This window comes from Acomys russatus, chromosome 32, assembly GCF_903995435.1.
Source record: "Acomys russatus chromosome 32, mAcoRus1.1, whole genome shotgun sequence".
Lineage (NCBI taxonomy): Eukaryota > Metazoa > Chordata > Mammalia > Rodentia > Muridae > Acomys > Acomys russatus.
The window spans coordinates 31,579,195-31,651,047 of NC_067168.1; the positions used below are offsets into that span (position 1 = coordinate 31,579,195).

The 71,853-nt window shown below is 43.8% G+C and overlaps 2 protein-coding genes across 2 annotated transcripts in view; both read left to right on the plus strand.

The window, feature by feature from the left end:
- Positions 1-4,551, plus strand: part of Cpne4 (copine 4) — a 433,114-nt gene extending 428,563 nt beyond the window's left edge. Inside the window, exon 16 of the mRNA XM_051140534.1 lies at positions 4,350-4,551. Coding sequence (XP_050996491.1) covers positions 4,350-4,484 — 135 coding nt within the window. The 3' untranslated portion in view covers positions 4,485-4,551. The remainder of the gene's footprint in view (positions 1-4,349) is intronic.
- Positions 4,552-25,818: 21,267 nt separating this feature from the next.
- Mrpl3 (mitochondrial ribosomal protein L3) lies at positions 25,819-52,566 on the plus strand. The gene is made up of 10 exons (XM_051140202.1): positions 25,819-26,062; positions 27,142-27,326; positions 28,552-28,643; positions 30,080-30,178; positions 35,111-35,210; positions 37,058-37,118; positions 43,774-43,882; positions 48,666-48,743; positions 50,566-50,643; positions 52,399-52,566. The coding sequence occupies exons 1-10, from the start codon at positions 25,971-25,973 to the stop codon at positions 52,549-52,551; spliced, it is 1,047 nt and encodes a 348-aa protein (XP_050996159.1). The 5' UTR covers positions 25,819-25,970; the 3' UTR covers positions 52,552-52,566.
- The last annotated feature ends 19,287 nt before the right edge of the window (positions 52,567-71,853 follow it).

A 71,853-nucleotide genomic window follows, 5' to 3' on the forward strand; every position in this document is an offset into this window, starting at 1 on the left:
TTACATAGCCATACCATGTCAACAATGCGCGTTGACGCGGGACTTCGCAGACTTAGGGTCTTTTGCTTCGCACACGCTAAGGCCCCAAAGAGCTGTGAAAGCATGAGTGTGGGCTTTGGAGAACTTTCTGGAGACTTGCATGCTTAGGACAAGGATATCAGGAAAAAAAAAAAAAAAGTTCACATACTAAGCAGTCCGTGGATAGATGAGAATAACTTACGGTCATTCCCAACATGTGTGTGTATTGTGTAAGTATGTGGCATATGTGTGTATGTGTACATGTGTGCATGTGTGAGTGGGTAGGACTGTGTATATGGAGGCCAAGCATTGACATCATGGAGTCTTCCTCTATAACTTTCCACCTGATTTTTTTGAGACAGAGTCTCTCAGTGAATCCATCCTCACTGACCTAAGTGGCCAATGAGCCTCAAGGATCTGCCTGCCTCCTTCTTTACCCACCATACCACCGTCACAGCTTTGCAATTAGGTGAAAGTTGGGCATTCCGAGTCAGGCCCCCATGCTTGCAAGGCAAGCGCTCGTTGACTGAACCATCTCTAACTGTGTCCAACATTCTTCCATTGCACCATGATACGTGATCTACAGAGTTTATGTCTGAGAACCACACAATTGAATCCCAAAAAACAATTGCAATGAAAACCCCTCATGACTTCAAGTTTATTAGTTTAGTTGGATTGCTTCATCCCTGTCCTCAGCTGCATGCAGCTGCATGTGGCCTGCAACTCACAGGTTCAACAACCCTGAGGAAACTTCAGATCAGAGACAGCCTCACAGAAAACAAAAAACAAAACAACAACGTTCCCGCTTACGCTAGACTTGGGCGGAGAAAATGGAGGATTGTTGACCAGGACAGAAGGGGGATTGGAAACAAGGGAATTGTCCACGACAGAATTGCCCCAAGCAGGACAAGGACTTGGTGACCTGCTCCTGCTCTTGCTCCTGCTGTGCATTTTCAGGCTTTCTGGGGTGACACGGGCAAAGCATCAGGAACATTTTCACCTTCCTTATCTTCATGGGTTTCAAATTAGATTTTGAAAAACATTTCATTATCCAAGCTAATCTACTCAGAATTCAATAAGCCTTAAGTAAAAGGGAGGTGAGGAGCTGATATTTTATACTCGCGAGTAACCCACGGAGTTGTCTCTCTTCCTTTGCTCTGCATGGTGACACGGAGCTTGGAGTGCACAGGCTCAGGCTCTGAACTATTCGGCTCAGGGCAGGAGGTTGGGTGGGAATGCTTAACCTTTCAGTGACACAGACTTTCAGTAAGATGAGGCAAAGGCTACAAATGCATTGGATGATAGAAAGTGTACTTGATGCATGATGCCCGGTCTGTGGAAGTGGTTAGTGTATGCTGCCCATATTACTGTTATTACTAGCTGATTTTGTATTTTTTAATTTTTTTTTTCTTTGCATCCAACATGTTCCTACAGCCATATGCCTGCACCAGCACAGATATGCAAGGAGCTCCCATAGAACCAGTGCTTTTCAATGAGATAGCCACTTACCACTAGTGGATATTTTCATTCAGATTCATTAAAACTGGGGCTGGAGAAATGACTTGCCGCACAGAGACTAGGTCCTAAGTTCAATCTCTAGCATTCATGTACATGTTTTTAGGGCAGACCATGTGGGGTTGGATAACCTACTGGGGAGCTCATCCCTGGAGAAAACTGATTGTTTCCTCTCTCAACAGCCATTAATGGCCTGTGGTTCTTCATCTAGGGACATGGCCTTCTCAGATTCCCGGTATCCACATTGGCATGTCAACTGGTGCTGTCCTTCAGTTCTTGTTTAGGTGACCAAGTTGTTGAGACTTAAGGAGCACAGCTACCCTCTCATATATAAAAGACACCATCTCAGAAGACCCCACCCCACCCCTCATCCCCATCCTCTGGCTCTTATAATCTGTCCAATCTCTCTTCCAAGACATTCCCTGGGAGTTGGGGATGGGGTTGTGTTGTGATTATATCAACTGGGTCTGGGCCCCGATTGCTCTTTGCGTTTTGACCAGTTATGACTAGAAAGTAACTGTAACTGAAGGCTGCAAGAAGAAACTTCCTTGATGAAGGGTGAGCAAACTTTTTCTTATGTCACTAAATGTTAAAGGATGGTGGCTCTAACCGCTCCATTCGTCACTGACACAGTAATGTGGAAATCAGCACTGTATGGTCTCTTCTGACGGTTCTTCATGATGATAAAAGGGCTGTTACCAAGAATGACATTCACATTTAGTGGAAAAAGAGAAAAATGAATGAGGAAAACAGAGCCAACGAGATCTGTTCCCTTTAAGCAAGAAGTAAGGAGTTCTAAAATTCATCTAGAAATTTTCCATTTATATCTCATGGAGCAAATTGGGTCACATGGCCATCTCTAGATGTAGAAAGGGCTGCGAAACCAAGTTGATTTTGGCCTTCAAACCTTTCTAACCAGGGAAAGGTTAAAGATGATTTTTTTTTTCTACCTCCATGTATACATGGACCATGGTCTAAGCCCAACCAATCATTTGTAAAGTAAAGGAGTGTCTGTAGGCCAGATTTCTCACAAGCTGTGGCATCATCAGACCATTAGAAATCACAACTTTTCATGATGTTTCTGATTTCTCAGATATCTTACTTTCACACTCTGTTAGAGAGTGGCTTCTGTTTCCTTCTTATTTTGCTTCTGAGATGGAGGCTTAGTATTGGATGGTTTGATAAAGAGGATTAGAAACACAGTCCCCAGGCCCTCAGGCCAGCTCTCCTCCCAGAGGAATCTCAGATATTTGTTAACTGGTTACTCTGCCCAACCTTGCAACCTCTTCAATAGCTGATACAGAGGCTGAGTCATGTGGAATTTTAGCTTCTTTTAAAAACACAAAAATAAGCAGGGCGTGGTTGCATACGCCTTCAACCCCAGCCCTTGAGAGGCAGAGGCAGGTAAACCTTTGTTCATTCAAGGCCAGCCTGGTCAACAGAGTCCAGAACAGCCAAGGCTACACAGAGAAACCCTGTCTTGAAAAAGCAAAAGAACAAACAAACAAACAGAAATATTATAAGAATGTTCTTGGTTTAAATCCCAGGGGTGGGGCTGTGGGACTGCTCTGATTGTCCACAGCAGCAGACTATGATTTGCCTCATGCTCTAGCAGAAGCATGGTTTTGCCAGCTGCAGATAGTTTTTGTGACTGTGTGAAGTTTGGAATTCTTGGGCTTTTCTGAGAGTACATAAAGCAAGGGCCTTGAGAGGCAGGGTCTGTGATTGTTAGTCTTTTAGGGAGGCTGCTTGCAGTTGGCTAGTAGCCATGGTCAAAAGAAGAAAAAGAAAGAAAGAAAGAAAGAAAGAAAGAAAGAAAGAAAGAAAGAAAGAAAGAAAGAAGACATTAGATTCAGGATTTTTTTCAAATTCCTCTCTCCCCTCTACTCGTGTTTCTCACCTATCTAGTGTTATGGGGTGAAATGGAGTTGGGGTTAAGGGTAGGAAAAAGAAGAACCCACTAAGTATTCAAGTCTGGTTACAGGGACTACTCAAGTTGCTAGTGCAGGGGTTGTGCAGTCAGTACTAAGGGGCAGCAGACCCAGGAGTCTGGTCCTGCTCTCTATGACCCTAGGGCCCAGCATGCACTTGACCTCAACCATTCTCTGCTGCAGAATCAGCACTTATGGGGACATTCAAGATTCTGACCGCAAGCTCATCTTCTAACTGAATGACTACCCAAGCCTGAGTCTCCCACCTCCACCACCATCCACCCCCCACCCCCCACCCTCCACACATTAGCATGCATTCTTCCCTCAACTCCATTGGACACTTTTCCATCTTTAAAACGGCACTCCTCTCTCTCTTCCCTGAATTTTAAATATGTGCCCAAGTTAAATATTGCTTCCTCTTGGAGATGTGTGGTCGTTTCTTCTAGAATACCTTGTCTAGCAGTGCCTGTGACTTTCTGTTAACAGTATGCCTCAGATTTCAATAGGAACTGCCAGAGCATCCTGTTAAAAATGCATCCCTGGTCAGGAGCTCTGGCTACGTACTATGCATATACACTGGTTGCTAACATTTACAGCACGATACCTCATAGAACGGTTCAATTTGGCCTTTTCCAGTAGTTCCACTGCTTTTGGCATAGTGTCGTAAGTGTCTAAAACAGAATGCAAATTTAAACAAAACAAACACCTTCTGGGCAGTTCATCTTCAGGTGTGAATTTACACACATACAATGTCCAGCACAAGGACATTGAGTGGACGGATGGCTGCCTGACTGGGCAAATGAGACTATCTGCCCAGAGCAGGGCTCGGGGCTTTGGGTCAGTCTGCATCTGCTTCAAGTCACAGCCCTTTCTTCCTCCCTGCAGGCATCGCCAGCTGCCCTTGCGAAGAGTGTGTTGGCTGAAGTCCCAAACCAAGTCGTGGACTATTACAATGGTAAAGGGATTAAACCAAAGTGTTCGTCAGAAGTGTATGAGTCTTCCAGGACATTGGCACCATGAACTCCACACTTTTACAGAGCTCGGAGACACTGTTCCTTCTATTCCTGTTCCTGTACTTTAAAAAAAAAAAACAACAATAATATACATTTAAAGATAGCACGTTTCGGTGATTTCTAACTAACTTTTTTTTTTTTTTTTTTTTGCATGTGTAGCCCCAAGGCCTGGATCTATTAATCCCTTGTATTGTTAAAGACTTTTTACAATGAAATCCAGTTATAACATACTCTTTACAGCATGTCGCCTTGGAATAAAATGGTATATGTATCCATTTTTTATACTGGTTTGTTGAAATTTTGCTAAATTTCTTATTATCTTTACACTGTAAAGCATTTTGAAACATTTCTTGAATGTTGATTGCCAAAACGTATATTTGGCTTAATCTCCTATAGGATGAGAGACTTTTCAAAAATGGCAGATGCATGGACTGTATTTTGCATGTTATTAAAATAATAATTAAAAAATAACTTTACACTGTTTTTGCAGTTGTTACCTATAATCTCTCCCTGCTGAGAATGGGCTCTCTACTAAATAAATTTATCTACCTAGAGGTAGTCTTTTTGAAGTAGGTCTGGGTCATTTAGCCCAGTACCCATCTTTACACACTACCGTGTATACACAAATTTCTGAGAATCTTGTTTTAATTGAGCTTCTCTAATGCAGTGCCTGGGGTTCTGCATGTCTCGCAAGGTCCTCCATGATACTAATGCGTTCCTTGCACTGCATGAGGACTGGCGAGGTTCTGAACTTGAGGCTTCCTCCATAGAGATCAGCCCGAACAGGGCGGCTCCTAGCCTGCTTGCCAATGGCACCTCTTCCCTGTCAGCAGCACAGAGGGCTGGCCAGTCTCCGAGGCAAGACGAGAAAGTAACAAGAGACTGGTTCCAGAAGCCCACAGCAGTCTCTCTGCTTTGTAGGCATTACCTCTTCCACATCCAGCCTGAGGAACGTCCCTTCTAGCTGGCTCCTGCTTGGCTAAAAGAGGCACCACAGCTCACTGCATGGATGCTTCCATTTTCAGATCAGTTCCTAGAAATTATTTCCCAAGATTCTCCATTGGATGGGGAATGGAATCTTGTCCATGCCAAATAACAACATGGCGCCCCAGGTTTCTGTTCTCCTCACCTGGCCTTTGAGCTCACTCTGGGGGTATCTTTTGCGCCCCCCCCTTTTTTTTTAAATCACTCTGGAGTACATCTTCTGTAACCAGAACTGCCTGGAATTGTTGTGTAGGGTTGGGGATGTTTTGTCTGAATCTAAAGTAGTCTTGGACCAAAAAAAAGAAAAAAAAAAGACTTGTTTTTGCTTTTATGATCTTCTCTTGGAGAAATGAACAAATGACAAATGTTTTATAAGCTACAAAAGGGACAAAGTGAAACTTATTTTTGGTCAGAAAAATGGTGAGATGTATACAAAACAAAAGAAATCTGTTGTCGAGGTAGTTTTTGTTTTGTTTTTTAGGGGGAAAATAATAACTAATTAAGCAAATCAAATGTACAATTTCCAGAGTTATAATTATAGATCCTTATCTTGCAAATACATGTCAACCAAATGCATAACATTTTGGGAATGATGATAAAAAAATGTGTGGCATAAAAAAGTCATAAATGTTTAAATTGTATTGTTTTCTGAATAAATTGGGTACTTACAGAATTTTTTTTTTCTATGAGTTGTGGTCTTGTCCCTCTTTTCAAAGCAATTTCCTGACAGTGAGATGTGTATGTCACGTGCTTGAAGCGCCATCAGGGAAAGACCAGTGCTTCTGTCACTGCTTCTAAATTGAAATAGTTAAGTTCTGTATTCCAGAAATATTAATGACTGTTTCTGACTCCCAAACCAGTGTATGAACGTCATTGTCTGTGTACTTGGTGTGTAGGAAGCACTCAGTAGATGTTTAGCCATGCAGAGGTAAACAATAAAATGAGTGAATAAACAAACAGATCTGTCCATGTGGCCTCTGATCAATCTCTGACCTGGGATAGATTTAGTAGGTGGGTTGAGTGCTCGTGACTGCCCTTTAGGGCCATGACATGAAGTGCCACACCATCCCCCACTATCTGCTAGGATGTCTTCATTCAGCACGGACTCCCTGGAATTCTGAAATAGTAAGGAGAGAGTCGAAGTTGCCTAGCAAACTTTTAGGCAATTCATTTCCCTTTTTATAGCCAGACTCAAGTTCAGCTCCAAAGAAGAGTAAAAAATATTACCTAATAGTCATTTAAGAGTATCTTATCTCCAGTTGCTATAACAAAATACCACAAACACAGTAGCTTAAGTAGCAGAAATGTCTTATTCATGCTTTTGAAGTCTAGGAAGTCCAAGATCAAGGTCCCAGCCATTTGGATCCTAATGGGACCTCTCTTTCTAACTCACAGTTAGATGGCCTCTATTGTTTTTAATTGTCAATATTAGTAGTAGTAATGGCTAGCAATTAAGACACTGACACTTGTTATGTTTTAAAATAGCCTTAGTTAACCTGGGGCAGGGGCAGACATTAATCCTTTAAACTACTTCCCATAGTGGGGCAGATATGGGATCCCTGCCTCAATCCCATGCCATCTGTTTTTATAAATTTCTATCAAGCTACTTCCCATCCATAATCTCAAATACTTGTTAATGTTCTTCATCTGGGAGGAATTCTCCATCCATGTGTTTCTCTTCCATCTGACCTGTGGCAGCCTTCTTCTCCTCTCCTTTCAGGACCCTCTCCTCCTTCCTTGTAGTGGTCTCTTTTCTTCTTCCCGGGATCCCTCACCCCACCCCCTACCTCTCTATCTATCTATCTATCTATCTATCTATCTATCTATCTATCTATCTCACCTTAGCCACACCTCTATCTCCTCTGCCCTGCCCAGGTTGGATGGCTTTTTATTAATCAAAAGGTGGGTCACAGAGACAGCAAGCAGTAATTAGCATCAAAATACTTTAATCCATCCCCCAATAAGCCTCTTGCTTTATCATCCATGAAATAGAAAAAAAAAGGGGGGGTTCCCTGTCTATTCTTATAAGGACACTAATCCCACCACAAGAATGCTCTCCTCATTAGCCAGCCATCTCTCAAAGTGTCTACCTGCTAAGAGCACCACGGTGGGCACCAGACCTTCCACCCCTGAACTGTGGAAGCAGACACACAATGTCTACAACAAGAGGCCAATGTGTACCAGGCACTGTCCTAAGTCCTTGTTGTGTGTGAGCTTGTTTCCTCTCCCCAGCATCCCTGAGTTAGGGAGTATCAGGCTCTCTATGAAGAGCCACTCCTGCCACTCATCTCCCAGTACAGCCTTTTGGGGACATACCTTCTAAATGGAGACTTCACATGCAGACTCTCTGCTGAAGCTGGATGTGGCAGAGTCAGCTCTTCAGGCCCTGGTAGCCATTTGGCTAACTCTCGTCTGCTGGAAGGAGTGTATAGCTCAGAGGAACTGAGCCCTCAATCCTGTAAACCAATTACGGGGGTCTCTTTCATAAAACTGGTCCAAAACCAGCTTCAACATTGACGTCCCCTGGTTCTCTTCTTAAACCTTACATATTAATGGCACCCTCCCTTGTTTTATGACCAGTTTTTGTTTGTTTGTTTGTTTTTGTTTTTTTGAGATAGGGTTTCTCTGTGTAGCCTTGGCTGTCCTGGACTCCCTTTGTAGACCAAGCTGGCCTCGAACTCATAGCAATCCGCCTGCCTCTGCCTCCCGAGTGCTGGGATTAAAGCCTTTATGACCAGTTTTATCAAGCAAAAAGAAACTAAAAGCTCATGTAGGTAACATATGAATGTATTTTACACACACATGCATTTGAGGATGTGGGAGTGAAAATATGCAAGTCTTAAGAGTCATCACATGACCCCAAAGGAACTTGGCATTGACAACATATTTACAGCCAGAACAAAAAGGGCGGGCACACATGTAAAACTTGAATATACATTAGTGATTAGTTCAGCAGAGGTAAAGCTAGCTCCAGGCCTCTGTCCTTGTCAGCTAAGGAGGCTGATCTTAACTAAAACGATTTTTACTCTTAAGTGAAGCCCCATCCCTTTTTTTTTTTTTTTCAACTGAAATCAGCTGGCAGCTGGCAGGCACGTGTTTCAAACCACCCAGAACAGAAGCTTTGGCTTCCGGGCAAATGTGGAAATAAAGGATTTCCATTGACAATATGAAACACACAGAGCCTAGGAAGAAATCTAGCACAGAACTGCGGGCTGGCAACACCGAGGCTGAACAGTCAGTAGAGCGTGTTCTCTAAAACAGCAAAGCAAAGCAAAACCAGGCCCTTGATTGACAGGTGCAGCGGCACATTGATGAAATATTTTTTGTGAAATGAAGTGGGTCAAAGGAAGAAGGAGCAAGAAGTCAGAGAGACAGGGTTTGGGGAAAAACTAGCTTGGAATGGAGGATTGCTGTCATCAGACTGGAAATGTTCATGGCTGCCTTTAGCAAACCAGAATTTGAATGGATACTCTGGTTCCTGAGCCCAGATTCACTGAGGAGTCCTCATCTCTACCCTCTTGGGACTGCACTCATTCCTGGCTGTATCAATCACAGAGCAGTAGAAAATCTGTAAGAAAGTGATTAAAGTGCTTTTCATGCAAGCAAAGACCTGAGTTCAAATCCACAGAGCCTACTTAAAGTCAGTCAGTCATGACAGTTTGTGTCTGTAACCACAGCACTTCTACCGTCAGATGGGAGGTGGAGACAGAGAACCCCGGTTGCTCACAGGCTAGCTATCTTGTTGTACACATCAGCAAACAATGAGAGACTTTGCTTCAGAGTGGAAGGTGAAGACTGACACCCAAAGTTGTCTTCCAACAATATGTGCACACACCTGCGTTCACAGATACAAACGTACATATGCACATGTCAGACACACACATAAAGATTTTTTTTTTTTTGCTAAGTGCATTCGGTTTTTCTTTCTTTAAAAAAAAAAATTTATTTATTCGCTTTACTTCTTAATTGTAGCCCCATCTTTCCTCTCCTCCTGGTCTCACCCTCCTTCCTCTTCCTCATATCCCATCTCCCCTACCCCTCAGAAAAGGGGAGCCCCCACCTACTCATCCAAGCACATCAAATCACATCAGGTCTGGGGGTACCCTCTACCACAGCAGCCTGGCAAGGCAGACCTTCCGGGGGAAAGTGATCAAAAACGCATGCAAGAAAATCATTGTCAAAGACAGCTCCACTCCCCTTACCAGGGGACCTGCATGAAGACCAAGCTGCCCATCCAGTACATGTATGTAGGGGGCCTAGGTCCAACCCATACATGGTCCTTGGTTGGTGTTTTAGTTTAGTTTTTTCAAGCGCCGCTCTCCGCCCCCCCACCCCCATCCCCGGGCCCAGGTTAGCTGGCTCTGTTGCTCTTCTTGTGGAGCTCTTGTTCCCTCTGGGTCCTTCTATTCTTCCTCCCACCCTTCCACAAGGCTCTCTCTGCTCAGCCCAATGTTTCTTTGTGAATCTCAGCATCTGTTTCGGTCCGCTGCTGGGAGGGCCCTCTCAGAGGACAGCTATACTAGGCTCCCATCTGCAAGCATGGTAGAGTGTCGTTAATGGTGTCATTGGCCGGCTCTCTTACATGGTGTGACCAGGCATTAGTTGGACATTCCCTCAATCTCTGCTGTTTCTTTATCCCTGCACATTTTGTAGGCAGGGTAAATTTTGGGTCAATGTTTTTGTGAGGTGAGTTGGTGTTCCCCTCTCTCTACTAGGAGTCCTGTCTGGTTAGAGGGTGGCCTCTTCAATCTCCATGTCCGCTGTTAGTAGGGGTCTCAGCTAGCGTCATCCCCATATCCTCCCATGAGCCTACCCTGTCATAGGTCTCCAGCCTGTCTCAGAGATGCCACAAGCCATGGTTTCTCTTCTCTCTGCAAGTCCTTTGTCCTCCTGCCCACACTCTGCTCTACCCACATCTGGTCCCCACCCTCATTTCCCTCAGCACTCCCTCTCCTATCCTGTTTCCTCTCTTCAAGCACTTCCTCTGTTTCTTCCATTTCCCCCTCTCAGACCATCCTCTCTTGGGCCCTCTTTGTGACTTAGTTTTTTGCATCTGTGAATTGTAGCATGGTTATCCTGTACTATAAGCTAAAATCCACTTATAAGTGAGTACATACCATGTGTGCCTTTCTAGGTCTGGGCCACCTCACTCATCCTCTTGCCTGCAAATTTCATGATGTCCTTGTTTTTAATAGCTGAGTAGTAGTCCATAGTGTAAATGTACCACAGTTTCTTTATCTATTCTTTGGTCAAGGGACATATGTTTTTATTTGTTTGTTTTTTGTTTTAAACAGATCATTGCCCCAAATTTGGAAACATATCTCTCATCTGAGGATGTCATTTTCTTGTCATAGGCTCTATTCCTTCCCCTGATAACAAGAGAGCAGTAGGTCCTCAGGACACAACCAGTTCTTCGGACCAGCTAACCACTAAGGATACTGTACAGACCAGGCATGACATATGTGGGTGCTTCCAGGAGCTGAGCAAACCCTGTGAGTAATGCAGAGGGTGGGGGCAATGGGAAAGCATGTTTCCAGAAGAGGGAGGGCAGCTACAATGCAGCTCAGGGGACCAAGCAGAAATGTGCACCTAGTGCTGGCTGTCCATCTTTTCGGCATAATTTAAAACTCTGTTTTGCATGAACCCCTTTAATATTACATGTTAAAAACATGGCAGTTTAACAATCTTTCAAAATAATATAGAAGGTAAACTATGACAGTCAAATGGAATATAACTCTAGGTTTAAGTTGCCTCTTGGGAACTAATTTGGTAACAAGGCTTCCTCCTTGTTCCTCCTTCCTCATCTGGCTTCTGCCCCATCAGGTCTCACAACTCTTGAGCACTATTAGTGGGTTTGGAGTTTCTTTTTTCTTCTGAGTTTGTGTCTTGCCCCGGCCCTCGAGGGTTTGACTAATGCTCGGGAGGAGAATTTTCCTGTATAGGGACAGAACACACGACACGAAGAAGGGGGCAAGTCTGGATTCTGATCAAACCCCGCTTATTGAGAAATTTCACAGAGTTTTTATAAGGCAGGGGGCAGGGAAGCATATTGCTATGGCAACCCAGCTGTAGGTTATCTCAAGATGCGAGGAATTCCAAGCAGGTCACAACATCCTGCCACACCGAATATTTTGCTATCTTTATCTAATCTAACTGCTAAACTATAACAGGGTGGCTCCGTCTAAATCTTATCTTCAGTCTAACTGCTGAACCACGACAGGGTCAGCTGGTGTCTGGTGAATGGCAGACTGCTGGAGAAATAGGAACCTAGGTTCTGACAAGATGGCTGAACATTGACCATGTAGCCCATCCCCAGCAGTGTCTGTTGATATTTGGTGTATTAGAAACTGAAACCAGAAGTCAAGCATGGTGATGTCCACCTGTAATCCCAGCAGTCAAGAGACAGACCCAAGAAGCTAGCTAGCAAGTTGGAGGCCAGTCTGAGCTACATGAGACCCTGTCTCAAAAAAAAAAAAAAAAAAAAAAAAAAAAAAAAGAGGAAAGTTGGGACTGAAAATGTAATAAATACGAGCAGTCATCTCATTATATGTCATCATCAATAAATATTTAAAAGGCTGGTCAAATCACTCAGTGGATAAACAGCAAAGCAAGTGCCACGGAAGATTGAGGACCAGAGTTTGGATCCCCAGAACCAATACCAACACCAGGCAGATATGGAAGCCCTCCTATAAATCTACCCTCGGAAAGTGGATGCCCAGAGCAGGCTGCCTAAGGAGAGTAGCCATATTGGATTTGACTCAGAAATCCTGCCCCAAAGAGTAAGGTGGAAGAGATCCCAGGATAGTTCTTAACACCAACCTTAGCTTTCCACAAGGATGCTCACACACATGTTGTGAGCACCCCCAAGCACACACATGACTTCACACATGCAGAGATGCATGTACACACATGTATACACCACACACACCACACACACACACACACAGGAAAATGGAAAAAATTAATTAATTTTATTAAAAACTATTTTCAAGATAAAAATAGAATGATATTGATAGTCTTCTAATTTTGCAAATCCTTTGTTTTGTTTTTGTTTTTGGAGACAGGGTTTCTCTGTGTGGCCTTGGCTGTCCTGGACTCTCTTTGTAGACCACAGAGATCTGCTGCCTCTGCAGCCTGCACTGCCTGAGTGCTGGGATTAAAAGTGTGAGCCACCCACGGTTGGCTAATTTTGCAAATCTTTAGTGTTTTTCTCATATCTACTTTGCTTTCAATCTCTTGTCAGTTTTTTTTTAATTAATTAGTTTATTTTCTTTTTTCTTTTATTGAAAGTATATTTCATGTCTATATGTACTTGTATTGTGTTTACATTTATTTTTGTGTTTTTTTAATTTTTTAATATTGTTTATAATAGTGGCCCATATGCATGTGGTGCAGGGTGATGTTTCAATACACTATACGATGGTTAAATCACAGCAGTGAGCATACCCGTTACCTTCCATGTTCAGTCTATACTAGAGTACTGTTTGGTCAGAAAGTATTAAATCCTAATTCTTTGAGATAAGATAGGGAAACCCGGAGAACATTATGTTAATTGCCATAAGCCAGACACAGAAAGATAAATACTACGTGATTTCACTGACTGTCTCAAACAAAAAACAAAAAGAAGACAATTTACCTGACATTTGTCAAGAGCTTCTTTGCTCATAAAAGAGTCTGTAATGCCATGCGTTCATCATTTAGAAGATATTGGTCTACTTAGGTGTATCGGATAGGCTGAATGCTTACACAGTTAATTTAACAATGAAACATCACATGACCTGTTGCTATATGCTATCGCTTGATCTAAGCAAAAAGTATTGAGAATCTGTCAAGTTATGGCAGCACATTCCATTTCTTTTAAACTCCTAATCTTTACCAGGAAGCTCAAATGTTATCATTGGCAATAAACCCTGTCAGATGTTCTTCTTTGAGTGACAAGCTCACTTCAGTCAACTTCAAGAAAAATACCTCCAAACATTTGTGTCAGGATGACTTTATCTATCAACCTTTTTGTAATGTTTTTGGAAGAGTGATGTTCTGTGAGGGAAAGCCTTTATCTCACTCCAAATACAACGGTCTGCTACTTTTCCTTGTGGGGGACCATTTTAGGTGGAAAGGAAGTGAAAATACTTTCTGGGTGTTTTGCAAGTTGTCACAAAGCATATTAAAAGGACAAGGACTTGAAAAGATCGGTACTTAGATGAAATTGCTATGTGACAACACTTCTGTTTTGACATTTGAAATGAAATTTGTTGTGTGACAGAAATGATCCACACAAGGTAAGAAGGAAACTTGGTTCAGCATGACTTAGTTGAGCTGGTTCAAACTTCTGGAGTCTGACAACACGAGGTTTATTGTAGATATATTTAAGTGCCGTATAATTTTGGGGTAGGGGCAACGGTTTCCTGGGGAGAAGCAACATACACATCTACTCATCCCAGACAGGGAGCCCATGAAAGAACAAAGCACAGGCACCACCCGAGTCCAACTTAGTGAGCCATGAGTTTTATTGGGGTTACTTATGTGAATAGACATGAGAGGTTATTTACAGGAACAGAAATGACTCACAGACAGCTGCATCACCACGGCCCACCCTAGCACAGATGACAGCTCACAAGAGCTGAGAACTTAAAGCACACTGCAGCCAGCTCAACAGGTTAGAGAGTGTCCTTGCCAAGTGACTCTGGGAACCTCTCCCAGGCAGCTCTTGGGTGTGTGCCCCACCTACCCCACAGGTGTAGGGGGGTCCCTGCAAGCACCACAGCCTGCTGGGAAATGATCCACATAAAGACAAGAAGGAAAGTAGCTTCCCCATGACAGCTGGGCTGGTTCAAACTTCTGGAGTCTGACACCAGGTGATTTACTTTGGATATATTTAAGTACCATATAATTTTGAGGGGAAAAGCTTCCTGGTAATAATTATCAATCCCATGTACATAATAAAGCCTATGATGTGACTACACTGAAACTCTTTTTGCAAAGAACATGTGACCATGAAGATGGGTTCTACAGCCTAAGGGCCTAGGATCTGGTATGCTCTCTGACCGAGATAGTGCAGAGGTCTGCAGGCTATAAAGCACACGTGGCATCTCCCCTAAGGGTGGGTTATATTGACTGAGAAACAAGGTTAAATAAAAAGAAGATTGTGGGGGATTTGGGTGAAGCCTAGCCCTACAAAGGTCACCAGGTCATTGACAACAAGCACTCCCAGCCTTCTGAGTGGAAATTAGATGCATTTCCTCCATTGAGAGGACAGTTTGGCATGTCTACCATTCCTGGTTTCTCCAGAGTTTATCTATGAGCACTTCTGCCCTCCTCTACACTTGGGTGCTTGCCCCATATACCTCTTGGTATATGATGCTGTCATTTTCTTAATAACCCCCCAACCTTAGTGATGCCCTCCCCCTCCCCCGAAATTCTTTTCTACAATGCAAGTCAAGATCCTGGCTATATCTGAGTGAGGTCCATAAGGGAGAAGGTGGTGGTTATTCAATCTACCACTCTGGCAATGTGAGGCCTCCCTCAGCCAAGCGAATGACCTGGCCCAGCTGGAGATTCGACTCCCTTGACCAGGAAAATTTCTACTCTAATATGCTTAAGCCTTCTGCAGTTAAGCAGATCATCATACCAAAAGGTTGAAATGTTTAACTGTATCCCACACCCTGACTTTGGAGGAGAGTGGGTAATGTAATTGTGAGCCTCATGTAGGTCCACTTAGGTTTTGTTAGTATATGCTGTTTAGGTAAATTTATGGTGCTTTTCGATTTTTTTTTAACTTGTGTATATATGTCTGTGTAAACACATACCATGTAGGTGGTGGTGGGGCCCTCAGGGGCTACCTGGGATGACAGGCAGTTGCCAGCTGTCTGATGTGAGTTCTGGGAACTGGACCCAGGTCCTCTGCGAGAGCAGCAAACATGCTTACCCACTAAGCCATCTCCAGCCCTCGTAGAGTGGCTTGCAACTTTAAAACTCCAGTGTGAGGGACTGGAGAGGTAGCTCAGCAATTAAGAGGGCACTGACTGCTCTTCCCGAGGTCGTGAGTTCAATTCCCGACAACCACATCGTGGCTCACAACCACCTATAATGTGATCTGATGCCCTCTTCTGGCAGAGCACTGTATACATAATAATAAATAAATAAATATTAAAAAAAAAAATAACTTCCGTGTGAATTTACAGAAAGGATGAAGCTACATTCTGACTGTTAGCTATTTGTTATCTGAGACCAGAGTAGCATGCTAAAACTGTAACCTCCCTGCTGGAATAACAATAGCAAAAGCAAAAGCAAAAAAGAAATAGGGCTTCAAGTTTTGGTGTCAACTCTGAAATCTTTCGTAGAATTTGTAAAGGGAAGGAGAAGATTTTTAAAAATACACATGCAGGTTCCATCTATCATACACCGCCCTCTTCTTATGTATATATGCACATATAGTCACAGGTCTTTGCTTTTGTAAAGTTGAAAGCAGAACTGAATTTGGAAGGGCTCCCTTTAGGATGGGCAGACACCAGACACTGGCTCCCTCCTCATCCCTCCCAGCTAGATGGTCAAGAAAAGGTTTCTAAATGGAAAATCTATCTCTCTGGTGATTAAAAGACTTCGTACATTTCAAAGGGAAGAATGAACCCCCTTCACGTAACATAAAAATGCTAAAAAAGGACTTCCTGCATATATTAACAGCACAAAGGTAAATCCTTGGCACACCAGGATCCCCCGGGATCTCAATTCTTCCATCATGGAAAGCAATCAGAGTGCCAAATGTCAAATGCAGGTGAACTGGAGTGTGGAATATTAAAAATACGTATGCCCACTGGGACTGAATTAGGTTGAGAAAATAATTTCATAATCGCTCAGATTAGTTTATAATTAATTTACAGTTTAATATGAAGCAAATGAATTGAAAGTGACTAAAAATATCATTAAATATAGCTGCAGCTCTGTCAGTCTCTTTGTTTCATATCTTTGGATCACCGTGAGCTTAGCTGAGCCGGGCATCCTGCAGATTCTAGCTCCTTCCCAGGAGTGTGTTGACTCATTCTAAAAGAACAGGTAACAAGCTGGCCTGACCTTCCAAAAGAGCAGAATCGTTATGGTTACCCATGAGAGGTGTTGAGATCAGACAGACACCACCACCACCATGTAATTATCCACTGTGACCCTCGGCCTCCTCATCTGTGAAACGGAAACATACAACAGGCCATTATAAATGATTATTTATAGCAAAATGGGCCACCAATATTGCTACAGAGAGTCACAGGCTTAGAGATCATTAAAGGTGGATCTCTCTTGTGGTCAGCTTTTGGACCCTACCTCATGTTTCCCTGGAGAGATGTCTCAGCAGTTAGAACTTATTCTTTTGGAGGACCCAGGTTCAACTCTCAGCACTCACGTGGTGGCTCACAACCACCCATAGCTACAGTTCCAGGAGATATGATGCGATTATTTGACTCCTTGGACACAGGCATGTGGACAATAGATGAAGTCAAAACACAGGAATAAAGAAAATAGCATTTCAAAGAGGAATATATGTTTCCATTACGAGGCATGGCATGGTCTTCATCCTGTTGCATGGAGCTTGCACTGGCAGCTGCTACTGATATGTCAGAGCCACCTTGCACCTTTGTGCATGTCTCGTCGTGCTGGTAGTATTCTAGGCTAGGACTGTGCCATTGCTTTCCTCCCTTCAAAGCATGTTTAGTGTTTTCTAGAACCATGAAAGGTAAACTTTGAAAGAGAGCTTTTCAGGTCATATCTAAGTTAAATCAAGGCCCATGTCCTAAGGGTGTGTTGTTCTCAGCAATAGCAACCCAGGATCAAGCCCTGAGCAGCAACCAAGGGCTATAACAACAATGTATATTGTTTGAGGAGTCACTTGAACCACCCTGACCAACCATTTGAAAGGAAGGTTGTCACAGAAGAGGAACAGAGAGATTGGAAAAGGTAGAAAACCAGGAAGCCTGCTGGGAAACAGTTTCTTCTGGAAACTAGAAATGGAGACATAAGCAAAACCACAACAGCAATGTCAGTGGGCCTGCTAACCTGGAAAAGGGAGAATCTTCCAGGATCCCACCTCTAGACAAAGGACTTCAGGCAACTGTTGGCTGCTAGGAGAATTAGCCTCTTATTGGTTGTGTAACACAGAATGGTCATCCTTGACACTAAATACACACAAACAAAAATGGACTCAGAAAGTTGTATTTATATGTATTTGAGCGTGTGTGTGTGTGTGTGTGTGTGTGTGTATGTGTGTGTGTAACAAATATAATCAAAGAAACAGAGGCTGTCGACTTGAGAGTGGGAGAGAGAGATGGAGGAGCTCAAGGGAGGGTAACTAAGGGGAGCTGGAGGAAGGAAAGAGAAGGAAGAAGTGTTGTAATTGTATTTCAATTTTAAAAATATTTTTTAAAAAAGAAGTACACCATCTTCAATGGTGGACACCTTTATGGTGGTCCAGACCCACAGGACCTTTAAACATTGGGTGAACCCTCATGAAAATATGGGCATTGGATGATAATGACGTGTCCGTGTAAGGCAACCAACTGTGACATGTGAATATGGGGTGTGGGGGAAGGATGGTGGAGCAGAAAAGGCCTGGGAGGGTCTACGGCTTTCCCAGTGAACTACAATCTCTTTGCTTTGCTGGGGACTAAACTCAGGGCTGGATCCAGGCTACAGATCGGCCTCTGAGCTACTGCCTCCACCCTAAGAGCCTACAGTTTTATTGAGAAGAGATGTTTAAGAGCTTGATCTTCTCACTATGCAAAACAAAGAATGATGCAGGCTTGGAAGGACACACTTACACACATGGTGACTGCTAAGAAAGGAAAGGAGTTAATAGTCGGGGTTATCAGTCACAAGCAAGAGCTCATGCAGGAGGCAGAACCACAGCTGAGGGAAAATTGGAGAGGAGGCACAAGCAAGGAGGCCATCAGATTCAAGGAACTGTCAGGCTAAATGGCCTAAGTGTTAAACTCTTGCTTAGCATAACTATTTTCCCCACAGAGAGACTGCTGGGACTTCAGCGGGATACAGAAAAGAGATTAGATGAAGCCCGGTGATTTCGGATGCAGACTGTCTATTCTGTTTGGAGGCAATTTGTGTAAGAGTGACCAGCAACTCTAGGGACTTAGGTGTGATGTTCACTGGCTTCAGTGGGACGTATGCTTTGTGCAGCAGAGACAGTGAAATCCTTGCTTTAAAAAAAAGCCATTTTGTTCCATTTTGATATAAAGTGAGGGTGAAAGCCAGGCCCCAGGATGCTACATGGCTAATAAAACTGCAAAGGCATTTCTTTCTGGCCATAAAAGATTATTTTAAGCACCGTCTCCTAGCTCCTCCGTTACTAAGGAAATCCTGTCTCAGCTCAGCAGTGCAGATGGGCAAGTTGCCATGACGATGCTTCTAGGCTTGATTGGAGTCTAAATGCCACAGATGGAGAAACCACTGTTGCCACACGACTCTGGAGCAGCCTGGAAGCCCTTTCTCCATCCTTTGTAGTTCACTCACTTCCCCAGAACTCACATCAGATGTTTGCCATGAGAGCACATGGATGTGGCTGGAAATGACCCTGAGGTCAGCAGCCCTCCCCTGCCTGATTTTTGTCCTAGTCTCAGTTGCTCATGCTGGCCCATTGTCATGACCTCCTGTCCTTTGGACTTCTCTAATGAGCAAAGGGAAATATGGCTCAAATCATGTTCTCCCTTGTAAAACAAAAACAAAAACAAAAACAAAACATCCAGACTCAGTCTGCAAGGTTTTTGCAGGCTCACTCTGTCATGGCAGTCAGCAATCAGTCTGTCCCCACAACAACCTGAAGCCAGTCCTACTCATCTGCCTGGACATAGAGTGTCTGCGGCTCTGAAGATACAGATGCCTTCCAGCCGTCATGCCCTTTTTATGGTTTGTCTTTCCCTTTCAGGATGATACTTCCCCCTTGAATATGGACCAGCTCATGGTGGCAGTGTCTCACAAGGCTAGGTTGAAATGGATTACGCAGCCTATGTGTGTTCACTCGGAAGGCTTACTCTTGGAAGCTAACTACCACCGCACTGTGAGGAAGCACAAAGCAGAGACCAGACAAGGGTTTCAGCCACAGACGCAGCATCTGCCTGCCTACCACCGCATGTGGAGTAAGTAAGCCCAAAGGTGGTTTGGCCCCCCAGCTGGCATCAACCTTCATCATACAGAAGAAACGTGCTAGCTATCCTTACCCTTCCTTCCTCCAACCCTGGCAGCGAGAATCCATAAAGATAACACAGTCGTGGTTGTTCTGTGCCCAAAGGCTTGAGGTGGATTTTTGGTTCTGTAGTAATTGTGTTCCTTTCATTTATTATGTCCTTTCTCTACTCCTGAACAGCCATCCTCTTCTCTCAAGGGATAATTCATGTTACCTCCTCTATGCGAATCCTTTTCAAGCAGGTTGTACGATCCCTACGTGGTCCCACGCTGCTTTGTCTGTTTGCTTCCCTATCTTTCTGGCCACGAGCTCCCCGAAGTACCGACTATTATAGAGTAGCAGCCAAATAGTAAAGCTGCAATAGTTGTGGGCATTTGTTTGTTTTTTAAGCCAAGTGGTAAAGTTACCTATCCTCTGAGTTGAAAAGAATTACAAATGTAAAAGGTGATCGTTGCGATAACGGCCTGGCATCAGGAGGGAGACGGATGGCTGCGACTGAAGGTATGCGTTCCTCTGTTTTCTGTTGCTAACATTTTTATAACAATAAAAAAATTAAAGAAATGCACATTGATATAATTATATTAAATCCCACAAACACACTAAGAACAACAGAAGGGGACACAGCGAAACTCTTCTAAAATGTCACACGTAGCCACTTTGGTGGTGGCTTCCTCTAGTTGTTGCTGGTCTTCTCATCCTTCCTTCCCCCTCCTCCTCTTCTGCCCTCCTGTTTTGTGTTCCTCCTGTTCCTCCTTCATTCCATTTCCTCTTACTCTCTTCCTCTTCACTTCCTCCTCCAAAGTGAATAGATTTCCATTTGATAGTTTCTTGAAACCCTAACGCCTGGGGCCTGATCTAGTAAAAACAAAAGAACTGTCATATTATAAGGAGACTGGGCAATTTTCACTGCCCCACTAGATACGAAGCCTTACGGAGGCAAAGCGCACTGGGGTCCTAGCATCCGGGCAGTTTCTTAGGACTAGCATAACAAGTTATGGGAAGCTTGAAATCGATCAATGCCTGCATCCCGTAAGGAAACCTAGGCTAGTCTCTTGGAACCTGGGACTGTCACTTAGATGTACACACCAAGGACTAAACCAAGAATAATGATAACTCAAAGCCTCGGGTGTCAATCGAGACAATCAGATTATAGTTCCGCTTCGATGCACTTCAGCAGTTTCATGGACACAGTGTCCTCGCTCTGGATCAGGTAAAACTTGGCACTAGAAACCTGAATACTCCCTAATCCTGAACCGTTTTATTTGGTATGCTTATTCATTTTCCTCTACTCTTAGAGTAGTTCTAAGGCAAGGATAGTAACACAGTGCTACTGAGAAACAAACAAAATGTCTAGGAAAACATGCTATGGTTGTTAGCGTACTGTCCCCAGTCTGCCTAGCAATCTATGACATCGTTACCTGCCTGCCACTAGGTGGGCCAGCTGCCCAGGATGTAACAAAGGCAAACCCACCTCATCTCTCACTCTCTTACCTCTTACCCCTCTCTTGCCTCTCTTGCTCTTCTCTTGCTTCTCTCTTCCCCTTCCTCTCTCTGTCTCTGTCTATCTTTCCCTCCCCCTTCCCTGTTCTCCCCCGCTCCTATAATAAACTTCTCCGCATCCTATCTGTCACCTGGCATCTCACCTCTAATCATGACAGTGGTGACACTCGCACATCATAGACACTGGCTTTACCACATACTAACTGAGTAACATTATTTAAACTATGTAGCCTCCCTTTGTCTTCAGTTGGGATAATGACAGTGGCACCACAGAGATTAAATTATTACAAAGATCTAGTGGAAAAACATACTTTTACCAACCATACTGCTGTGTTTACAAACAGAACATCAACATCGTATTTATAAAGGCTGCTAGAAATAAGACTAACAGAATCATCAATCATTCTTAATCCCTGATTTGATCATCCTGCCTTTACAACAAAGATTAAGCCTAATTGCTGAACTATCTTTGTTTGTTTGTTTTTCTTTCTTTGTTTCTTTCTTCCTTTCCTCATTTATTTATTTGTAGAAGTAACTTTTAGTCTCCTGGCTCAATTATTATCTGGGAGGCTAACTGCCTCCTTCTGCTAACCTAGGCAGGCCTATTCCTGGAAGCTTCTAGCCTCCATGCAATCTAATGTACGCCTGGAATGTTTTCAGCCTCAGAGACTTCCTGCTTAATAAGCTCACCCTTACTTGTTCTTTCTGAGCTCTGGGATGGCTGATTCAAACTCTTCTCCCAGATTATTTAATCTGGCTTCTCTTTGGCCAAGAATTGCTCTGCTTGGCCTCAATTAACTCAGCAATCTGCTCTAATCTTCTGGCTTCTTTTCATTTTCTGGCTTGTTCTGTCTTCACCTGAGTTCTCTCTGCAACCCATCTCTCTATTACTGTCCTGGTAAAACTGCCTCCCCTCTCTGAAAAGCTGCCTCTTATGTAGCTTCCCTTTCCCCTCTCTTCTCCTGAGAGTTGGGCGTATCCTCCTTTGTCAAATCTTCTCTGATTCGTTACCTTTTCTGCCACTCAATTAGACATTCCATTCAAACATGGGTGCTTCCTTCTACAAATTAACTTTACCTTCATTTGGGATTAAAGGCATGCACCACCATGCCTGGACCTAAGCTTTTTGTTACATGATACTTGCTCTATAATAGGCTGGCCTTGAACTCAGATCTGCTTGTCTCCATCTCCTGGATTAAAGGTGTGTTTGTATTCCAGCCAGATCACACAGACCTAGAAGGTCTTTGAATGTGATCTCTTCCCAGACAGCCATGTTCTGAATTAACATTTCTCTACATTTGTATGGTTTTTGTGGGGTTTTTTTTGAGACGGGGTTTCTCTGTGTAATAGTTCTGGCTGTCCTGGAACTCTCTTTGTAGACTAGGCTGGCCTCAAACTCACATTGATCTGCCTGCCTCAGCCTCCCAAGTGTTGGGATTAAAAGCGTGCACCACGATGCCCTTCCGGAGCAAGCCCAAATCTTGTAGTAAGATTCTCCTAACTTACTCCTTCACTGATATCCCCAGGTATATGGCCTTTGTTGCATTGAGCTAAGGAAACTTCACTTCCTATGAGTTCACTGTCCCTCTGGTTATCATTGACTGATGGACAGGTGCAATTCCCATACATACTATTGGACATGATAGGCACACAGAACGCTAGATGTTGGTGATAGTAAGGAGTTTTTCTTATTCTCATATATAGTATATGTCAAGACTCAATGGAAGTGCCTTTCTTAAGTATCTGTGAAGCTAGGTAGCCAGGATGACGCAATGCACTCTTTTCTCTAAGTCTCAATATATTACTGAGAAGTGGCCAAGATACCCACAACAGTGCTTAGTGGGCTGTATGAGCAAGCAAGGATTTTGAGCCTACAAGTTCAAGCTAGATCCCTCCCTGGACCTTCTAAGCTAGGTCACCCAGATATTTAATTTAATTAAACAAAACAAAACAAACAAACAAACAAACAAAAACAAGAACAAAAAGCAAGCTGAAAAGTCCAAATGTAATTCCTTCTTTCCCAAAACACTCATGTGACTGGGAAAGGGACTTTTGGAGTAGGGAAATGAATGCACAGGGAAGGCAAGGCTAGCCTGACCTGACCTGGGGCATAGAAGATGCAGTAGCCGTCAGTGGCTGTATCACAACCATTCTGAAACATTGTCATCACACTATTTGGTGCAGCAATCTCACTGGGTCTCAATTCCATGAGCCACCTCTCTAGATGACTCAAACTCACAGTGAGTTGAAGAACAGCCTGGGACTATTGGTACCCGAGCTCTGAAAGGTGCATGCCATACTTTTGGTATCACTCTATTGTTAATGTATGCAAGCCTTATTTCAGTGTTAACTCTGCCTGCTCTGTTTTTGGCATGTAAATAAATGTCAAGTCCTTGTTCTATCATTTATATATAGAAATAACTTCTTTTCAGGTCTGCTTTTTTTTTTTAATTTATTCACTTTGTGTCCCAATTATAATGGCCCTCCCTCATCTCTTCCCAGCCTCACCCTTCCTCCCTCATCTCCCCTCCCCCATCCCCTAGTCCTTAGAAAGGGGGAGCCTTCCTTCCTTATCATCTGACCCCAGCCTATCAAGTCTCAGCTGGACTGCTTGCATCCTCTTCCTCTGTGGACTGTCAAGGCTGCCCCACAAGTAGGAAGTGATCAATGAGTGGGCACCAGAGTCCATATCAGAGGCAGCCCCTACTCCCCATATTATGGACCACAAAGAGACTGTGCTGCCTATCAACTACATCTGAGCAGGGGGTCTAGGTCCTTACCATGCATGGTCCTTGGTTGGGGCATCAGTCTCTGCAGCACCTCCCCCTCCTAAGATTTGTTTGTTCCATTGGTCTCTTTGTGGAGCTCCTATCCCCTCCAGGTCTTTTTATCTGCCAACTCTTCCATAAGACTCCCTGCCTTCCACCCCAAAGTTTGGCTGTGTGTCTCAGCATCTGTTTCGATCCCCAGCTGTGTAGAGTCTTTCAGAGGACCTCTATGGTAGATTGAGTCCTGGTCCTTCTCAATTGCTTCCAGTGTCTATTCTGTTTGCCCTTCTGAATGAGAATTAAGCATCCTCCCTAGGGTCTTCCTTGTTATTTAGTTTCTTTAGTCTGTGTATTGTAGTGTGGCTATCCGGTATTGTGTGGCTAATATCTGCTTATGAGTATAAGCCATGGCTGTCTTTCTGGGTCTGGGTTACCTCACTCTAAAACAATCCTGTACAATGGAGGTATCTCCATCCCTGATCTCAAGCTGTACTATAGAGCAACAGTAATAAAAAGTGCATGAGACTGGCATAGAAACAGACAGGTGGACCAATGGAATCAAATCAAAGATCCAAAAATAAACATATACACCTATGAACACTTGGGTTTTTTTTTAATAAAGAAGCAAAAACTATACAATGTGGGGAAAAGATAGCATCTTCAACAAATGATGCTGGTCTAACTGGATGTCTACATGTAGAAAACTGCAACTAGACCCTTATTTATCATCCTGCACAAAACTAAAGCCCAAGTGGACTAAAGACCTCAACATAAAACCAGACACACTAAGTCTGTTAGAAGAAAAAGTGGGGAAGAGACTTGAACTCATTGGCACAGGAGAAAACTTCCTGATTAGAGCACCGACAGCTCATGCTCTAAGGTCAACAATTAATAAATGAAACCTCATGAAACTGAAAAGCTTCTGTAAGGCAAAGGGCACTGTCAACAGAACAAAACTACATCCTACAAACTGGGAAAAGATCTTCACCAAACCTACATCTGACAAAGGGCTAATATCCAAACTAATAAAGAACTCAAGAAATTAAATACCAACAACCCAAATAATCCAATTAAAAAATGAGGTACAGAGAGAAACAGAGAATTCTCAACAGAGGAATATTGAATATCTGGGAAACACTTAAAGAAATGCACAATGTCCTTAGTCATGAGGGTAATGCAAATCGAAACAACTCTGAGATTCCATTTTACACCCATCAGAATGGCTAAGATCAAAAACTCAAGTGATAGCACATGCTGGTAAGGATGTGGAGAAAAAGGAATACTCCTCCATTGCTGGTGGAGTGCAAACTTGTACAACCACTTTGGAAATCAATCTGGTATGTTCTCAGAAAATTTGGAATAGTGCTACCTCTAGACCCAGCTATACCACTCCTGGGCATATACCTGAAAAACGCTCCACAAGGACACGTGCTCAACTATGTTCATAGCAACCTTATGCGTAACAGCCAGAATCTGGAAACAACCTAGGTGTCCCTCAACTGAAGAATGGATAAAGAAACCGTGGTACATTTACCCAATGGAATACAACTCAGCTATTAAAAACAAGCACGTCTTGAAATTTGCAGGCAAATGGATGGACCTAGGAAAGATCATCCTCAAGGTTGCTCTTATATAAAATTGCCAAAGTGTCACTTAGCACAATGAATTGTCCCACCATGGGCATTACTGGAGATTAATCCTCTTTATTTAACTTCCTAAAAAGAGCTGATCTTTCCTTGTCTCGTTCTTCCAAAGTTTAAAGCCCAAATATGTTCTTTCCTACCGCTAAGGAGTCATCTATCCCCCAAGCAATTGGCATTGTAGGGCCATTTGGAGACGGAACCATAGTTAAGGGGATTGAGTCTCTGTCCGGAAAGTATTGAGAAACGGACCGGAAGTGGCTCGGTTGTGCTTTTCCTCCGCGGAGGGCATTGGCGGAGAAGCGGCGTGACTGCTGTAGTGTGGATACTGTGCACGCGTGCTGCTTGCGTCGGGGACTTGCAGAAAGCTCCGCGGCGGCGCGCCGGGAGGTGTCACGAGCCAGCCCTGCCCGGCCGGCCACTCCATGCCTGCCTGGAGGCTGCTGCCCCAGGCTGGCGCCCACATTCTGGGCTGTGGCGCCAGAGGCCTAAGTGCTGCCCCGGGTTTAGGGAGGAGGTGGGTATGGGCAGGAGAGGGGCTGGAGGGGTGCGCAGCTGTCCCACACAGCTGTGCCTGGGACAGAGCCTTGGCCAGGCGCAGAGGGTCTGTCAGAAGCGGAAGGGGTCATCAGTTCAGGAGTGTGGCACAGAAGATTAAAAGGGCATCTTTTAGTCTAAAGGCTTGAAAGGGTGGTGGGTTTTGTTTCAGTGTTTAAGAAGTTAAGGGTTAGCTGTGCCTGTTAGCAGCATCAGTACTATCTTCCAGCCAGCATGTAGTGTAATAAACGTTGCCATGTTAGGACTTGTGTCCCGGGAGCAGACCGCCATCATAACAGTTTTTCAGATAGAACTGAAAATCAGAGGGAACTAGGTTGTCCAAAGTCAACTCAGCTAGTAAGTAGAAAACCACCCGGTATTCTAAGCCGGAACTTAATGACTACCAACCAAAGTAGCCTGGAGACTGACAAAGATTGACAGGTTCAGACCCACTCCATGCAAGAATTAAACATACTTCGTGGAGATCATGTGTTTTGTGGGTCTTAATTTTGTTTTTAAAACTCTGCATATGAAGTTTCTCAGCATAGGCCATGTCATTACAGGGAGGAGGTATGCTTAAAAGAAAATTCAGTTACCACATGCTGCCACCTTCATTGGTTATAAAACTGTCAAATACACACTCATTTGGGTTAGTAGCCTCTAGTGTGTTTATCGTGATGGAAAAGATAAATAGGACGGGCGTGGTGGCACACACCTGTAATCCCAGCACTTGGGAGGCAGAGGCAGGGGGATCCATGTAAATTCAAGGCCATCCTGGTCTATAACGTAAGTCGAGGAGGACAGCCAAGGCTACACAGAGAAACCCTGTCTGGGGTAGGGGTGTGTGTGGAAATCAAACAAACAAAGCCTCCAGGGTAACCTTTCCTGGTTAAAGTGGAAGGCCCAGGGTTATCATAAGAAATGTTAGGGAAAATATACAATCTGCACCATTCCCTGAGGCCTTTAGGTTTCAGTTTTAGTTTAGTATCTAACTGTAGCCTCCTCTACATGAAATCGAAATAACGATTTGAATTTTTTGGTTTTGTTGTTGTTTTTCAGAGCGAACGTCTGGTTCTTTGTTAGAAATCTCCAGAGCAAGAGTAGTACTTGGTGGGATGAGCATCTCTCTGAAGAAAATGCCTCCTTTGTTAAGCAACTGGTCCATGATGAAAATAAAGCCCTATTATCAAGTAAACTGAATCCTCTCAAAGATGAACCATGGCCTTTACATTCTTGGAAACCAGGTGATTTGGGGAGGTTTGAGCTGTGACCTCTTATAGTATGACTGGATGTGTGAAAATGGTGATTGTTTTTTTATGCATTTGGCATCTTGAATTTTTGTTGTTGTTGTTGTTTTTCAAGACAGAGTTTCTCTGTTTAACCTTGGCTATCCTGGACTCCCTTTGTAGACCAGGCTGGCCTCGAACTCACAGAGATCTACTTGCCTCTGCCTCCCTAGTGCTGGCATTAAAAGCATCCGCCACCACTAGCCAGCGAATTTTCATTTCTTGAGTGTGTTTGTTTCATTCTGCTGCAGTTTGCCAGCTTATTTTCAACCTCCTCATTTGCTACTAGTAAGTAAAAGGCCTTGTCACGAAGGTGTTTTGTAGTTGAGAGGAAAATCATTCTGCATATATTGTCTTCCCTCAGATACAAAGAGTGTAAAATAAAAGGAAAAGAGGCTGGAAAGATGCTGTGAACACAGCTGCTTTCATTTGGGATGCTCGCGTACTGTTTGGGCAAGCATACTTCCAGAATCCGCTGTTGAGTGTGTGTTCTCTGGAGTTATTTAGACAAGTTGTTCAGTTACAGGAGTCCAAGTTCAGCTTGGCTTGAGCTCTCGCTATAGTCAAGAATGGCCTTGAACTCCTGACTTTCCATTTTCTAGCTCCTGAGTGCCGAGTTATGGGCATATGTCCTCAGTCCTGGCTTATGCACTGCGTGAGATCAAACTCAGGGCACTCTGCCCGCTGAACTACATTCCCAGCCCTAAGCGTTCTCTTTTCTTGTTTTGGTTTTTTGAGACAAGGTTTCTCTGTGTAGCTCTGGCTGTCCTGGACTTGCTTTGTAGACCAGGCTGGCCTTGAACTCATAGTGATCCGCCTGCCTCTGCCTCCCGAGTGCTGGGATTAAAGGCGTGCGCCACCACGCCTGGACCCCCAAGCATTCTTAATAGAGTATATTTCGATAGGGCACCTTGTGGCATCTGTGTAGTATAATACCATCTAATGCCTTAGAATTTGAACAGATGTCTTGATTGATAATGCTGGACAGGATCTGAAACTAGGAAAGAGTCAGGATGGGTTTATATGCTCTGCATTAATACTGTTATTTTAGAACAGAAATGTTAGAATTATTTCACATTTGCTCATTTTACAAACATTAATTAACTATTAGTATATCGTGCCCGATATAGTTGAAGATATACACATCTGTAAATAGTCTTGAATATATTGTATTTATTGCCAGGTTCTTCCAGAGTTGGCCTTATTGCCCTGAAGCTGGGCATGATGCCTTTATGGACCAAGGACGGTCAAAAGCATGCAGTCACGTTACTTCAGGTAAGAAAACACAGAACATATAAGGGATATGTGTGTACACAACCTGCAATGTTTGAAATGTGTATCCCAGACAGAAAACTGTGGTAAAGGAAAATATAAGAGATACTAGTAAAACTTTGCTTCTGATGGGTCCAGGAAAGCTTGCGTCTGGCCTAAACTAGTGTTCCCACACTAGGATTGGAGTACCTGGAGCAGTGCCTTGGCGGGGAAGGTTAACGTAGGTACTCAGATCTCCCACTTAACTCGTTCTTGGAAATATCTCAAGCCCACCATGTTCACATAAAGCTCATTCAGGCCCTGGTTGTAATTGTGGTCTTCTTGCTGACTGTCAGAGTGGACTCTCTTCTTCCTCTGCAGAGACCACAGTTTATTCTCTGAGATCAATTATTCTCAAATGGTTACGATCTTTGGCCCTGAGTTTGAATCCTGGCCCTGCCACTTCATTTGTTCCTAGGTGCTATTGCCTCTTCTCTAAGTGATAATTCTATACAAAGCAACAGTTATGCCTCACTACAAACGGTTATTGGGAGGACCACACGGGATGACAAATGTCAGGTCCTGGAGACAATGCAAACTGTCTGGAAACCGTCAGCTGCTTTCACTGTAGGGAAAGCACAGGAAGTTAGGAGTCCTTTACTGCTTAGGTCACTCTGGGCAGCTCTGTCTCTGGGGTCTAATCTCAGAGGGGCAATGATGGTTAAAATAAAGGCTTGTATATGGTTAGACTACTAACACAGTACAGAGCCTCCAGCCCTTTCGTGAACTGTTGTGGTCTGAGAGTGTGGCTCTGTAGTGGCAGAGTGGTACAGCACACAGAACGCAATTTATTACTGTGTGTTAAGTTTAGACCCATGAGTTTTCCTGGGTTCACTGAGAAGTCCCAGCAGTTATGCACCATGGTTCTTTAACACTGTCACAGGCAGCCTCATGTTTAATACCCCAGAATTGGAATTTCCTAAGTGTCCATCAAAGAAAACAAGAAAATCTTGACCCATTCATACAGTCTGTACACAGTACAAATGAACAGACTAGAGCAACACACAGCAGAAAGTGTGAATACAGTGTTGCGTAAATGGCAGCTCTCGTTAGTCACAGGGTTTAATGTCTGGTCGGGTCTGGACTGGAGCCTGGGCTCATTTTCCTAGGGGGTGCTCTTGCTGATTGAGAGTCACAGTCTGAGAACCCCTGCTCCAGAGTGAGGATTAGGAGAGGCAGGCAGAGTCTGGGGGTGCTAACTCTTCTTTGTAAGTACTTATTTTGCTATATCCTTAGGTTTTGTGTGTGTTAATATTTGACAGTTTCAAAGGCTTTAGTATGTATTTTATGGTTGTAGCTTGTGTTAGAGGGATAAGGAAGTGTGTAACTGGAAATCCTGGCCTTCCTAGGCACTCATGGCTGGTGGATCATGTTACAGGCTTAGGTTTGTTTGTTTTTAGGTACAAGACTGTCATGTGTTAAAATACACTCCCAAGGAAGACCATAATGGAAAAACAGCAGCCCTGACAGTGGGCGGGAAAACTGTGTCTCGCTTCTATGTAAGTCTGTATTATCATTCATAAAATCCTACATTTTATTAGCTTCAGCTGTTTAGACATGCTTTCCTGTTTGAGGAATGTTCTGTAGTCACTGGGACTTGCCCTGAGGACGCTGTCTGAGGAGAGGCAGCCTAGCAGAGGCATCTGGACTCCTGAGGATTTTGAGCTAACTAGACTTCACCAAGCTGTAGTGCTTATACAGCTTCTAAAAGGAGAGCAAAGGCACTGCCTACCTAGTGGGGTTGTCACAGGACTGCGTGTAGCTTCTCCAGTGTGCCTGGGCTGTCACAGATGCTCAGTAGATCTTGGGTTCATTTGTTTGGTTTTGGTTTTTTAATTTGAAACAAGGTTTTTCTGTATAGAAAACTGTGTTTTACCCTTTTTTCCCCCTTCTATGGAAAATCAATTTAAGTCTTAAAACCAGAAGTCCATAAAAAGCACTGCTGTGTGATTAGAAGGAACTTTCAGTACTTGGGATGCATATGAACCCACAGCAGATTTTTTTTTCAACAAAGCGTTGTTTCCTAAGTAGAATGTTAACCGAATACTGAGTATGTAGCTTGTTAGAAAAAATGCCCCACCGCGTGTGGTGACGCACGCCTATAATCCCAGCACTCAGGAGGCACAGGCTGGCAGATCTCTGTGAGTTCAAGGCCAGCCTGGTCTATAAATCTAGTCCAGGAAACCAAGGCTACACAGAGAACCCCTGTCTTGAAAAACCAAAAATTAAAAGAAAAATGCACCCAGTTAATACCCTCTGCCCATGGCCCAGACCAAAACCTAGAAAGAGTGATGGCTGCTACCCGTCGGTGAGCACTTATCTCCAAGCTTAATTTTTTTGCTGTTTATGACATAAACATGGGCAAAATTTAAGATGGAGCTGTACTCTCTGTCAAAGGTAGCAAATATTTCTTGCATGTTCTTGTGTGACTTATCCTGTGGAGACAGGAACAAACATCTACTCACTCCAAATAGGGGACCCACAACAGACCAAAGAAACCAAACCAAAGCTCAGCTTGACAAACCAGTGAGTTTGTTGGGGTTACTCAGAGGACTGTAGGTGAGGGGTTCAATGGACAGCTCAGCCCAACCCAGGTTAGGTCACAGCTCATAAGGTCAACAAGGCTGGAGCTCCCCACATGAGGCGTGGACAGCCCCAGGCCAAGGAAAACTGGAAGAGCAGAGCTGACCAGTGTGCTGTCCTGGGCAACTGTCTGCTGTCTCCACAGCTTCCAGACAGCTTTGCGACTCCTCATGAGTAAGACTCAGCTCTGAAGAAACGAAGGTTTGTTTACTCTTGGGTCTCATGAGCCGTACCCTCCCATCACCTCCTGGAAGGAATGTGTCATTAGAGGAAATTGCTACATGTATGTGCTTACTGCATGACTGTAACATGGCATGAAGGTTTTCGCATTCATTGTCACCCGTAATCAGTTCAGCATCTGGGATAGAGGAGTGAAGACCCTGGTCAGGACTGATTGGCCACGGGTAAGAGCAGGACAGACTCCACAGCCTTACATAGTGACCCCTGAGAACCCCCAAGTTGGAAAGAGGAATGAATAAGGCAGCCAGCCCACAAACTAGCATAAATCCAGCAGACACAGAACTGGAAACAGCAAGGTCTATTGGGGAAGAACCCATGCAATTCACAGGGAGCAAACCAAAAAGGACAATGTTTGTCAGGGGTCACTTATTTGTTTTTTATATGACTACTGTAATTTTTCATTACCAATTTTATATATAAATCCATGATCTTATGGTCTTGATATCTATAAATTAGCCATCGTATTGGGACAATTTACTTTGCTCCAAGAGATGTATGGATAGCTATTCCTCAAACATAGTAGATAACAGTGCTGGGAGGTGGCTCAGTGGTTAAGAACACTAGCTGCTCTTACAGGGGAACCAAGTTCAGTTCCCAGCACCACTTGGCTATTACATCTGTGATTCCAATTCCAGGACATACCCGGGCCCTCTTCTCTGCAGGCACCAGGCATATATGTAGTATATGATTTACATACAGACATGGAGACAAGACACTCATATATACATAAAAATGAGTACATTATTTAAAAAAATAAATAGGTAGTGGGGAACACAGGGGTTGTAGGCTGAGTTCTGATCTTGGGAACTGCCATTAGCTCCTCTTTACCCGCCTTCTCAATATCCTTTTTTTACTCATGAAAGTAGAATTTGGAAGCTGGGTGGAGGTGGTGCAAAACTTTATTCCCAGCACTTGGGAGGTAGAGGCAGGCAGATCTCTGAGTTCGAGCCAGCCTGGTCTACAGAGTGAGTTCTAGACAGCCAAGACTACATGGAAGAACCCTGTCTCTTAAAAACAGACATATAAAAAAATAGGATTTGGAGAGATCTCTAAATTATTTTCTAATTCTGAAGTTCACATCAATTCTCTGACTCAGTTCTTAAAGAAAACGTACTCAGGTGCACAATTTAATTTATTCTCTTTACAATGAAGATATAATCAATCAGTTACTAACAATATTTACAAGATAGCATAGTACTTACTAATAATTTTTTCAGAAATGATAGTTTTCCACTTTTATACTCAAGACTGCTTGCTGTCCCCCCACCTTATCCCACCCCACCCCTGCATAGAGACCTTAGAGTATTGTCTGCAGTGAATCTTTGGCAGAGCGGGCATTTGGAGATTCAGGTGCTTTTTCTTACATTGAGGTGGTTGCTGACCACTCAGCTACATGAACTTCTCCAAGGTCTGTAGAGAAAGAGAAGGGTTAGAGGGCTGGGGCCAGTGAGTAGGGAGGTGATCAGAGTTTGTGCTGGGCATGTATGGAATTGTCACAGTGCGTCACTAATATGCACTGCTAAGAAGAAAAGGTTGCTTTGCCAGTGTGGGAAGCACTCACCATTTATAAGGAACGTGTTTTTCTTAAAAAAGAGAGTTATCCAAACTAAAATTGTACCAACTACTTATATGTTTTAGCCCTCAGGGAAACTGCAAATAGACTGACTATATAGAGGGCTTTTGTTTTTATCTTTTGGGTTGCTTTTTTGTTTGTTTGTTTGGTTGGTTTTTTTGTTTTTTCAAGACAGGGTTTCTCTGTGTACCCCTGGCTGTCCCAGACTCACTTTGTAGAGCAGTGTGTTTTGTTTTGTTTTGTTTTGTTTTTTTAGAAGACCTATAAATATAAAATATTAGGCAGTTGGACACTCAAAATAAGTTGATTAAAATAGTTTTATTTATAATAGGGCGGGAACTGGTTTGTTTGTTTAATTTGCAAAGAAAGTAGGCTAGTCTGTTTTTGCCATTTTTGTATCTTATAAATACAAACTGATGTGGTGCATAGTGTTTCTTCTTAAGAACATTAAGTGGCCCTAAAAGTTGATTAAATCAATTCATCTTGGGAGCAGAGCAGCTCTTGCATTGTAGGAAGGATAATTGCTGAGGAGGAATTCCGCAGAGGGAAGACAGCTTCATGGCCAGGGTTGCCCACGTGCGACCGTGCTGTCCGCCTCTAAATTGCCTTTCTGAATCGTTTATTTGGAAGTGTAAAGGATGGGCCGACCAGACTCTCAACAGTGCTTCTGGTTTCAGCTTAATTTGAGCTTGTGGTTTTTCTCATGACTAAGACCTAGTTTGATAATTCTGCGATTTTAGTTGAAGCAATTATCCAGTTTCAGTGAAATTGAAAAGTAATTAAGATGTATATGTTGTCCTATCCTTTTTATGCTTGAGTCTACTGTTAACTTAGGGTGTGATGTTCATTTTATCTATTTTGTACCAAAACCTAAGAGTTTTTCTCAGAAGTTTCTTGGCATACTCTAAATCCAATGTTATAAAGTAATAAGCTTTATAAATCAAGTGAACTATATGAATGTCAAAAGAAAATTTGAACCCTTTTTAGATGAAGTACATTTGAATTTGAAACCTCAGGAAAATAATTCCAAGGAACTGGGCCTGTAGAGAGAGCGTCTGTGTTTGCTATTGTCGAGTTGTTTGTGAGAGGGAAGGTGAGAACGCGGTTTTGGTATTTTCAGTGAGTGAGAAAGGAGGAAATGAAAATGAGAACAGAATCTGTCCTTTGGAGGAAACAATAGCTTCCTAGAGACACCAGTGTTCACTGCACAGCCTGCTGGAACAGCTGTGTTCACTGCGCAGCCTGCTGGAACAGCTGTGTTCACTGTGTAGCCTGCTGGAACAGCTGTGTTCACTGCGCAGCCTGCTGGAACAGCTGTGTTCACTGCGCAGCCTGCTGAAACAGCTGTGTTCACTGCGCAGCCTGCTGGAACAGCTGTGTTCACTGCGCAGCCTGCTGGAACAGCTGTGTTCACTGTGTAGCCTGCTGGAACAGCTGTGTTCACTGCGCAGCCTGCTGGAACAGCAGTGTTCACTGCGCAGCCTGCTGGAACAGCAGTGTTCTAAGTGTTGAGGGTATAGGCCACTGAGTTGCAGGTATAGATGATTTAGGAAAGAAAAAAGTGTATCATGATGGATTTAGGTAAATGATCTAAGGAATAATAAAAAGAGGCTGAGGGTTTGGCAGGTGACAAAAAGTGGTTCTGTTTTAGACAGTAACTCAAGAGACCTGAGCAGTTAAGAGAGCAGGTCATCCATAAATTTATTGGAAAAGCCTTGTAAACAGAGTGACTGGTTAGACCAAGGACCAGTGTCACATATGCTGTCAGCCTGGCAAGGGCATACATTCTCTTTGAGACTTGTGCACAGGGCTGGCTCCTAAGCAGTAGGTTATTTGTTCTTGGGTATATAATAGGTTATGGATATAATCTCATGTTCTATGAACAGTGGGTATTAGATACTGTTGGCTCAGTAGGTAAATAGAGCGTGCTTTGATTTTTATTTTTCTGGGTGTTTCAAACTTGATTTGGGTCTCTGCATTCAAGTCCACTCGTGCTGTTTAATGTGTTACTTATGTGTGCTGCTTTTCTCTCTAGAAATCTGACTCTATATTGGAATTTTACCGAGAACTTGGATTGCCACCAAAACAGACAATTAAAATCTTCCATGTAACAGACAATGCTATAATTAAGCCAGGTAATCTGAGGACGGGAGAGGAGGGAGGTAAAAATACTCAAATATGTGATTTGTTTAATGTCAGGCCTTTCAATAAAGCTAAGCACAATACAAAGTCCCAAACACTTATTTTTAAATATAAAAGCTATCTGATTTAATCACTAGGAACAAACAAGTCTTTGTCTCTGGTAAGTGGGGAAAGCTGTAGGGCCCTCTTTGTTTTCCCTGAGAGGGAGGAACTCTTGTTTGCAAATGTTGAGAGTGTCACATTTTTTTAAAAGCCTCTTTAAGTCAGTGCTCTAGTTTTAAAGTGTGTGCATGGTTTGCAAGCTAGGATTCTGCCAGGGACAGTGACACTTCCTGGAGAGTGAGTGAGCAAATCCAGCTTCAAAGGAGAATGGCCGAGCATCGCCCCATGGCATGTCAGGTGAAGGTTTGGCATGTGATTTATACTGATTCTGTGGTAAACAGAGCATGGCATTTTGATGTGTTTGACCTTCAGGAGAACTCCTCAGCATTTGAGCTTGAATGAAAGAAGAAGATAGTGAATTTTTTTTTTAAGTTTAAGATTTTAACTTGAAGGCAAAATAAATTGAATTACGAAAATTAAAGTAAGGCTTGCATCATTGTATATTGGTCTGATTTGTAACGGGAATATTTTTTACCTTAAATGTGAAGGAATTATTCTGAAATACATTGCTCTGAAGAAAAGTTAAGTACCCACTTATGATTTGGCTGGGCCCCTGATCAGGGTTAGGATAGTTATAATATAGTCAAGTCCACATTAGTTTTTGCTGTAACTCTAACCATATTAAATTACATTCTTGTGAACTAGTGATGGTCAAGTAGACATTTGAGTTGTTCAGCCTGGCAAAAAATAGAGGTCCCTTGTAATCCTTTAATTTTTTTTTAAATTAATGTTTTTGATGACAAATCATTTGTATTTTAAAGCATAATGTGGTGTTTCGGCATGCACAGAACCAAGTCCCTATTTAAGGTTTTTGCCTTTCTCTTACAAACCCAGATTAATTTGACCTTAAAGAAACTGATCTCTTAAATATCACTGAGTCCCACTCTTTGTACAAATTAAACAAACTAAAACAGCCTTCAGTTTCATTCTCAACTACATTGGTCCCTTGATTTTTTTTTTTTCAAATTAAGCTCTGAAATAATGATGTAGCATTTACTCTTAACCAGGATAACAAAAGTTTTGAGGTCAGGGCTGTGCCTTACAAGTATTTCTAATGTCGCATTAGGACTCTCTGCAAAGACAGGCTTTGTCTAATTCCAAGACTAGGCCTGTGCTAGGTGAAAGAGATTTTATCAGAACTGTGTCTAGAACAGAAATAATCTGACATGAACAGGCGCTGTTTGAATGTATACACCATAACAGTACCAAGCCAGGGAGACCGAGTCCTAGTCCCTGGGTGATGAAAGACTGCATCGAACCCCATCAGTGTTTAGTTCCTCTCATGTGACGTGGATAGTGTATTTAACTTCAGCATACCTATTCACTGAAACAACCAGTCATCATTAAACTGTGTTTGCCAGCAGAGGGGACAGTAATTACCACAGGACTCCCTTGTTCTGACTGGTACCACGTGAGCCTGTCAGTCAGGTGTGGTCTGGTGGCCACTCTGAATGCTCACATGCCCCTTGCATGGGGTCCCTTGTTCCTCAGCCTTCTTGTTGTTAGCCAGAGCCTGTGTGTGGCTGGCTTCATTGTTTGGGGGTTTCTGATGTTCCTAATTGCAGGAGAAGCTCTGCAAGTTTGAAACGGCAGCTGGGAGTTGCAGTGGTCAAGCATCTGGGTAAAGTCATGTCTGTGCCAACAGATAACACTGACTCTCATTTTCTTTTTCACAAAGGGACTCCTCTTTATGCTGCTCACTTTCGCCCTGGACAGTATGTGGACGTCTCGGCCAAAACGTAGGTCCCCAGCGCTTCTCCGCCTTGTTTTTCTCTCTGTGTTCAACAGTGTTGAAGGCCATGTGAATTAGGTGCTTTCCCAGTTAGGTCTGCTTTGAAGACCAAGACAACACACAGTTCGATTGTGAAGCACAGCTGAGCAATGCCGGTAGGCTACTCACTGGCCATGAGTTCAGGGTACTTTTTCCAATTCCTGGGAGTTGTAAGACAAATAGTATTATTTGTGAAAGTGGTGGTTGTGTTTAAGTGTCTCTCAGGGTAACTGTAAAGCACGTGTGCAATAGTTTTATCAGAAACTAGAAGAAATTCCACGCCTCAGGCCTCATTGAGAGCATGATGTTAAGCAGGGGCTGTCTCTGACATAGATTCTGGTGCCTGCTTTTTGATCACTTCCCCCTGGCAGAGGTTCCATTGCTAGGGGAAGAGGATGAGCTCAGTCCTGATTTGACTGAGCTGGGGTGGGTTGATGGTGGTCGGGGGAGGGGGTAAAAGGGGGGGGAGGGTGGGACCAGGAGGAGAAGAGGGAGGGTGCTACAATCGGAGTGTAAAGTAAGTAAATAAATTAATTAATTTTTAAAATGAATACTATTTTAAAAAATAAGAATGTGTATCTTCTCAAAAAAAAAAAAAAGAGCATGATGTTGGAATCAGCGTTGGCTAGTGAGACTGCTGTGTGAAACTCGCCCATCTGATGCTGGAAGTGCCTTGTTTGGTGGAGCTGATCGTTTGGCTCCCACGCTAACAGAATGCTGACCCTGACTCGTGTAGTCTGGACTAGTGTTTTGCATGCTCTAACCATTTCTGCCACAGGGGTAGTAGTGTCTGTGTGATTCCGGGAGCTCATTAGGTCTTAGGGAAGTTACTGTGCTGCAGGATGGAGTGCCCAAGGCCATGTAGATGCTTGCGGTCTCGGATCTGCCGGCAGTTGGAACTCACCTGGAACAGCCAGACCGCAAGCACCAGTTGATAGCAGTTTTGTTCTCTCGTCATGGGTCCTTACTTCAGCCCTTTGTGTGTGCTTTCTCTGCTTAGTCACATGCTAGTGCCCACAAAGACATTCTCACCAAGAGCCCTTTGACAGGAAAGGTGTTCGCATACTCTGGGAGAGAGGAGTCTGTTTGTGATGACCAAGCAGCAGCTTTAATCCCGAGAGCCCTGATGGGACTGGGTCTGAGCTCCTTAGTGATGGCAGGTGGGTGGATTCAGTCCCACATCATGAGCACCTCGTGTCAAACATGGACACTGCGGAGGCTGCTAGCTGCCTTTACTTTTGTCAGCTTTGTAGAGGTGACGTGGGCTAGGCTGGCAGTAAGAAGAGGCTTTAAGAGATGCCGAACCTGTCTCTTTAGTTTCCCCTAGTTGCTGAAGCCGTGAATCACTCCACTGTCTCCTGGAGGCAGCTATTCAACTTTCCGAAGCTCTGGTTTGCTTAGCCAGTAAAGACCCTGGTCACAAGCCAGGTATTACTTCTAATTCAATTCTATGAATATCACAAATCATAAGATAGGAGGAAGGAGCCGCTTGGAGGAAGTCCTTGCTGCTGCGGGGCTGCAGCACAGCAGTCATTCCCTTGTGTATGAGAAGTGGGTGGCCCCCGTGGCAGCACACTGCATTTTAGTCTGTGTCTTATTGTAGACAGACTGACTTGAAATCAGCTTGAGTTGGATTCTACATAACTTTGTGTTATGTGTTTCCAGGGACCTTTCTAGCTAGCCTCCCTGCTTTTATTTTTTATTTTATTTTATTTTATTTTGGTTTTTCAAGACAAGGTTTCTCTGTGTAATCTTGGCTGTCCTGGACTCGCTTTGTAGACCAGGCTGGCCTCAAACTCACAGCAATCCATTTGCTTCTGTCTCCCGAGTGCTGAGATTAAAGGTGTGCGCCACCACATCCGGCACTCCTCCCTGCTTCTAAATGTTAGCACACTGGCCCACTGCTCGCATGGAACTTGGTTTGAACAATCCTTAAATCACAGTGAATGGCTGCTGCTGGGTGAAGGCTACTGTGGGAGGAGGTGGTTAGGGTTGGACCTAGGTTTGCTGTTTAAACATGTTTTAGTAGTGATCTATAATTGCTTTCCTAAGTTAAACCTACCAAGCAGCAAAAACCAGCGTCAGGAGGACTGAGGCTTAATAGGTAACAGGTGGCCTAGAGTCCTGGCGCCTCAATGGCTGTGACCGAGGCAGGCTCCTTGATCTCTAACTACTTGATTTTTAGCGTAAGGGCTTCTACCACTGAGTACCTCCCTGCTCAGGAGCATTGGCCACACTCACCGGTTAGCACCGCTTTTTGTTTAAAGTTCAAAAAGTGCTTTGAAAAAGGGGTGGAAAGCACAAAGTCATTAAGAGTTCAATTTTGATATTTTTAATACATCAAACATCGTTTGGCACAGTAGCTCTAAAACAGGCATAGTCAACATGTAAATGAATGTGCATTTCTAAACCCCAACCAAACTTTATTTACAAAAGCCGGTGGCCAGTGCAAGCTAGCATACCAATCTGTGACTTAAAACACAGTGAAAAGAGAAGCAAGATGCTCAGACTGCCTTTAATGAGGCATTAGGGAAAAGGACACCTCAGAGGTTAAAGAGACCACAGAGTGAGCGCTGGTGGCAGAGGGGCGGGGAGACAGCCAACAAGGACAGAGGGCAGCCCTGTGTAGAGTGCCTGGGCCTCTCAACACTGCCTGCAGATCTGATATTAAGGAGTCAGTCACTTTTAGGATCGTGGGAAATATACTGTGGCTTTGTAGTTTCAAAGCATCCTTAGCTTCCATATGGCAGTGTTTGTGACATACATGGTAGACCGTTTGGAGATTGCTTCTAAGGACACTGCTGGAATTGCAGAGCAAGAGAGACAGATGAAGCACGGCAGGCTGGGGTCAGTAATTGCAGCAAGGGATGGGCGGCCCGGGCTTCGTTACACTCTCTGCTCTTCAGTGTGTGTAACGATTTTTCATAATAAAATTATTTTACTAAAAATTATTTGCATTTTTGGATTAGATTAATCTTGGAGTGACTTCCAGAAACTAAGTAAAGAGGGAAATAAATTGCAGAGGTGAATGGTGCATTTGAGGAGAAAAGAGGAAAAAGATGTCCCAGAAGCCACTGGAAAGGAAGAGGCTTGAAGGCAGGACTGTGGAGGTGTCCTGCGAGAACTGGGTTCAGAGCAGCTATGGAGTCTCTCCTCACTGCAGATCTGTTTGTCCCCAGGAACAAGTTTTAGAACCACTGCCCTACAATGTAGAGAGATACATGACAGATTGTTTTAAAGCTGTGTTGTCAGTATTTGGACATTTGTCGTGATATGGCCATATTTCCATAGTAGTGACCTCTATGGATAAAGGACGAATTGGGAAACAGTAAATTATGCATTGTGCCTTGGAAGGGTTAGTTACTCGTGTAAACCCAGTGGTTCTTATCTTCCAGCGCTGCCACCCTTTATTTAATACAGCTCCTCCTCTTGTGACCCCAACCATAAAGTTGTTCTCATTGCTACTTCACATCTGTAATTTTGCTACCGTTACAAATCGAAATGTCAATATGCATCTGATATGTGACCCCTGTGAAACAGTGGTTCATGACCTACAAGTTGAGAACCACTGCTCTAAATGTTTGTCTCTACGGCATAGCAGTAGCAGTGATGGGTGTTAGGCTCACTTTTTGTTTGTTTGTTTGTGTGTGTGTATTTTGTTTTGTTTTGTTTTGTTTTGAGACAGGGTTTCTCTGTGTATCCTTGCCTGTCCTGGAACTCACTCTGTAGACCAGGCTGGCTTCAAACTCATGGAGATCCACCTGCCTCTGCCTCCCAAGTGCTGGGATTAAAAGTGTGAGCTACCACCTCCTGGCTTTAGGTTCACTTCTTTAGGCTGGACACTGGGCTAAGAAAAGCTTTATCTCTGCCATGCATACAGCCCACATGGGGGACATGGGCCAAAGAACAGTAGTCTTCTAAATTAAATGAGGCCTCTTGCTGTAAATGAGGTGCTTCTTGTTTTCAAATGATTTTTTAAACATTTTAAGTGTTCTAAATAAATTTGTCTTTCTTATCCTCCTTTTCAGCTAAGCCTCGCTAACATTGAAATGTCTGAAATTGTGTTCTTGATTTGAAATTTTGTTTGACTTATTTCTGCAGCCATTGGTTAAGAACTGCATTGGGTAGGCAGAAAGATGGTGCACACCTGCAAACCCATCCTGTAGGAGCAGGAGGAGTGTGTCAGTTCTTAGGCAGCCTGAGTGAGACAGTGAGCTCCAGGCCAGCCAGGGCCATAGCATGAGATTCTGTCTCAGACAAACAAGCAGGCAAACATACCCCACAGTGGATGAAGGATGAGGGAGATAGACATCTGTGTTGTGTGTAATTTCCTGTCAAGCTTTTCTTCTGTGACTTACAAATGTATACATTTGAAACACACCAGGGCATGCTAAGTAAAGATTAGTTTATTTCTTGCTTTTGTTTTACTTTTGTTCTCAAGTTGGATAGCAGTTGGGAGAAGTGGCAGCCTCGTACCTGTCCCTCCCGTGGATCAACAGGTGCACTCTATTCTCTGCATCCTGGATTAAACCAATAATTGTCGTGTCACTTGTGTTTTCGCCTTTTGTTTAAAGGTTATTTACTAAAGAGGTTCCCGTTGTACACAGTAGAACTCATGAAGTGTTCCAGACCCAGACTGAAAAACAATCTGCAATTAGCTGACACATAATTAGCACTTTCAGGGTACCACTTTCATCTTGTAATCATTTACTCTGAAATGAGCTCAATTATCTTCTGTAATTTACCTGCTTGCGTTTTTCTGGTGCGTGCACTCACCCTGACTCTTAAGGCAGATAATCAGAGCTCTGAAGGCAGAAGCGAGCGTCTACAAAAGGCAGCGGCCTGCGAAGGTGGTGCTTTTAAAGCATGGCCCTTCAAGATGAGCGGTTCTGGCCCCTCCCCCCTCTCCCCTCCTGTTCTTAGGTGCTACTTGCTAAATGATAGGATACTTCCAAATTATTCTTCAATTATTCTATTCATTTTTAAATTGCTAAGCTTTTTACATTGCCCTAAAATTCACTAAGTAGAAATATTAATAATTTCTGAAGCATAATTTCATTATTTGATTCTCATAGCTTCTCTTTGATGTTCATCTCTCTATGAAAGTATGCAGTAGCTTTTCCATTGGATATGTGTTACTTTTCTATTTTAACTTTTTGATAGGAATACTCTTTTTGGTTATTGAGGGAAGAGGAGGTATATGCTGGCACAAAGGTATAAGCTACATTTAATTTATTTATAAACAAGTCTTGATGAGTGATTGAGAGAACCTGCCTGTTGGGTTCTGTTTATAACTTCTTATATACTTGTTTGTTTGTTTTGTTAAGTTCTTCATTTATCTAAAACTGTTATTCAAGGGGCTTTTTTCATCCTGCCAAATAATCTTTGTTAATAAATGCATAGTAAAGTCCTTGGGGAGATAGCATGATTTTCTTGCTATTTTGTAATCTGAACAGTGCACATCTAATCATAACTAGCTTTGTTGAAACTACACAACATTACGTTAAAATATATTGCTCCTGTCTAGTGAAAGGTAAAGAAAATCTCCACCTTACGAGCACTTAGATGACATCTGTAGTAGACCTGTAAGACCCCAGCCCTGTGCAGTATCATTGGTAGAGATGTACTTGACATTCAGAGATGGCCTTTAATGACACTTGAACTTGGTGTTGTTAGCTTGTAACAGACTCTGCCATAAAGTGTTTTCATTTAAAAATAATACTTGGGTTGATAAGAAGCTGCCTTTCTCTGCTTTTGCTTTTCTGCTAGCTTCCTGTTCAACACAGATTAGGGTCCACCCAGTGTCCTCTAAAGGGTTGTTTGTTCAGGTCCCTGTTCTGTGCCCTAGCCGTTGCTCCCTGACTCGTGGCCCTTACACAACTGCTTAAGTACAGCTCCACAACCTCAGTATCTGTGGTAGAAATTCAGCACACTGGCCTGGCTGTCTCTGCCTCAGGGTCTCTCACAAGGCTACAGACACATAGAGGAAAATTGCCTCCAAGTTTACAGACCTGGTTGTTGGCAGCAGCAGGGCCTCAGCTGTTGACAGGAGCCACCCTTGCTACACCCTGCTCCATAGGAGTGCTTATATAGTGGCAGTTACTTCTTGCAGAGCCTAGAAAGCTAGAAAAGAGAGTGCCAGAGGAGGGGCTCCTGTAACCAAAGCTCAGGCTGCAGCTCATCTCTTGGCATAGTTTATTCATTAAACCAAATGGGTCCCAGGCTCATGGGAAGAAGATTAAATGCAACATGACTGCTAGGGGGTGGGGGTCCTTGGGGTCCATCGTAATGGCTGCCTGCCATGTCTGTTATGAGACAAAAGCTTCTAGAGCTTTGCCATTGTACCACAAGGTTATGAGGGTGAACCTTTCACAGGTAAATTCCCATGCTTAGCTTGCTGTTGTCTCATGGTCTTGACATAACATTTTATACAGAGCTAGACTCCAGGGGGAGGTGCAAACTGAGACAGAAAAAGAAACGTTCATTTGCAGTTTGGCTGGCATGGCCTTTTCTGGTTATTTAGATAAGAAGGCTTGTTAGAACTCCAAGGTACTGTCAAAAAAGTACAGTTAGAAATATTTTATACTACATTCATTATGTAAATTCTAACTTTTCCTCCCTAGTATAGGTAAAGGTTTTCAGGGCGTCATGAAAAGATGGGGATTTAAAGGCCAGCCTGCTTCCCATGGTCAAACAAAGACCCACAGGAGACCTGGCGCCATCTCAACTGGGGTGAGTATTAATAGTGCTGCTCACTGAAGGTAGTGGGAGTTGGGCAGCATCTCACTTTGTAGCCCAGGTTAGCCCAGACTTGGAGTACTCGTCTTGCCCCGGCCTCTGGAGAGCTGGGAATGCCGGCATCAGGCACAGACTAGATGGTGATGCTCTCTAGCGTCAGGTGGCCCACCTCTGCACAGTGCTCACTGTCCATCAGCTCAAGCCTGATGGTTTTAACCCGACTTCAGTCGGGTCCTCGTCATTGTCACTGTTTCATGGGCCTGGCCTCACCCTTTCCTGTGCATAAATATCCATGAGCAGCGGTCTCCGTTCCTTTTCCCTGGTGTCCCATCCAAAGTGCTAAGGCAACTGCAGGCAGCTCCGTTTGCTGCTTCACACGCTTGCTTTTGTTCTAAAGGAAACAGTTCTGTGAGGTGTCAAGAATAATATTATAGTACAGATAGATGGAAAGCCATTGAGATACACAGAGAAGTAAACAATAGTAATGTAAGAAATGAAGAAAAGATCCTTGGTGTTGCTAATTTAGTGTTTCTTTCCCGGAAGTAGAGCAGAGACTGTTTAGGGAGCTTTTAAATAAAACCTTGGAGCCTCAGAGTACACGTAATTCAGCATCTGATGGTTGGTGGTTGGCCACGTACTGTCCTCTCTCACAGTAAAGAACAGTCATAGCTCCCCGTAGGTACTAAGTCCTCACCTAACAGATTGTATTCCAAGCTGCTGAGTTTTTGTCATACCGTCTACTGAGGGCTGGAGAGAAATTTCTTCACAAGACTGTTGTCAGGAAATAGGTATCAAAATCAGTGCCGGGAACACAAAAGAACGCTGCCCTGATGGAGGGGGGACAGTCAGAAGCTTGGTAGAACTGCACATGCGTTTCCTTTGGCACAGCAGCGCTTCTTCTGGGACTTGGCCTTGTGAGTGCTCTCCCAGTGCTCCGGCACAAGTTAGTCCTCCCTTGCTATCTGTAGTTAGCAAGGATGGGTACCTGTGCTAGAGTCTGGTTGGTGTGCCTACTTAGAGACAACAGTGCTGCTCTAGAAGGAAAATGGATGAGACCTCTGTGATTTGCTACAGACTGAGAAGTATGCGTGTTTGCTTCATCCTTGCCAGGAAGATGCAGTGAGACTACTTATCTCCAGGTGGTGGGTGGGCGTGAGGTGGAAAGGCTCAGAAGTGGAAGATACTCTTCCTGTGCTGTAGCCTTTACTCCTGGAGCCTTGCTCGAGTTTTACAGTTCAAAATAAAAACATGAGGGAGGTAAATACAACCCTGAGTGTTTCACAAGATACTGAAGAGGAAGGAAAAATAACAAACTCCAGCATTTTAGTATAGTTGCCTGGTTATATCCTGTGAGTCTAAATGTAAAAATGTACTCTTTGGGTTGAAGGTGGCTTAGCAGTTATGAGCAATTGCTGAGCAACCATGAGGCCTAGAGTTTAGATCATAGCACACAGGTAATAAGCCAGGGGCCCAACAACAACAACAACACACACATACACACACAAATAAAGTAAATCATATACAACAAGCACACTACACAAATGTTATATTCTAGTTAGATTTGCTTTTTGTAGCAGTTCAGAAGTAATTCTCATGGGGCATGGCTGTCCCTGCCTTCAATCCTAGCCCTTTGGAGGCAGAGGCAAAAGAATATCCGTGAATTCGAGGCCAGCCTGGTCTACAAAGAGAGTCCAGGACAGCCAAGGTACACAGAGAAACCCTGTCTCAAAAAAAAAAAAAAAAAAAAAAAAAAAAAAAAGTAACTCTCTGTGAACTGTAGGATTGGGCAGAAAAATAAATATATAGATAAAGGGAGTCAGAATGAAGTTCCTCTATTAGAGAAGGATGTTAAAGTGTGGAGGGGGGATTCAAATGAGCCTTGAATCCTATTTTATCAGTATGGCCCTGCCCTTTGTATCTGTGAGTGCATGTATGTGTCTGTCTGTCTGTCCATCTTGGCTTGCAGTGACCTACAGAGTGCTCCAGTGCAGTAAGTGTACCTAACATGCAGGGCTTGGTTTCTAAGCACATGCCAGAAAGGAACCCCTCAGTAGTTGGTTTAGTTAAGAATTCACAACACTAAAAAGACACAATGAACCCAAAATGCCTCAGTCAGGAAAACAAGGATGCGATTAAACAGATGAAGGCCACATGAAGGGGCACAGAGCCTGCTGAAAGAGCTTCTTGATTGGCAAAACGGGGACAATTTTGGCTAACAACAAAGTAATAGAGGAAACTTCATGGAATACAGAAGCTTGTGTCAGGAAATTCATCAGGCAGGGGGATTGTGAGTTGAAGGCAAGCCTGAGCTGGATAGCCTTCTCTCAGGAACAAGCAGGCTCCTGGGATGAAGCTCCTGCTGACAGGAGGGGATTGCAGGAGTGAGTATGTAAGAGAGTGGAACTGAGTGGACTAACCTTCCTGGCTGCTGGCTAGTCCCTGTGGACAGAAAGCATGTTGCTGCTTGGTGGCCATCGATGATCGCCTCAGCATTCACAGTGGATGCAAACCAAATGGTTGGAGAGGAGCTAGATTTACACTTATTCTCAAAGTGCAAGTTAACCAACCGTAAAGAGAAAGTATCAACAGCAAAAGGGACTAATTTGCCTTACACATCCTCAGCTATGTGGTCTAATGTGCATGATCAGACAGACCGGTGTGAACACATCAGAGCTACAGATGGAGCCTAGTGCTTGAGTGCTTGGCCTAGCGTGTGTGAGCCTCTAAGTTCAATGCTCCAGACCACAGAAAGAGAAAAAGAAAAGTGAACCTGTACTCATTTCTTTTTTAACAAAAATGCACCTCGAATTTATTCATGGCAAAATGTTAGACAATGTGGAAAATAAGGAAAGGCTGGGAGCTCTTCCAGACATAAGAAGTCTAAAGAGACAACTAAAAGCAATTTGTGATTCTGAAGTGGATTTTAACTTGGGGAAAATGGTGCATTACAGACATTCATGGGACAGTTGGCAAAATTAGAAGATGGACTATGGATATGTTGATGGTGCAGTTGGCTTCCTAAGATTCATCAATATAAATAACCATGATTATACAAGAAAATATTCTCATTCTTGAGAACATAAAAGCATTTTGTTTGCCACTCATTTTAATGTGATAGGAGGAAAGGTGGACAGGAAGACAGTGACGAAGCAGATGGGACCAAGAGCAACACATCTGGTGGTGGCCCCGAGAATTCTTTATGTTATTTTGGCAACGTTTTGGAAGTGTAAAAATACATAGTTATATAAAATAAGTTATAGAATTGGGGTGGTCGGTGATGGAGTGCTTGCATGTACTGGGTCTTGAGGTCTATCTCCAGCACTCCCCCACCAGAAAAAGATAGATGGATCCAAGACAGACTTAAGAGCTAAAATTTTAGAAAAAAACAAAAAAAAGCACAGGAATAAATCTTCATGACCATGAGATATACGAAGCCTTGGATATGACGCATAAGTCTAATGAGAAAGAAAATACTGATGAGGTACACCTCATCCACAAGTAAAACATTCAAGCTGTAAATGACAACATCAGAAACATGAAGAACAGTAACAGAATGGAAGAAAATCCTTAGGAAGTAGATACCTGGCGAGATTGTTATCCATATAGTGTAAGGAGCTTTTACAACCTTGCCAGGGAGCCAGAACGGGAAGAAACTGCCGCTTATACATGGGTGGCAGAGATTTTTAAATGGTTACAGCCATTTTGGAAAACTGGTTGGCAGCTGCTACAAAAGATTAAATGTAAAGTTACTCTATGACCCAGCAATTCATGTGTATCTGTCCAGTTAAAGGATTACATGCACACTAAAATCTTCATAGTGGCAATGTCCATCACTCGATGTAGCTAACACTGGTATTTCATTCAGTAGATGTCATTTTGTGACATGGACTGTTGAACATCTCTGGAAATGTTCCCAGAGACATGCCCAGAGGTATGTCCCCAGTGATCCTAAATCCAGTCAGGTTGAAATGGGAATTAAGCATCACACAGGGTGACCTGTCCTACTAGGGAGTTTGAGCTGCTGTGAGAGTGCCCCACACAGACTGTCCGCCCACTAAGCATGTGAATGGGCTTCTTCACGGAACATTTGATTGCCTCCTTAAATGAGGGGTTAGTATCCATTCTCAGGGCCAGCTGGGGCCAGACAAACAGTATTCTGTGGATTTGGATAGTGTGGGTGGAGAAAGGGGGGGGCGGTGTGGGTGAAGCCCACCAAGCCAGTGAAAGGGACTAGGTGGAATCTGGGTAAGCAGCCATTGGTTTCCCTGGCCTGGTGATGGCTTGTGTCTTTCTTCTCATTGCTGCTGTTCTAACTTCCTGTCAGTATTCGGTCAGTTAGTACTCCTGATAGTGAGTATGCCTTCTGTCTGCTTCTTGTCCGTGTGTATTTTCCATCTAGGGGTCTTATCACTCTATTTGTATGAACCTGGGAGAGCCAGGACCTAAAAATAAGGCAGACTCAAAGTATACACACGCGAGTATACACATGCACACACGCACACACGCAGCACAGTCCAGAATAATTCCGTGTTCTGAAGAAACTGAGGTCACAGGACTTATTTTCTTAGAGTTTTCTCACAAGCACTCAAAATTCTCGTATAATTCCATTTTTGGACTGTGTGTACATCTATCTTCAGTTCTCTACTGATCTAGCTGAATAAAGGATTTGAAAGACTAGAAATTACTTATCCTTGTTTCTGGTATAAACTGTAATTTAGCTAATACTGTTTGAAATCAAAAGTACTGAGAATGTGAACTTTGTTTTCTTGTTGTTCAGGATATTGCCAGAGTTTGGCCTGGAACTAAAATGCCCGGGCAAATGGGAAACCAGAACAGGACAGTGTATGGACTGAAAGTAAGTCTGTAAAGTGCCATTTGTAAGTAAGTTACATGCAAAGGCCTAGAGGATGCAGTGTATCTGTGTGTGTGTGTGTGTGTGTGTGTGTGTGTGTGTGTGTGTGTGTGTGTGTGTCTGTCTGTCTGTCTGTCTGTCTGTCTGTCTAAGGATGGAGGGTGTGAGGTGTGTGCTTGTAGCCATGAATTAGAATAATTCAAAAGAAATGAAATGAGTTGTGCTATAGCGAGGATGTATAATTATATTTCACACCTAAGCCATGAAATGTACAGTTGTTATAATTTCTTTTTTAAAAGCTGCTATGTGAACTGGAATATTTTCACAAGATATTGGCGGGAGAGGGGAGGTGGTGGTGGGCAAATTGCAACCATTAGGTGTAATGCTCTCCGTTAGAAAGACAACAAAAGCTGCTGGACGTTTCTATATATTTTGTGTCACAGAGAACTTGCAGGTTGTATGCCAGGCTGTCCTGGATTATATGTAAATGTGTAAGTGAAGCAGATGTGGGTAAAGAAACAAGGAGGTCATCCCAGTAGAAGGAGAAGAGCACTAATGTGGCACATGGACTCTTATGAAGTGTGTGCGTTAGAATAGAAGTTCATATTTAATCTACCAAATTAAGGAAGTCTTCAATAGCTAAATGAAAACAATTAGCACCATAACGGGCGCTATATACTTACACTTTTCATTAAAACAGCAAATATGTGGATATTTATACATATATAGCTCAAAGCATAGAAAGAACAAAATAAGCCACCCATAGCAGCAACACCCAGAAGTGGTCGTTGTTGCATTTTGTATATGTCCTTTCCATCTTTAGACTGCATACATTTTATGTGTATTTTTATATACCTGTGGGTCTCTGGGATAGGGAGAACCATTTGCATGAGTGGGTGGCTGCTTGCCTGAGTGGACAGTCTGATAGATACACACAGGGCGTTTTTAGGATTCCTGTCAATGGTTGTTATATGAAGGCTGAGAAACCCCACTCTAGGCCTCCCACAGGCTGGAGCCCCTGGATACGTGTAGCCCTGACTCAGTCCAACACCTCACCCAGGAAACCCAGTGACCGAATTCTCGGTCTGAAGCAGAAGCCTAAGAAGGAAGCAGGTGCATGGACAGGACTGGGTCGAAAGCCCGGGGGCCTGGAGTTGAGGGGACCGCAGGGTTTCCAGGACAGAGAGGGAATGCTCCTCTAGGCCTCTTTGAATTATTTGGGGCTGCAGCTGCGTGCATGGTGTCCCCCACTGAGTGAAAGTCCACACTGAGCGCCCTCCCAGGTGCACCACAGGCGCGCTTACTGCCCTTAGCACGCCTCAGTCCAGCCCAGCCAGCACCTAAGGCTAATTACAGGTCCCCTGTTTCCCGCCGTAGTCCATCTGCTTGTCAGTTTCCTGTGGCGTTTATTTTCTTACTGTCTTTTTTTTTTTTTTTTTTTTTTTTCCCTTTGTCATTCCTTTCCACTTGTGTGTTTGTTTTTCTCCATGCTGTTTTTAAAGGCAGTCTGCTTGGCCAGCTTAGAGATTAGATTTAGTGGGTTATGAGTTCCCAGTGGTTAGTTGAAGAAAAGTAACAGTAGCCAAAGCAGAGCTGAATTTCCATGTCTCTCTCAGCATCAGCAGACTCATGGAGCCAAAGTAGTCCTCAAGAGCCACCCTCTTAATTCTCTTACAAGTCACTGAAGTAGGACTCAGGGCTCCTCAGCCTCTGCTTGGCCTTCAGTGCTGGTGTGGTCACCACTGTAGGGTGCTCTCTTGCCTTAAGTGACACTGGTTACTGTTTCCGGAGCCTTCCTCTCTCACACGTTGTTTGCTTCTTGTAGGTGTGGAGAGTGAACACCAAGCATAACATAATCTACGTGAATGGCTCTGTACCCGGACATAAAAATTGCTTAGTCAAGGTACGTACAGCTGCTGATCGCTACCACCCATTACTGTGGATGTTGTCCGTAGATTCTCCTTTGACCGGAGTATGTGTGTTCTTCCCCCCGCTGCGTGTCCTCTGCACCAGTTACTGTCTAGTAGCACCTGAGGGAAAATAGAGGATGTACCATAATATAAGCCACTTGCTAAAGCCATGAATCCGAGACCTTGTGGGAGAGAGGGCTACTGCCAAAATGTCAGTACTCCTCTGTCCTTCCGGAAATAGGCAGATTTTGCTTTGGGGAAAAGAACCAGAAGTGCTGAGGTGGGAGTTGGGTCCAGTAAGATGCCCAGGGTTGGGGTCTCAGTGCCACTGTGCTCAGTCACACCTGCCTCCGCAGACACTTACTGTCCTTGTCAAAACTAGAAGGAACGGAAAAAAGTAAAGCTAACACGTTGGCCAGATGGACTGAGATAAAGCCTGGGAGCTTCCACCACCTTATTTCCATCCAGAAACCCACAAGGAAGACCAGCCGGGGCCCAGGGATGTAGGGAGCACACTCCCTCGGAGCGCTAGTGGGTTCGCAGGTGAAGTGATCACTGATGCTCCAATGAAATCAAATGGAGTCGTTTTAATTGTATGCTACATCAGGTATTCCCTTACCCTGCACACATCAGTGCTTTTGTTGCTAGAAACCCCCAGGTACGGTAGATACATTAAAATGTAAATGTAACTGAGGATTCCCTACTTGGCTCCTTTGTGACAATCTTTATCAAGTTAGTTTTATCAAAATAACTTTCCTATTAGGTGTTTTCCTAATTAAAGAACTGGTGAATTGGAAAAAACTAACAAGATGGTTTCCTTCTGTGCAACATCCTGATCATTTCTTTAAACACTTACAACAAGGGGCATAAAATAGAACTCTGTGTACGTAGCTGTTCCCAGCAGCTGCTGAGTAATTTTGACTAAATTATTTATTTTTTATTGCTAAAATGAATATGCCATATTTTACTATGCATATAAGTGTATTTTTCTCTCTCTGAATGAGACTACGGAGGCTTTGATGATCCCGATAATATTTTCCAAAACTGAAGTACAGCATTATAAATCCTATCAGCATCTTTGCTAAGGTGCATTAGCTATGAATCCAGACATAATTTGAAATTTTTTTAGCCGTAAAATGTTCTCATAGCTAGTGTAAACGCTTGTGAGTTTCTTTCTCATGTTGTTTTTGCTGGACATCATTCTGTCTTTATTTCTGTTAAAAATGCTCCTTGCCAAATTTAAACTAAGAGTGATGTTTTTCCTTTTGTGTTCTTAGACTTAACACTAATGGAAATGTAGTAAATTCTGTGTTTTTAAGCCTTAACTCCAAAATTTTATTCTAAGTATAGAAAACAAAGTAACAGATCAAGTAAAAAGTAGGTAATAGATGGTAATTATTAGGTATTAAATTTGTATTTAGTGTCAGACCTCTATATTTGAAAAATAAATATGAATATAAAGGGTATTTGAGATGTAATCTTAAAATACCCATCCTGCTGGACAGTTACACACATACTCACAAGTAACAATAAAGCACAAAGTCATGAGGGAACTGATCAACTGAGGAAAATTGATTAATCCAAATTACTAGAATACAGAAAAAAAGCAGCAGTAGAGTTTTTCTCGCCCCTGTAGGGAGTCATTGCATTCTGTTCAAACTCGTAGAAGCAGATGCTCTTGTTAGCGGTCCCTTTAAGTACCGTAACTGCTAGCACTTATGAGTGAGGGTTTTTCCTTACTCTCTCAGGTCAAAGACTCTACGCTGCCTGCATATAAGGATCACTGTGAGAGGCTGCCATTCCCTACCTACTTTCCTGACGGAGATGAAGAAGAACTTCCAGAAGACTTGTACGATGAGAGCGTGTGGCAGCCCAGCGAGCCCTCCATTACCTTCTCCTGATGCGCTCTGTGCTCTGTGCACCGCAGTAAGAGCCAGGAGTCGGAACCATGGTCCCTGCTGAGTCATGATAGCACACTCTTCTGGCTTTCATCAAAGGACACACTGTGTCACTTCTCCCTCACTTGAATCTGATTAGCAAAGTTACTACATTAAAGAAACCAGTCACATGGGTTAGATTTGTTAGAATTGACAGTTGGTAAAGTGTCGTTCTTTAGACACATTTCCCAGTTTTGTTTTATTTTTATAAACTCAACATTCATTAAAGATTTATCTCTCTTAAAGTCTGGTTGTGAAACAGAACCTAGGGAAGCCACATTGCTGCCTGTTGCAGAAAAGAAACCATTCCTTTACATTTACAGTCCCTTAGAGGTCAGAAGGTGGAGGGTGTGTGTGTGTGTGTGTGTGTGTGTGTGTGTGTGTGTGTGTGTGTGTGTGTGTGTGTGTGTGTGTGTGTGTGTGTGTGTGTGTGTGTGTGTGTGTGTGTGTGTGTGTGTGTGTGTGTGTGTTTTAACCTGAGGTACAGAAACCTGTGTTAAAATGAGCACCGGTGGGTATGTGGTCCCAGCACCGCCTGCTCTCGACAAGCCAGTGCTCATCCCTGCCGCTGAGCACTGTGCGCCTGTGGCCAGTTCACTCCTCTTGGCTTCTGATGTGAGCTTGAACCTGACATGCCATTTCAGAGTTTTGTCTTGAAATCAGGCAGTTTTTTTGTAACCAAATTATATTCCAATGAGCCATTGGTACCAACATTTTTGCTGGTTATAAACAGTATTGAGCCTTAAATCCCATAAGCCTCAGGAGCACCAGCTGGTAGCCAGTGAGGTACACACACACCTTAATCCTGGCTCTAGAGAAGCTGAGGAAAGCCGCAGGTTTGAGTTCAAGGCCAGCTGGAGCTACACAGCCAGACTGTTTACTAATTTAAAAAGAAAAGGAGCCAACTGGTCAAGGATGCCATCTTAGGTATACTGACAGGTATGAGCCATCACCTTTCAGACCTCTAGGACCCACCACTCCCTGCTAGGGCGGCCAAAGCTGAAGTCTAATGTGGATCAGCCTGTCTCCATGGTGCCCTGGCTTGAGTAACTGGATGATGCCCGTTGTCATGGCCTGAATTCCATGAGAGCATTTCTTCCATGGGACAGGGAAGGGGACAGAACTTGCATGTCAGTAGTAGTTGACTTTAATGCTGTAATACTGAGGGTCAGGCAAAGGGTAGCATGAAGGAATAACCTGTACAGCTGCCACAGGTCAGGCTGACTGGCATCCGACTGTGTCGCAGTATGTGATGGGAATACAGATGGAGCTGTGTCCAGGGGTTTGCTTTGGTGTTGGAAGCATTCTAATTTAGTCTCACACAGATGAGCCAAGTCAGCACTGTGGTTCTCAAAACCTGCACACTCCACCAGGCTGGGGCGTCAGAAGAACCCCTCTTTGAAGAAGGCTGTCGGTCACAGTGAGAGTGCCTCTTACTTGCAGAGGCACTGCTGGCCCTGTCAGCGAAAACCCATCAGGAAGAAAAGCTGTGCTGGAGTCACTGATTGCAGCATTGACCTTCTGAAATGACACTGGGGAAGCCATCAAACATGTGACTCGTCACTGTCAAGGCAGAAATAAAGCGTCAGCTCTGTCACGCTGTCTTGTCTCCTGGTCTAAATCACAAAGCCATGGTGCCACCTAATTCACTTCCCCTTGGGAGGATGGTGTTAAAAATGTGTTTTGCCACCTGCTTTGCTAAAGTGTCACCACTTGGGAAGACTCCACTTGGACGGGAAATTGTGTCAGGAAGGATGGACTTGGATTGCCTATCCTGTTTCCATAACAGGTCTGTAGGAAACAGGTGAGGCATGTTGCTGATACCTGTTTGGCTAAACTTCTGAACCAAGGATTTGGAGACACATAAGTAGGTCACCATGCTGTGAGGCTGAGCTGAGCAGGTGTCTTCAGGGCTCCCTACTCACCTGTTTTCTATATAACGTCTCTCATGACAGACTACCTGACTAATAGCAGATTAGGGAATTTTCCATTCATTTTCCTTCACCCTAACAACCAATGGTTCTTCAGGCTCAGTGCTGTCACATCTGCTGTAAGACCCGCTACCCATCAATGTCAGTGGTCACTCAGTGTGTGCTGCCCCAGACAGCTGACGCGTGCCATTCAGATTCTGCCCGTACAGTTGCCTAGGACTCACTGAAAGGAGAAGACGCAGTCTTTGCTGTCTTCATCTTCCACCTTTCTACGCCACATTTTTCTCATTCTGTGTAGATTACTGAGGTGGTCAGTTCAAGTTAGATGAGCCATTTGAATCATAATGACTGAGCCCATGCCACCATAGAAGCTAATAGATGACCTCAGCTGGCCACAGTGCCCTGGCATGGGAGGGCCATGGCTGCTCGTCTTGGCATCTGGCATGGGAGGGCCATGGCTGCTCGTCTTGGCATCTGATGAGGAGAGCAAAATTGACAGTTGTAATCTTGATTTCTCCATCAAAAGCGGACTACATATGGGCAGGAGGTATGTTTAAGCATTTGGACAGTTTGTAGTTTTAAAGAAAAAGGGTAAGGCATCCATTAGTTCTGCCAGGGCAGCAACACATCTATCAGTTCTGTTGTGGTGGTGAATTTGCTCTGTCTGCAAAGGAGCTAAGTACTGCGTCATCATCCTGGTAGGGACATGTGGTGGGCGTGTCAGAAATGAATGGTGATAAATGGCTTTTCGGAGCATCCAACATAAATTCCCTTATCTAAACTGGTGTCCTGTTTAAATGATGGAACTGAGATGGCATCAGGGCTCCGAGGTGACTGTCCATTTCTTCTACCAGCTGCAGACACATAGAATCTGATGTGTTCCCTCGCTGGCTTGCTCACCCCGCCTCCCTCAGGAAGTGTGGCAAGGTGCTAATAGCAGCCAGCCTGCTGCCAAAATAGCACCATCCACCATTGGGCATGGGACAAAGGTGAGGATACCAACAAAGGAAACAGATGTTTAGGAAAGAAACCAAAGCTGAGGGAGCAGGCAAAGAAAAGATGCTGTTCTGGAAAAATAAGGCAAATGAGGAAAAGAGCCATGGTAGAAAAACAGCAAAACTACAAAGTGAGGCTGCCTCGGATGCCCCTGCCATTACACAGCTGACTTAATGGTCCAAAGCCCCATTTAGCTACCTTTGCCCCAGAGAGAGAAGGCCCAGGTCCTGTGGTCTACAGCCACTGAGGTTTGCCATGAAAACAGGAGGGCCCAGGGACACTGGGCAGTGCTTACAAAGGCGAACCTCAAGTCACCAGCTCAGCAGTTCGCCGCTATGGTCCCAACTTAAAACTTACAGAGCTTAAAAAACTCAGCTCCATATTTTCAGATTGTTAGTGGCAAGAGAGAGGCCTAAACATCTGTTTTTAAACGCTCTCCTGGAAGCCAGGCATGGAGGCACACACCTTTAATCCCAGCACTCGGGAGGCAGAGGCAGGCAGATGGATGTGAGTTCAAGGCCAGCCTGGTCTACAAAGTGAGTCTAGGAGAGCCAAGACTACACAGAGAAACCCTTTCTCGAAAAACTGGAAAAAAAAAAAAAAAACCCACCACATGCACAAAAATTTACAGCTAAAGGCATTGACCTAAAACAAACCATTATAAAAATCTGACAGTAACAGTGTTTTGTGTGTATGTGGAAGTGTGTACTTTGAAGGTGTTTGTTCACGTGAGAGCACTCTAGAAAAAGCATCCTGTGGAGCCACAGCCACTGGTGTCCTCAACCCTGTGTTACAACAAGGCAAGCAGAGCCAGACAGATAGCTTGGCTTTGCTCTGGGCTCACTAAGAAGTGAGCAAGGTTCCAGGCATGGTGGCGCACGCCTTTAATCCCAGCACTCGGGAGGCAGAGGCAGGCAGATCACTGTGAGTTCCAGGCCGGCCTGGTCTACAAAGCGAGTCTAGGACAGCCAAAGCTACACAGAGAAAAACCCTATCTCAAATAAATAAATAAATAAATAAATAAATAAATAGAAGTGTGCAAGGCATCCATCCCTCTGCGCACTCACCCAGATGTGAGTCCCTGAAAGAACACAAGATTTCTTCTAGGAGGAACTGTAATTGTATCATACAAAACAGGGTTTTGTTTTGTTGTTGTTGTTTTTTGGGGGGGTTGGTTTTTCTTTTGTTTTGTTTTTTGTTTTAGGAATATATTGACACACTTAGATATCACAGATCCACAATAAAAAATCACAGATGAAACTAGGGCCAGTCGTAACTTGTCTAAAGTTTCATAGTGTTGTTGTCTGTGTGTGCTATTTTACTGACTTCTGTTGCATGCTTGCACCAAGTATGAGAAGTTTAGATAAAAAAAAAATACTTAGGAGGAAAAACTGAAAATACTTTTTTTAAACTTGTTAATTTCACTTCCTTTTCTGCAAATTGGAACAGAGCATGGCTGCTGTTTTCTTTTTGTGGCCAAATACTTTAGTACAAATTCAGAAGAGCCATATGGAGAGGGAGGATCACAGTGTGGACAGGAAGTGGGCAGTCAATGAAATTGGGGGCTTCATTGCTGACTCCCAGTCCTGAAGAAACAACCATCTTGGCTTTCACTGGGCATCCACTTCTTCAAATGAATTGCACAGTCTCGTGTGGTCTTTTCTCACACTGACACGTAGGTTTTTGTTTTGAGGTAGAGTCTTGCTATGCATCCAAGGCTGGCCTCAAACTCCTGGCAGTCCTTTTCCCTTAGCACCCATCGTGCTGGGGTTACAGCCAGGCATGTGCCACCATCGTGAAATGCCTTGAAAAATCATGCTCTGCTCTCACTCATTCATCCTGGGCAGAGCTCAGGCTTCCGGTCACCCAAATGGGGTGACTAGCTTCTGAAAAAGGCCTGCCTCTGGAGAGATAGGAGTTCTCTTTCCCTTCGCTGTTCCTGTAAACAGGGCTTAGCCACTTCCAGAAAGAGAGGAAGATGTGTGCCACGCCAGTTAAGTCATTACCTCTCACCTCCTCTCATCAAAGGAAGGGATGAGACTCCTTTGCCAGACCGGAGGACACAGGAGGGGCAGGTCCAGCACAGTTCATTCCCACAATAGCCACAATGGCATCTTCTTCAAGCATGAGGAATTCTCTACTCTAGCCACTGGTTAGACCCTCACAGAGAGCCAGAAAGTCTCTAGTCCTGTGTTTCCAGAATCTTGCCAGGTAGGGAGGATGAGTGGAAGAGTGAGGCTCCGGGGAAGTCAGCTCACCACTAGACTGTGAAGTCTGGGTGACGTCAGCCCTAAGCATAGTTGAGTAAAAGTGTTGTCTTTGTCAAGGCTGTCTCCATCCTCAGTGTGTTCCGGGTTCAGGAATAGCCACACACTGACTGCTCCAACTGCACACTCAGAGTGACAGAAGTTCATTGAATGCTGAATAAAGACTGACCAGCCAGGGACACAATCTGGGCTTGAGAGCCAGACTGTGACACTAGTCTGTTTCTAAAGCAGGCTTTTTATGATAAAGACCATAACCAGGTAACAACTAGGTAACCAGATGTAGGAAGCAGGGGTGAGAAGGAGCGTTACATCATTTTGACTAGCTAAATATAATCAATTTTGTTCTGAGTATATTGTATCTAGATAGCTAGACAAAGCATTTTAAGCTGGTTGGCTAGGATATAGCCATAGGGACTTTTGAGTTCCCCATCATTCTGGGGGAAAGAAACATAGCAGGGTATTGTGGTTTGTTTTAAATAGAACATATATCACTAATGCAAGCAGAACATTGAACAAGTATTGAATCATAAATAAAAGACAGGCAGTGCCTGAGAGCCTGAACTTAATTTCACCTTATGATCAAAATGGAGACTTCAAAACAAAATGGCTGTAGTTAGGCTAGGCAGTAAGTCCTAGACATGTCTCAAAGTTGGCGTACCTCAATAAGTGGAAGATGTTTGACTGTTCATTTGAGGAGTTGAGTACTGTGGATGGAAAGTAGATAAAAGGATGAAAATATCTGAGATTTCCAATATGGCTGATTAAGACAGTCCCATTCCCCCCTCAGCCAACCCCAAGCTAGATAAACCAGGGGCTTGAGTCTAACTACCAGAGATCTATTACACTTGCAAGTAACTCCAGGCAGTAAACGCTATGTGAATTTCTCTAAGAAAACAAATCCTGAGGTCCGAGAATATCAAAGAAGTCATAACAGCTAAACCTGCTAAGCTATCTTTCCTAAAAACAAGTATCGCATCATAATTACTTCAGTGGAGAATGTTTGGAGCTTAGTAGAGACAGTGTCCCAATTTTATCTCTACCCAGTGAAGTGGTGAGGAACACTGGCCAGGCACACCCAGGAAAAATAAAGTTTCTCCCAGTTAGATGATGGGCTGAGCCATCATCCTGAATGGGTTGGTGTTCTGACGTCAAAGGGATCTTGTCTTCTATTTCTTTCACCATCAAGCAACAAAGGGCTTTCACTTTTCAGGCACTCAGTGCTGAGGATAACTCCATTCTTCATCACTGATCTCTGTATGGAATTACTGTCAAGCCAAAGTATGTGTTTTCTTTGTTATATCCTAAGCTTTTGATTTGTTGATTCTATGTTGAGGCAAAGGTGTGCTGTCTCTGAAATTATAGGAAATAGACATTCAGGAAACCCACTGAATGAGTAAATAAAGACTCTCAAAAATAGGTGGGTGTGGTAGCACATAACTTTAATCTCAGTACTTGAGAGGCAGAGGCAGGTGGATGTCTGTGAGTTTGAGGTCAGCCTGGTCTATATATTGAGTTCCAGAACAGCCAGGCTATATAGAGAGGTCCTATCTAAAATACAAATTAAAAATTTTAAAAAGAATCTTGAAAAAGTTATTATGAATTAAGTATTTCTTTTTATTTTTAGACTTATTTTTATTTTTAAAATTTACCAAGAATCCCTAGCTATATAGATACAATGTACTCAAAACAAAACTGATTATATTTAGCTGGTCAAAATGATGTAATGCTACCCACCTCCCTGCATAGTTATGCCATGGGAGAACTAAACTCATGTTTTTATCTTAAAAAACACCAAAGAAATAATAATATTGTTTTAGATTGAAAACCTTTACTTAGTATTGTGAAGACAATACTACAGAAAAATTTTAAATGCAAGTTAAAAAGATAAATTTCATGATCTCTTTTTGTAGAATTACTAAGACTGCTTACATGCCTTCAAACTTTTAAGACACCCAGCATGGGCAAGGCATCACATTCAGTCCTCAGTACTACAGTGAGTGATGGGCGAGTGAGTCCTCAGTACTACAGTGAGTGATGGGCGAGTGAGTCCTCAGTACTACAGTGAGTGATGGGCGAGTGAGTCCTCAGTACTACAGTGAGTGATGGGCGAGTGAGTCCTCAGTACTACAGTGAGTGATGGACGAGTGAGTCCTCAGTACTACAGTGAGTGATGGGCGAGTGAATCCTCAGTACTACAGTGAGTGATGGGCGAGTGAGTCCTCAGTACTACAGTGAGTGATGGGCGAGTGAGTCCTCAGTACTACAGTGAGTGATGGTTGAGTGAGTCCGCAGTACTACAGTGAGTGATGGTTGAGTGAGTCCTCAGTACTACAGTGAGTGATGGTTGAGTGAGTCCTCAGTACTACAGTGAGTGATGGGCGAGTGAGTCCTCAGTACTACAGTGAGTGATGGATGAGTGAAAGCACCAAGAGAACTAAGCTTGAAAAGTCCAGCTCTGTTACAACTTTGTTACCACTTTGCAGCCCTAATAGTAAAGAACCATCCACACCAAGAATTATCAATGGTTATCAAATGAAGAGGAAGGGACTAGTGATGAGGTTATTTATTTATATGGCCTTAAAGTGTCTCTTCACTGGTTACGTATTAGTTGTAAACTCAATACTAAAAGTAATATTCTCTGTGAGGGGCAATGGCCGTCATACATCACTAAATCTGATACAGTGAAGACAACATTACCCATATAATAGCCCACCTGGGACTACCTCACTCAGATCGAGTCACTAAGAAATGTGGTCCCCCCAAGGGGGACAAACTATGCCCTTCAAACATTCCAATTGACAGCCAGGTATGGTGGCACACACCTTTAATCCCAGCACTCGGGAGGCAGAGGCTGGTGGCTGCCTGTGAGTTTGAGGCCAGCCTGGTCTACAAAGTGAGCCCAGGACAGCCAAGGCCACACAGAGGAAACCCTGTCTCGAAAAACAAACAAACAAACAAACAAACAAACAAAAAATTCCAGTTGTCAAATGGCATAAGTTTATGGCTTCCAGACTAACAGACTAACAGATGCTGAAAGACATGAATAAAACTAAAGATTTCATTCAACATGCTGAGAAATTACAAAATAAAACGTGTAGTTCATCTCTTGCTACTTTGTGGGTTCTACCTTTTCCCACCCTTTGTCCTCTGGTTTCACCCCCATCACTTGATAGAAGAAAAGATGGGGGGGATCTGGATCTAATTTCTTTTATTATAATTTATTCAGATTACATTCCAATTGTTATCCCCTCACTTGTATCTTCGCATCCCTCCCTCCCTCCCTCTTTTACCCTATTCCCCTCCCCTAGACCTCTAACGGAAGGGGACCTCCTCCTCCACCATATGACCACAGCCTATCAGGTCTCATCCTTTGCATGCCTACCCTTCCTCTGTGTGCTGCCAGGCCTCCCCACCAAAAGAAAGTGATCAAATCAGGGCACCAGAGTTCATGTCAGAGGCAGTACCTGCTCTCCCCATAGCTGTGGAGAATGAGCTGTCCGTTGGGTTTCTTTCTTTGAACATGACTACTAACAAACTGAAACCAATCCCTCCAGATGACCAACAACCACCCACCCCACCAATGGGGCTCTAGCATTTATATACCCTCTCAAAAATTCCCAGTATTCCAATCGCAGAAACTATCCACAGCTGGGAAGACCCACCACAGCTTTGCTAGAACGCCAGGGAAATCAGTCAGCTGCTGCAAAGCAGCCCCTTTCCCTATACGTAGAATTAAAACCAAAACATTCTTATATTTCTGTGGGGTTTGTTGTTGTTGTTGTTGTTGTTGTTGTTGTTGTTGTTTGGTTTTTGGAGACAGGGTTTCTCTGTAGCCCTGGCTGTCCTGGATTCACTTTGTAGACCAGGCTGGCCTTGAACTCACAGGGATCCACCAGCCTCTGCCTCTCAAGTGCTGGGATTAAAGGCATGCACCACCACTGCCTGGTTTATTTCTGTGTTTTTTAAAGAAACCAAAATTTCAGGATTGTCACTAAAAAACCCATCCAGGAAGGAAATGGAAATTTGAGTATTATAAAGAATTAATATAAATGCTAGAAAAATTAAAATATCTATCACAAATTGATATAACCATCTTAGTTTCTTTTTTCTGTTGCTGTGAATAAACACCAGGCTTTTGGCTCACAGTTCTAGGTTATGCTCCAGCGTGACAGGAGGCGAAGGGGGGTGAGGGAGTGGGGAGTGGGGGGCTGGGGATGGGATGGGGGGCCCGGTCATAGCAGCAGAAAATGGAGAGAGCCAATCCTATTGCATGGTTGTCAAGAGCAGAGAGTGAAGAAAGCATGCAATGTTGTTAGTACTCAGTTGCCCTCTCCATCGTACGCCCTGCAGGATCCCCAAATGGGTCTTCTCACATCAGTTAATCAAAGCAGCCCCTCACACATTCTCAAAGGTTAGCCTTAACCTAAATAGATGTACCCAGAGGCTCGTCTCCTAGGTGTCTAGTTAACCACAGTGAGAAAGTCATGCAGATTACATCAGATGTAAGTGGATCAGAATCGCCTACAAAATATAGAGACTGTGAGATCAAGCAAGAATCTAGTTAAATGTCACTGATGACAGATCTCTTAAAAACCATGAAGGTTTGAAACCTTTTGAACAGGAAAAAAGTGTATACCAACATAATATTAACAAAAAGAAAGCTAATCTGGGCACTGGTGGTGCACACCTTTAATCCCAGCACTTGGGAGGCAGAGGTAGGTGGATCTCTGTGAGTTCGAGGCCAGCCTGGTCTAAAAAACAAGTCCAGACAGCCAAGGTTACACAGAGAAACCCTGTCTCAAGAAAAAACAAACAAACAAACAAACAAAAAACCAAAGGAAAGAAAAAGGAAAGCCATATAATACCATTATATGAGACAAGATAGAACTCAAAGCAAACTATTATTAGAGATAAAGAGAAGCAGTGAATGATAAAAGGGAAAACCATTACGAAATGGTATGCACCTATTAGCTTCAAAATTCATAAAGCATACATACAGAATCACAGGAGAAAGGCACAAACTCACGAGAGCAGTAAGAAATGTTAACATTTCTATCACATTGGTTAAACGAACAGATGACATAGAAACCAATAGAAGAATTAATGAATGCAACTAATAGGTTGGATGGAGATTTATTGCACAGTTGTTTTCTTGCAGCACCACAGTCCCTCTGGACTTATCCCAGAACTAATTAGCATTTGACTCGGTTTTGGAAGATCCATTTTAGTACCACCATGGATGAGAGACTCTTATCGTTTCTTTCTTTATTGTAACAATGACAATAACAGTAAAGAGTTATTGAACCAAGCCAACAGAGAATGAACTGTTCCCCAATGCAAACCCCAAAAACTTCTCTGTGGTTGTGTTTTCCAACATGGCAGTACTAGCCACATAGTCTGCCTTGGCCAGCTGGGTTTCCAGCCTTTTCCTTTGCCAATGCCGTTTGTTCCCTATGCTGATTTCATAAACATTGCACAGGATCATTAGAATATCTATCTATCTATCTATCTATCTATCTATCTCCATGATCCTGGATTATGCAGAGGACCTTACATGCAATCCTGTGTATTCTGCCACAAAAAAGGAGGAGAGAACAGATAAGTAAAAAGGCAAACATGGCAGGGAAGGAAGGCTGGCAGCTGGAAGAAGCAAGGGACAGATCCTCCCCTCCTCAGAGAATTCCAGAGGAAGCATCCCTCTGTTAAAACCATTCTTGGGCCTTCTGTTTTCCTAGAACAGAGAGAACAAGTTTTTGTTATTGGAGCCACCGAGTATATAATTTGTTACTGCAGCCCTAAAATACAAGCCTAGGGAGACTTCCATCTTTCTTTCCTCCCCGGTGCCTGCTCAGTGTGTCAAAAGGTTGAAGGAGCCTGGTGAACAGCCCCCTGGGAGTCCTGGCACAGGCAGCCATCTCTGTGATACAAGAAGGCTGATTGCAGCCACTCTGCTACCCTTTCCTGCACCTCCTCTCTGACTAGGTCCATGGTGATGAGGGTCTCTGTTTCCAAGAAGGTTCCCTGGCTTCAGATGAATTCAGAGCCTCATCTACAGATTAGCATCTCCTTAGACGGAGTCGGGGTTCACTCTCCGGAGTCAGCCACATTCTACAGGAATGCCTGGGGGTAGCAACCTTTCCTGAAATGTCAAGGCTCACTGCAAACTTCCTCAGGCAAACATCACAGCCTGGGGCTGAAGGAGAGGGAGGCCAGGGAATTTGACTCTGGACCGATTGTTTGTTCAGAGCTCCTGGAAGCTCCAGGGGCTACAACTTTTTCAGAAGCCAGTTTCTGAGATGATCTCTGGGTTCCCCCAGGTCCCCACTGTCTGACAGGTAGCCAGCTTTGGATTGAATAAACACATCCCTGGTCTCTGAGACCCTCTTTTTCCCCATGCTCGGGGGAGCAGAAAGGAAACAACAAAACCAAACGAAAGCCCCCTCCAGAGAGCGGGAGTCATGCTCAACCTAATAAACCAATAGTTCTTCACCTTTTAAAAGATTTAACCAAAACCTCCCAATTTAATGCAAAAAACTTGAAAACAATCTCAACCAACAAAATTAACATTGGAAAAGATGTGGCAGCTCACAAATGTTTCTAATTCCAAGACCTGACATCCTCACACAGGCATATGTGCAAGCTAAACACCACTGCACATAAAATAAAATTTTAAAAAGGAGAAGATTAGAAAAAGGGGCTGTTAAAAGTGGCTGGAAGGGGGCATGTCACTGGATCTTTGCCCCCTCCCCAATGTGGCCACACTGAATAACTCTCCCTTTTCTGCTTTTTACGTTTTTTTCTTTTTAAGAGCCATTACTCCTGTTTTGAAAACATAAGAAAAATCATTTTTTTTTTACCATTGTTAAAGTTTACCGAGCAAAAGTTTGATATGAAAACATACACATCCCGACTCTCCCACCGCAGTGAAATGAGGCCTCTAGGGAAGGCCCTGTGTTTCTTGCTGAGAAGCCATTCTTGCTGCTCATCACCAAGCCTCTAAAGTGGTGACACAGTTTCCTAGCATGGCCGACATCTCAGCATTATTCCACTGCCCCGGGCTGTCATCCGCACACTCAGCAGTCAAATGATTCATGAAGCAATCAAATCCCCATTGGATATATTGGATATGTCTGTCACCATTTAATCTCATTGATAGCTTCTTGTCCGCCACTTTCTTCAGCTGGGTAGGGTGGGCCTTGCTCATGTCATCTCAGTGGATTCCGTGGTTTTGGATGGAGCTGGAGACCTCCCTCCCTCTTCTTTGCCCCTTTAGTAGTCATCATTCATAACTTTAAAAACAAAAACATGATAGGGACCGGGGAGTTGCTTCCGTGTTTAAGAGCACCTGCTCTTTGCAGGTGACCCGAGTTCAGTTCCCAACAACCACCTGACACCTTGCATCTCTCTAGAACTGAAGTTCCAATGCCTTCTTTGGGCTTCTGCAGGCACTATACATGTGGGCGTGCACACACACACACACACACACACACACACACACACATATGGAGAGAGAGAGAGAGAGAGAGAGAGAGAGAGAGAGAGAGAGAGCATATATATACAAGCAGGCAAAGAGTCATGCACATGAAATAAAATAATAGAAAACATAAAATAGAGACTGTAATAGAAAGAGGAAGTCACAGTCAGTGCTTTTATGTATCTACCCACTGTCAGGCTTCAGTGCACCTGATTGTTTCCTGTTAGAAAGCTATAGTCAGAGAGTTCATATCCATTCCCCCCACATTCCCCCCCTAATCTAAAAGAACCCTTCTTTGTGGCTGCCTAGTGCTACAGCTACTTTTAATTTTCATCAGGTCGCTTCCCACTTCTGTGTTTGGAGATTGTTTCCTTGTGGATGAAATGTCTCTTCGTCTTGTAATGGTCCCACTGTCAGCCTGGAAGACACACAGCAACTGCCCTCCAAGGGGGCGAGGCTACATCTCGAACTGGCAGCAAAATGTGGCAGCAGCATTCCTGTGGTACTGGCTCATGATCATGAAAGATGCAAGAGCGAGGAGGTCAGGAAGACCCAGGTTCCCGGCAGAGCCTTAAGGACCTATTGAATGAAGCTGCAGAAGTGAAGCCCAGGTTGCAGTGTAGGTCCCAGGATGTTGGGGATGTCAGAACCATAGGGGTTTCTATCCACGGAGGATGAAAGCAGGCAAGGAGTGTTACAGGCCTGTGAGGGTATGTGTGTTGCAGAAATCAGAGGCTAGGGTGGTTTAGGCTACCCCAAGTGCTTTGGAACCCAGGTGAGTCCATCAGGAATCTCTCAGAAAGAGGGAGGATCAAAATTAAGAAAATTAGAGATGAAAAGGGAGGCATCGTAACAGACGCTGAGCAAATTCAGCGAGCCGTCAGGACTCAAGCGCCATCTAGTGGCCCTAAGTATGAGTAGCATTTGTTAAGATACATGGGAGTGTGTGTGGGGGGGGGGGGGGGGAACTCCAAAACTCAATTTGTTTGGGGAGTAGAAAGAGCGGACTTTGACATTTATACCAATATGACCTGATTCCCAGGCTACAACCTTCAGTAAAGCTACGTGAGCCTTCAGTTTTACTTTTTGACATTTTTGCTCATAAACCAGGTTAATGTCACATTTGCAGTCCTCCTGTCTCAAACTCCTGAGTAGTTTACATCTCTGAAAGATAATGATCCCTCCTTTAGAAAATTACTAATTACTATTTGAATTAAAGTGTAAAGCACCTAAGTACCCAACGGTTTATGCTAATAATACACTGACTTTATCAAAATATCTCATTGCCTGCTCTGCCTCACACGGGGATCCGCATAAAAGAACCATCCATAAAATGCTTGTTAAGCATCAAAAACTGGGAATTATGTATATTTTCATATTTAATCTCCATGGGAGCCTATAAGGGGGTTGGTTGTCATTTATGCTTCTCTGTGTGTGTGTGTGTGTGTGTGTGTGTGTGTGTGTGTGTGTGTGTGTATGTCCATGTACAGGCAAGGCTATCAACATTTGGATATCTTCCTCAATAGCTTTCCACCTTACTTTTTAAGGTAGTGTTTATAATTGTACCCAGATCCCACCAATTCAGGTAATTGGCTGGCCAGTACCCACCCCGAATCCATCTATCTCTGCCTTCCCAGGACCAAGATTGCAGGCATGCCCCACTGCGCCTCAATTGCCCATGGCCCCATGCGTCCCAGCAAGCACTCTATCAACCCATCCATCTCCACAGCCCCCAGGTCTTTATTTTTTCAAGTGAGAAAATGAAAACTCAGAGGTTATATAATTTACCAAAAGTCACAGAATGAGAAAACGATGGCGCATACATTCAACTCGAGGTTTCTGGGCCGCCTTCTGTGCTCTTTCCACAAACTCATAGAAAGTACGACTTCAGAAACAGATGAGCACTGACACATTCAGTCCACAGCTCACAGCCCTTGCTGTCACTCCTGCTCCTAAGTCAGCTCGGAGAGGATCCAGGTGGTCATTCCCAGACACAGAGGCAGCTTTAAGCCACTCATTTCCCAAAGGAAGTGAAGGGTTAGGGTTTCCTACCAGGAATGATGTCATTCAACCAGATCAGACCTCCAGGAAGAAGGTACTACATGTTTAAAGCTGATTTATTTGAACCCACTTCCCAGGTACCAAGATATTCCTAAGTGAAGACGAGATAAATGTGCTCTTCCGGGTTGCTTAGACACAGAGTCGAAATCGCTGATAAGTGAGGTCACTGTTTATCGTTATCCTGAACATAGTAAATGATGAGTTGAAATTTTAAAGGCTTTATTTTTTTTATCTGTTTTTTTTTTTAATAGCAAGTTTAGAGCTCATCAATCCATTAGCTAAAAGCATTGCTGTCCCAAACACGGCAATTTCCTAAATACCAAATCAATGATTTCCAGCATAAACAAAGCAATCAGGGTGACAAAGACAGAAGGCTCCCAGCAGAATTCACTTCTGAGGGACGATGAGAGCGTCCTCAAGCGAAATGGTGACTCAAAACAAGCTGTGAATAAGCTGGAAATGATCACCTCTCTGTGGCACATGTGGTTTACACTGCCACCCCCGCCATTTCCCGTGGAGGTGGGACCGTGTGCAGCTGGGGTACAGGAGAAATACAGTCACAGCTTCCTCGATGGTAGTGAGTGCTTTGTTCTTTCACACTCAGGCTTGGTGGTGATTTCATAGCAATTTATAAGTTGCTACAAAATGGCCATAACTTGGCCTGTCCCTTTAATTGACCAACATTCAAATATTTGTGTGTATATGTATATACATATGTGTATATATGTATGTCTATGCATATGTGTATGTATGTGTGTATGCATGTATTTGTGCATGCATGTATGTATGTGTATACATGTATGTTTGTGTGTATGTGTATGCATGTGTGTGTGCATGCATACATGTATGACCCTGTGTGTCCGTGTGTGTCCGTGTGTGTGTGTGTGTGTGTGTGTGTGTGTGTACAGGCACAGCGCGATCGCTCCAGCACTCTCTCCACCTGTATTCCTTTGAAACCGAGTCTCACACTGAACCTTGAGCTAGTAGCCAGCAAACCCTGGACATTTCTGCTCCCCAGATTTCAAGGGTCACAAGCACATGTGTGCCACACCCTGTTTTTCACACAGGTGCTGGTGATTCAGAGTGAGGCCCTCAGGCTGGCAGAGGCGGTGTTCACACCCACAAGACCCTCTCTGTGCTTTAAATGTAAGCTCTCACAGCTATAAATTTCAATCTTAAAACCAACTCAGCCGCTTCCAAAGGGTTTGACACTCGGTGAAACCATCTTCTCTTGATTCCAGAGTTTTGCATTTTCTGCTTGGTTTCTTCAATTCATCCAAGAACACATTTTTCAATCTCCAAGCATCTGTGCTGTTTCTGGGCTTTCTTTTGCTGTTGGCTTCTAATTTTGTGCCCCTGTGATGTGATAAGATATGAAGGATTAGGCCTGTCTTCCTCCTCTGTCAAGGCCCGTTTTGAGCCATGCTAAGGAACTCATTTGAGGGAGAAGAGCCTCACAGGCTGCTGAGAAGAGTGTGCTTTCCATATCTGTAGCACAGAATACTGTATGGTGAGTCAGCTGGCAACGGTGCAGTTTAGTACTGAGGTTGCTTTGCTGATTTTAGTTTAGACGAACTATCCACAGATGAGAGTAGAGTACTATAAGGGCCAGTCTTGCTTGTCAACTTGACTTCATCTGGAATCAACAAAAACACAATAGGCTGGACACACCTGGGAGGGGTTTTCTGGATTGGATCTTTTGAGGGGAAAGGCCCACCCTAAATCCTGGCCACGCCTTCTGGTGGCAGCACACATAAAAGGACCTGGAAGATAGAAGCTTTTACTTTTGGGCAGCCTGCCGCAACTCTTGTTGGCAGGTTCATCTATCCTGTTGCTAAGGCAGCCATCCCTTCACTGGTGTTAGAATTTATGTCTTCAGGAATCCAATGCAGACTGAAGACCAGCAGCTTGTTAGGAATCTGCAGCACTCCAGCACCAGATAGGGACTGCTGAGACAGCCAGGCTCAGAGTCTCAGCAACTACCAGACTCTTGGCCTTTCCACCAAGAGACAGCATCATTGGATTACTGGGACCACAGCCTGCAAGCCACTCTACTAAATAAATAAATTATATATATATATTTTTTTTCATGCCATTCAGGCTGTAAAATGCAGTGCATAGACATTACCACCTGCCAAAACTAAAACAAAGGCCTAATCCAGCAAAGTCCATATAGTTCTGAGAAATTCTCAAAATGCACAAGCCTTGCCTTTTAGCCTCTGCAGTTCTGCTTCTAGACAGCTCTTCTTCTTAACTGAAATTTGTCAACCCAGAACAGTTGTGCTCAAAAGCTCATCCTGAGAAAGGCTCTGGGCTGTACTGGAATCCTGAACAGCCAGTGTAGTTGCTGGATAGCTAAATAAAGACTTTACATTGGCTTAAGCCTGTGTCTGAGCAGTTTTCTCTGGTGAATACTTCACTATGTGTGTGTGTGTGTTGCACATATGAATTACATATATGAATTATGTGTGTACATGTTGTTACACTATATACATAATTCTACCAGCTATTCCTCTCCCTAACTAATGCACTCACTTTTAAAATCACAACCTATATGAATTTTCATTTTTTCTTTAGTGTTTCTTTATGAAACGAGGGACCTACAGTTTTATTGGTTATAATTCACTTACAGTGAGAATCCACAGAACAGTTACTTTTGAACGTATCTCCCAAAGCTCCTAGCTCACTGTGTGTACCCAGTACACAGCCAAGCACACTTCATGCTCAGACAAAACTCCCAGCAATGGACAGTGGAACTCACAGCAAGCAGCTAGCTGTCAGCGTGCCTGGGGAATGTGGCAAAGGCACATGCGGCCTGTGCTGCCATGAGCTGAGAAACTCCCAGCCCAATAACTCTATGTACTTCCATTAGAGAAAGAGCCTTGCTCACTCTCCTGCCGCCTCTCTAGGGTGTCTGAAGCTGACTTTTTCCTGGTCATATTCTAAAGCCGTGGGGTTCCATTACAGCCTTAGATTTACCATTATGACTTTAGAATATAGTAAAGGGTTTCACAAGTCTGGACTCAGTAATGTTTAGCCATAAAGGAAACTAGATGTCTGCAATTTTTTTTATTAAGATTGTATAACATCTCAATTATAAGCAATATGAGATTGGCTGGGACTCCTGCTTGCTTTGACACTGCTACTTCTTGATGCATTTAATGTGCTCCCTCGGGCTCTACTTAGCATGCAGGTGCGTGTTCTGGAGAGCAGAGGAAGGGGGAAAGGTGAATGATGGAAATCAGAACTGGTCTCCATATGACATCCTATATGCAAATGACACAGAGGCTCAAACTCCTCCTCGGGACCGGGTGCTTAAATGGAGATCAGAATGTAATGCAGCCTTGGAGCCCAGTGAGTCATGACAAGTTACAACCACTGGCACTAACGAGGCGGTGCGGCCCTGAAAACAGGGAGCTGGAAAGCAGCAAAGCAAAGAGGAATCTGGGTTCTGCAACCAGGCTGCGTTGGTCCAAATCCTGCCTCTGCCACAAGCTTGCTGAATGACTTTGGGAGGGCTGCCACCAGTGAAGCACATGTTGCTGCTGGCTTCTCCAGGTGAATGCACAGAGGTGCTTGGCTGCTATCTTGTACTCAGCTATAGTTCCATGAAAACCAGCCAAGATCTGGACTCTGGGCTTCCTCCACATCACCCTCACCTCAGCTGCACCCTCAGAGGTGCTCACTAAACACCTACCAGCATGCCCCTGCTCTCCACTAGTGTCTACAGTACTCAGAGTAAAAATATAAATACAGACTCAGAATTTCCAAATGTTTGGATATGTATTACATAAAGTCACACAATTATACTGTCATATGGGGTGTTCCTGTTCTTCATAATGTCCTGGAATGCCACACACAGAATTCTGATGCCCTTTAGAGCTTCATACTAGGTGGTGGTGATAGGAGAGCCTGCCCCACTCTGTTTTCTCTTCCCACAGCCCCCCCCCCCCCAGGTTCATCCTTTTCCATAAAGACTCCTAGTCTGCCCAGTCAAGGCACTCCAAACCGTTGACTATGGATGGCAGCCTCCTGTCTGTGCTTCTGGCACTCAGAAGTAGTCATGCTGGAGGAGGTCCACCATGTGGAAGTGACCCTAGAGAGGATGCCTACACCAGGCCTGGACATAGCCTAGGGCTCAGGGGAGGCCCAGCTATCTGGCCGTGGTATGAAGGGTACATCAGAAAGACAGGGCCTCAGGAAGCAGCCTGGCCCCAGCAATTCCCCACGCTATAGAGGACAGGTCCAGAGGAAGGCCGAGTGGGGCCCAGAGCCTAGGGACCCTCTCATCCTTGTCTCACCTTTGACTGGCTTCAAGCCAGTTTCTTAACCCCTCTAAACGTTTTCTTTTTCCCCAGTAAAATGAAAATAAACAGAGAGCAAGAGAGTTAAGTATTTACTGTGATGTGTGTTCAGTGAGATCAGTTGTCCACGGGAGCGTTGTAAGGACTGCTATGCAAATTCAGGAAGCACTGGGACCCCAAGGAGCACATTGCACAGGATGGGGTCTCTAACATCCTATAGGCCAACTCCTGAT

What these genes read in the sequence shown, in the direction of transcription:
- Mrpl3 (XM_051140202.1), top strand. Translation starts at nt 25,971, where the DNA reads ATGCCTGCCTGGAGGCTGCTGCCCCAGGCTGGCGCCCACATTCTGGGC. An exon ending in CAATGCTATAATTAAGCCAG is followed by an intron (nt 35,211 to 37,057) that starts GTAATCTGAGGA and finishes TTTTTCACAAAG; the next exon opens with GGACTCCTCTTTATGCTGCT. An exon ending in GTGGACGTCTCGGCCAAAAC is followed by an intron (nt 37,119 to 43,773) that starts GTAGGTCCCCAG and finishes TTTCCTCCCTAG; the next exon opens with TATAGGTAAAGGTTTTCAGG.